The sequence below is a fragment of the Antennarius striatus genome, chromosome 19 (assembly GCF_040054535.1).
Source record: "Antennarius striatus isolate MH-2024 chromosome 19, ASM4005453v1, whole genome shotgun sequence".
NCBI lineage: Eukaryota > Metazoa > Chordata > Actinopteri > Lophiiformes > Antennariidae > Antennarius > Antennarius striatus.
In genome coordinates this window covers 8,355,434-8,427,522 of record NC_090794.1, presented here as the reverse complement: position 1 = coordinate 8,427,522, position 72,089 = coordinate 8,355,434, and the positions used below count along the sequence as shown (strand labels likewise).

Below are 72,089 nucleotides of genomic sequence, written 5' to 3'. Positions count from 1 at the left end.
AGGAAATGCTTAATGCTGCTGGCCAAAACAGTGACTGCACACACAGTTAAAAAAAGAAAGAAAAAGAAACTCTTGCACAATACCTGATGGATCCTGTAAGGTCTTGTTGATTAGCTACAATGACATGCTACACAATAAATACCAGAGTTTTTTTGGATTATTAACAACTGGGCATCATAACGTCCACTTTTTCATCTCTGTGGACACAATGATCATCACTGTTGAATTTGATGATCTGACTTGAGTTAATAGCTACAATTTTCTGCCTATGTGCTTTTTTTGCTGAGTGTTAGATGATAAGGTCATTATAACCCTCATGTCTTTTCAGTAATTGTGAAGCTAAAGCCAACAATCAGTTTTCCTAGCTTAGCATAAATACTATAAATGGGAAATATTGATACTGATACATTTACTGCAATAGAACATGAGCCAGTTTTTATTCTCCTGAAGTTTCATATTTACTACAAGGCAGCACAATTTTACTGTTTTATTTATTCCAATTTGTACAGTTTTTTTTTTTTGCATGCTATGGACAAAAATATTTTAAAAATGGAGAGTAGAACTGTCTGTTTATGCATTGTATGCATGTGAGTATAGCATAAGGCCAGTAGGTGGTTCCCACTCCTGACCATGAAATAGTATCCCATGTAGCCAATACAACAGACAGTTTTTACATTGCAGATTGAACAAACAAGATGTTAATCAGTGAGCTTCAGAGGTCCTTGCAGATAGATGTTTGTCAGAGCAAGGCCAGTTGCTTTGGCAAGGATCTGATATGTTTGCTCTTTAACAGAATGCTTTCTACACTGTACCTCTCTTGTTTGAGAGGAAAGGTAAAGAAGCATATGGTATGTCGGTCAGTAAAGGTATGAATAGCCAGTTGTGTTCAAAAAATTCACACTATGCTATGCTTGGCTCTGCTGCACAGTATCTAAAATATGGAGAAATAAACAACACATTAAAAGTCAGATGATGAATGCAGGGTCTTTATATATTTCTTCAGCATATAATTGCAACAACATGTTTATAGAACACTGTAGTACAAAGTAGAAAGAAACACATTTGATGTTGCTGTAAGTGATATGAGGTAATGAGGGCAAGTGGATTCCCTTTTGATAACGGGTGCCTTCATTTCTCAGTCTGATTAGTGCACCTTGTTGTTTACAGAGACATTTAAAAGCTTCAGCAAACTTAAAAAATAAGAGGACAAATAAATACTGTACAACACCATATATGTAATACTAGATTCAGAAATCACAAAAAGATCATGCTTTCCTCAACAGAACACTTGATATACCCACTTTCATGGAACAATGCAGCATTTATGGAGAGTTTTGCTTCACAAGACACCATTATCAGCAAATGGCAAACACGAGTACATTTTGATATATATCTTAAATAAAGTGCCTTCCTTTAAAATTGGTGGTTCCAAAAATGTGAATTACTGTTTGCAAGGACATAAATGTAAGCAGAATACCTGAAAAATGTTCATAGAACTGGACCACATTTCAAATTGGTGTGACTATCATTTGCTCTTGATCCAGCAGTGAAAGACTGGTGTATTTGCCATTGATGATGACCTCTATGCTACCTTCACCTGTATTCTGTGTTAGCCCAGATAAGGGATCCAAGTACTGTACATAACCTGTCAGGAATGTTTTGGTGGAGTCGGAATGTCCTTTCTATCTAATCAAGTCCTTTAGATAAACCCTAAGCATACAGCAATGACACCTTTCCACCACACACAATCCATCAGCAACAAATATTCAGATACAGGGGTTTCAATTGCATTCTGGTAGTATCATCACATGAATTCCAATCTGGATTTATCCTCTGATGCCCTCCAACCAATCTTTACACCAATAGTTGTTCCAATAGTGCTCCACTGTCGAGGTAAATGAACACACATTCTGATCATAGTCAGTTACTTCCCCTGAGAACATTGCAGACACATCTATGAAAACAAACTTATCACTGTAGAACTTAATTTCAACTACATTTGAAACATATAGACTTCAGAGGCAGGATTTACAGTCACCAACAGTCTGATTTTAACTCTTTGGCACACAGATCACGTAACTTCTTGCGGAAATCAAATCAAACACATGAAATCAATCTGTGTGACAAAACATTTGAAATCAAATATGCTCTTCCTGTTACTATTTCAGGGCTATCCTCCCAATTTTCATTTTTGTCAGCAGAATACTTTATATCCATTTTAGCTTACATCTCTGGTTAAAATCTCTCTCCTTTTTATTTTTTTAATACTACGTCTTTTACTGTTTGAGATGTAAATTACTGTCATTGCATACAGGACCTTTTGAGACTGTTCCTCTTAATTCCCATTGTAAATCCTGAAGAATCTTATTATGTAGCAGCACAGATAAGATGCTCATCTGCTGGACTCCAATGCATGCCTTTAATTAATCCATATAAACAACCAACCTTTCCTTACTTCAACCTACAAGACACATGATCAAGATGATTTATTATTGTCAATCACAAGCGCTCCAACACACCATCACAAAAGCCAATGGGAAGACATCATGCTAACACACACCCAGCAGAGTGAATTGTAGAGGAGAGAGAGCTTGATGTCATGCCAGATAGGAATAGGTTGGCAAGTGATTAGAGAACATTTTGTTCAGTTCATTTCAGTTTATCCTGATATCAGGACACAAGTCCTAACTTGCAACAGCCACACCTTTACCATCACCCCTAAATATTCAATCTCTGCAAAAATATGCGTTTTCTCTGAGTTGACGTATGTTAATGTATGATGCATGGTTTACATGTAACATGTCATGACTTTTACGTTTGGCAGTCTCCTCTCAAATTAGGATTGGACCCTTTGACTCACTGAGCGAAGTGGTAGTTTTGGCTATGATCCCTCAGTACTCCCTGGCCTCTTCCAGTTCATTCATGAACACATCTTCATGGGGATTTTCTGGGCAGCTCAATCCATTATTGGGAGGCCGTACCACATGGAAGCGACTCCAGTCTCCTTTGCACAGGATCCAAGGCAGAACATCCACTTTGAAATGGAGCTCAGGTGAGAACTCAGTGCTGATCAGGTTAGGAGTTCCTGCGCTTTTCCCCCGTGTGATCAGCCGCCCATGATCATTGTAACAACAGTGCTGGGCTGCCAGAGTAGACGAGTCGGCAGAAAGTGCTGAGCGGATGCAGTTATGTGCTGAAGGCTTGTAGATATCCAGTCGCTCCTTGGGACCGCTAGCATCACGCCAACGATACTGACGGCCGTGGGTCTCATCGTAGACGCTGACCACAGTGTACGCCACTTCAGAAGGGAAGGAACAAGGGCAGCTGGGCAGCTCAGACAACACCTGGTGGAGGTATGCCTGGAGGAAGTCACTCTTACAGTTGAGCCACTTCTCGCAGCTGTCCACATCTTTTGGAAAGAAGATGATGCAGCAATTTTGGTCACACAATATGAAATTATGTTCAAAATGACAGTATGGCAGAATCATGTTACCATAAACCATTAGCTATAAGCTATCATATATTTACATCTACCATATACAGTACATCTGACTGAGTATACAGAAATCCGGAGCATATGTAGAGTTTCCCAGAACAATTTACCTGTTCCAAACGGCTCTGTGCCATTCTCCATCTCAAACAGGAAAGGTTCCACCACAGTGTTGACGTCACCTATAAAGAGAAGAGCAGTGCATTAGCTGAAATTAAGAACTAGCTTGTAGAGCATTTCTAATCCAGCAATTTCAGCTGTGGCATTTATTTCTAAAACCAGAAAAATAATCTCACCCGGACAAGGGTCCAAGTCACACCTTGAGGCTTCTGTCAGAATGCAGGAGTAACCACAGGACTTAGTCCTTTTCTTCTCTCCGTGTCCACATGTGACTGAACAGGGAGACCAGGGCGTCCATTCATCTGTCTCCTTCTCTGAGAAACGGAAACAAAAATCACACTTCAGACCTTTGTGCAAGTGTTCATGCTACATTTCAAAACGTTTTGCAATTCATGAAGTTCTATGAAGCTTGAAGGACAATAAAATGTATATAAATGTCTTTGAGAGATGCGAAAGAAAAGTGTGAAATGTAATCCACAATGACAGGAGCTCTACGTCATATTTTCAGAAATATAATGTGAAGCAGCTTCAAATGTTGAACGAGAATAAGAACAACAGGGGGGGAAAGCCTGCAAATTTGTTTAGAGGGAAATCATTGCCTCCTTCAACAGTCAAACAGAGAATGGATTTTTCAAAGTTTCTTGACTGTTTCAGTTCATATAATTGACAATTTTCTCCTGGTCTTACTTTTCCCATGCAAACCCATATTCATTTTAAGGAGTCTTGAGTAAAATTAGAGAGCGAAAAGCTGCGCTGTGGCTGTCCTCCTCCGCACCAAGTTTCCTTGTGGTGTTAATAACACTGAAAACAAGTCCATCTTGATTAAAGGCAAGTTGGGTGCAGAAATACCAGCTTTGGTGTAGTGAACACCCAATTTTGTTTTGTGGGCACTGCCAACTCCCCATATGGCCATACACTGTAGGAATGAGCTCTCAGGAGAGTCTTAATTACAGAAGAAGCCAAGGCAGACATCCTTGATTTATGTACACTCGGTCTTTAGATGTGACCACTTAAGAGGCATTGTTGCCCTTTACTTGCCTGTTGTGCATGCACAAGGGTTAAAAAGATAAAACCTATATATTGGTATGAGAGTAAACAGAAGGGGTCAAAAACTAAAGATTGGAACTCTTCCTGCATTGTTAAATTTTTGTGCGACAGAGTTATTCAAAAACTGTTGGAAAACAACCAGATCAATCGTGTACAGATTGGCATCTGTTGGGAAAGAATGAAAGCTTTCGGCTGGGGTAAGATGTTAACTGCTCTCTGATCTACCATTAAACTCACAGGCATTGGAATAGACACTGCCCAGCCCGTCAGGCTTTTTTTTTTTTCTCTTTTCCTTCTCCTCTCTCTTTCATTCAATACATACACCTTTCTCTTTCATTATTTACTATTTTTACACTGAATAAGTGGCCTGTTCAAGGCAAGACACAGTTTTCCCACCGGAGAAATGTAGAATCAAAAGAGGGAAAAAAGCTGTAAAAATTATGAAGAGCCCTGAAAGCCCCTGAAATTCTTGAACTGGCTCGAAAGGCCGTGCCGCAGTGGGCAGTGAGGGCCGCCAGGGTCTGGGGGTGGGGGGGTGGGGGCTATGAGGTTCCGGAGAAGGATGAAAGAGCCGGTCAAATGGCCCCTGTCGTTTTGTGTTCCCAATCTGCCCTCTAATTGTCCACAAGCAGAGGGCTGTTTTGTCCCAGGGAACAGTGCCGGCCTCACGCTGCCATTAGCGAGTGCATCGGACCCATCTTCAAAAGGCAGGCCTCCGCGACCAGCACGACCAGTGTCGACTTCAAAGTACCCATAACCCGCAATGTCCTGATGGTTGAGTGCTTGTACTGCTTTGCATGGCGGCATCGTTTTGTGTCTCTGACTGTGGAGGCGGTTAAAATGCGGCCTTCTACAACCAGTTATTTTCTCTCTTTTGTTTTCTTTCACCTCCTATACCTTTTCATTGTTTCTTTCTACATCAAGATTATTTTTATACTTCACATTTTTGGTTTCCATCCATCCATCCATGTTCTAGTAGAGAAGACGATTGCAATTGCCTCATTTATAGATGCTTATCTGCCTTGCGGTCACAATGTCTGCTGGAGCCCATCTCAACTGGCTACGGGCGAAAGGTGGGATACACCCGGACAAGATGCCAGCTCTTTGCCATGAAACACAAACTAACACACATGCTCACACTCACATCTATGCACAATTTAACACATCAATTTCAACTAAGCTGCGTGTTTCTGGAGGTGCGAGGAAGCCGAACAATCTGGTTAAAACCCATGTAGACATGGGGTTAAAAAAAAAAGAACTCGGCACAGAAAAGAATCAAAGCTAGGACCTTGTTGCTGTGGGGAAACAACGCTACCCGCTGTGCCATCATGTTGTCCTGCTTGGTTTTCTTCACTTAATTCTTAAAGGACATAGTACAGTAAGTCTGATCAAGTCGTATCCTAAAAAGAGCAGTGCTGCACTAGTAGATGGCAAGTGCACAACTTGGCAAACATTACCATAGTAGCTCTGAATTGGATCCCAGCCTTCATTCCAATGCGTGTCCCAGTCGCCGCCCACTCCGCTGGGTAAGGGATCTTCACTGCCATAATCCAGGGAGTAATCTTCCTCCTCTTCCTCACCAGTCTCCACACCTGAACGATTGCTGCCATCCTCACTGGAATCTGCGTCAGTGTAACTCCAAAAAAGGGGCCAGAAAAGCTTCTTGCCTCCGAGCCAATCCACTGTGGAAGAAGGGGAGGAGGAAGAGGGTAGCCAGTCTTTGTCCTTAGCCAGGTCCATCTCTACCTCCATCTGGGGGTCATCCACCACCTCAATGGTTACCTGGTTAGAAAATTAAAATGTCATCCTGAAATGACTCATGACCACGTTTTCTTAATTTATGGCATTGTGTGTCATCACAAAGTAAGTACGTCCCATCTTTCCATGCAGCACTAATGCTTGTCTTACATGCCTCTCTAAAGAAATCAACAATCTGAAACGAGCGGAGAAGTATTCCAGAAGTCATCCAGGCAGATGTGAGCATAAGAATGAGCATTCAGTGAACATTTGTAATGGATAACTACCTTTCATTACCTCTGTGTGACTCATTCTAGGTGATTCATTGGCTGTAAAGGCTTGCTTCAGCTAAGTTGAAGATCAGGCAACAGGTTGACAGCAATTTCTTTAACTGCATGATGATGTTAATGTTTTCTTTTGTTGGATACGTAGTAATGAGCCATTTAATTGCTGTTGACTGTGGTGTAAAGGGTTTTTACAACTACCCATAATGTCAAGCTACTATGACCTGCTGCAAACATGATGTATATCCAAACACTAGCTTCTCGCAGTGCTCCTGAGGACTAATAGCCAATTCCTCATGGGCAAATGCCTTATTCAAAATTCTTGGTTTTCCAGCTATAATCTCTCCCGTGATTGTATGAGGAATCAAAGTCAGGTAACTGATGGTTGTTCAAGAATGATCAAAGACTTGGTGGACTTTGAGGGATCAATGTCTTTTGGAATGTTGGAAAGCTTCAGCTTCTTCACAGATGGACAGATATTTCTTCTCAGATTTTTTGGAATCTCAATGTAATCTGTCTTACCATCACTATTTTGGACCATCACTCCAAAGAACAGCATCCCAGAACTTCTGTGTCTCATTCAGATGATTTTGAGCTACTCAAGTTAATGTGATTTTGTGCTTTTGGGTTCAAATATACAGCCCTTTTGTGAATTCAGACCCACAGAAAAAAGTTTTAGACTCTTGAGACTTAAGGAGACAGTAAAGTGTCTTCTCTTTGTCATCTCACCTGTATGTTGGGGTTCTGGGAGTTGATGTCAGCATTGGCCAGGTCTGGAAAGTTTTTGAGATCCAGGATGAAGGGTTTTGTCTCTTCCTCTGGCTCAGGTTGTGGAAGAACACCAACCGAGCGGTGCTGGGCATGGGACCACCTCCTCTGGTGGCTGTTGGACTCAGGAAGGAGACTCTGGACCTGGTTCTGCTGATCCAGGGCATCGGAGTCATATTGGAGCCCACCATTGTGAATTTGATGGCCATGACCCTGTGAGGACAAGTTAAGACATAAGGTAAAGAGCTCATCTGGACCAGAAACAATAATCTAAGGGAATAGCTCAAGAAAAATGGCTGAAAGGAAATGCCTTAAAACCTGGATCTATTCTAACTGTGGGTGGACACCACCTTAATTAATGTGAAGAACAAAGGAAATCCAAATAACAGTGTCAACTTTATGGTTAATGACAAAAAAGGTCTATCGCTTATAAAATTTCATTGATGCATGTTTAAACAATTAGTGCTCTGTTTTGAAGAGAAACCTTGAAATCATCTACCACTTCACAGCTTGGTCAGCAATTCCAAAAAGCCCCCGAGGCATCCAACTAACCAGCCAAGTGACCAACCAGCCGTCGTTCATTTCATTCTTTTTTTTCCCACAACATTCATGGCATCCAGGCCGTGGACAAAGAGGGGTCTGTGCCAGAGAGATCCTCTTTTAGCTTTAATGAGAGGGCCTGGGAGGCGTGGGACCCCTGGACTGGTGCAAGCATGTCTGAACCTGCTGTGCTGCCGCCACTACAGCCACCATTTATTTTAACCTTTCAGGTTTTAGATATATGTATTGTATCTAGAATCCAGTCACAGCAAACTGATCATTGTGGGTTCTGACCCCCTAACATGTACGTAATAAGACACATCTTTTTCATGCCTGACACAGTTCAGAAACCTCTAATGAACCCACATCTGCAATCATGTCTGTGTCATTGTGGATATGCTCAACTGGCCCAAACATGATTGGATTGGACCATTAGATGTGATCTGAGTCAGTTTGTGGTCTGCTCACAGGGCTAAAGAGGAGATGACATGTCTGAATTAATGACCCAACGGTCGATGATTTACATTTGTGGCCTCTAGAACAGGGCGTACTTTCACTGTCTGCCTGTGATTGTCCCGAAAGTTATGTGGTCGGTCAAATAAAAGCATGTGAACACATCATGTCTGTTTGAAGAGAATGATGAATGAAAAGAATTCAGTCACACTTCTATGTATCTGTCTCTGGTGATGATGAATATCTAAACATTCTGGGATATTTAGCAGTTCTCTGTTGTTCTCTGCACTGCAAACAGTGGGCAAGAAATGCAATGACTAGATATTAATATTTTGCAAAAGTACATTTTTCTCGAAAAGGAATATATTTGTAATAATGCTGCTAAAAACACTCAAACATTGAACCATAAATGAATGTGATGTTTAGTTGATATATTATAAATGGCTTTTGGGAAAAGATTTTGTTTTTATTTTGCTATAAATTGTTTCTATTATAATCCAGTTTTCAGGATTGTTAACAATGTTGAATTGAAAACGGTTGATTAATTCCACAACTATATCGTTAATTGATTAGTATTCCAAAAAAGTCCAAAAATTCGACATGAAATTATTCAAAGTCTAAAATAAAGCCTCAAAATTACAAAATATTTGATTCTTCTGTATTATTTTGTATTAATTTTATTATTCCCCATATTTGTCCAACTTTGGAAGACATCACATTGGATTGTGAAAGCGGGACTGGATCTTTTTACTACTGCCTGAGTTTCCTATTATCCACCAAAGTGACTCTCCACTTTGGTGGATAATAGCCTGACCTGTTATTATGATGGAAGCCTCATTGTCAAGTCTGTCCAGCAGTGACCACATTCACTCCAACACACAAGTGTTCACACATCTGCCCTTACACCTCCAAACTCACACAGACGCTGAAGGTCCGGAGTCAAGAGAGAGGCCGCATAGTTTCACACCCTCCTCATCTCATCTTGTTACACATCTGGATCCTGTATTCTTTCACCCTGTATATCACTCTGCTCCTCCTTTCTTCCTCCCCCTTGTTCTCTCTGATCCTGCTCTCCTCCTCTCTGCAGAGGGCTCCTCCGATCAAAGGCCCGGTGGCTGATGGCATGTGGTGTGTTTAATAGATCTGCATAGGAAGGGACCTGAGTCTGGTCTGCTTCTCTCGTCACGGACGGACGCTAAATCCTCCTTTCACTCGGCAGAATAGACGATTCGTCCTACTGTCGCTGCTACTACTGGTGGTGACACACATTCAGGTGGGGGGGGGGGTGCTGAGGTGAGGGGCAGAGATGGCATCCGGAAAGGGGGGTGCGGGGTGCTGGATGGAAAGGCAGGCAGTGTGGCGGGCCTGCCTGATTTATGTGCCCGCAGATATCAAAGGCCTCTTGCACTTGGCTGTTTCCAAACCATTGCAGAAGAACAATAAACTATGGACACTCTTTGATCGCCATCTTTTGCAAATGAAAACAGGACAGCAAATGCATGCCTGGTGGAATCGGGATGAGGTTGTAAAGGTTGGGGTCGGAGGTGGGGATACAAAACTGACAGAGCAAACAGATTCTGATATTTGGAAAAGAGGCCACTGCAACACAACCCCCATTCCCCCCTCTGTGCTTAGAGGGGTAGGAGGGTGGGGGGGTTAAAACCAAAAACAGGAAATTCCACATTAACACAAAAAAGGGCCAATGTAAACAATCAGATGAATAACACCTGACCCGCGGCTCCAGTAAGGGAGATGCTGAGGGATCGCTGTATTCTGGTTACATAAGTATCTCGTTACTGGGCACCCTCTTTACTGAGCTTCCCCTCCACTAATCTCTCCTCTCCATCCATCCTCACACAGACACACATCCATCAGGTCACAGGCGACTCCACAGTTGTCAAACAGCAGCCTTTTGCTGAATGAAAAAAACTAAAATCAAGTCCCTGTGAGATGTTTTTTCTTCCTCTCCCAAGTATTCCTTGCTCTTCTCCCTTCCCTCTGTCTTTATTTTTCCCTTTGACATCAGACAGATGATGAGAGAGTCCCAATCGGACATCCATGGGAGGCCACACAAGAAGGGGAGTTCAAACTGAACCCTGATACAAACACACACAAACAGACTTTGATATCCAAATATGTCTGTGTGTAACACAAACATTCTCATATACACACCACACACTGCACAGCATTGAGAGAGAGTTGGGATTTATTATAGCAGGATGAATGTGATGGCAAACCTTACTATACATGGAGAGAAGTTCAACGAAAGAGAGCGGCATGCTTTAATGAGGACATGTTGCTCATTTAAATATCGAATAATATTATTTATAAACTTAAGACATTTTTCAATGATATCTAAATACTGTTAATAAAACCTGTAAAAATACATTTGGAAAATGAAAGAAATAGCCAACTACAGCAGCTTTCAGTTGTTGATGTTGCTGCTAATAATCTTATTCAACATTGGCATGCAAATACAGGTTTTTTGTTTTTTTATAGAGGCCACGCAAGTGATTCATGTGACATTTTTCCAGAACTGTCAATATTATAATAAAATGAAATCACTACAAAATATGATGGTGCGTTATTTAGCAATGAAAGCCATATGGACATTTCACAACAGCTTCAGCAGAGGTTTTGTTGTCCTCTGGTAATTCTACAACTTTGTAAAGTCTTATGCAACTAATTTCAATCAGCAATCACCAGTAGGTGAAGGAAAACCTACCTTGTGGCCAACATTCTTGTGTCTGGTGGGAAAGCCTGTCCCCAAACTGAGGAATAAGGAGCAAATACCGAGCAGCACCTTAAACCTCCACACGACCTCTTGACGCATCTTCTTTATCTTCTTTCCTGTGAAGGTTCGTCAAAAATACTGGAGTCAAACTGGTCTCCCCTGAACGACTTTGCTGCTGCGGAATAGAGGACCAATGCAAATAAAGTTTGAGGCTTCGTCAGTCTCGAAGTATCGCTCTTTATAAAGATGCGCACCGGTGTCCAGAGGGATCCGGCGCACTATCCATATGTGGCACCAGCGCCTTGTGCAGCAACTGTCAGTCCGTATGGCGGGTCGAGCTCAATGCCTCTCTTCCCCATAAAAAAAAACTAAGTTGGAGGAGCTTTAAGTACCAGAAAGATGTCCGATATCCCACGCAGAAACTCCCCGTCCGCACCGGCGATCGCTTATTCAACTACTTTAAAATTGTGAGTCATTCCGTCGTGGGTGGGTGTTTTCTTTCAATACATTGACATCTGGAGCTCATAGCTCGCTCTCCGTCGTGTTGCTATCTGTCTGATGCGCTAATCCATTATCCACATGAAGTTCATCCACCGGTTTGACTGAATGTGTGTGCGCAAAAGCCCGACCGGTTTCGGTAAACTCGCCTTTTTACGCACGCTTTCAGAGGGTTGATGCTAGAGGAGTTGGGGGTGGGAAGCTTATTGCTCACAGCTGTGTGGAGGGGGGCACACGGGGCCCCCGAGGTTCTTGATAAGGTACAAGGTTTAGTTTACATGGAACCTACAATAGGCTACAAATGCTCTGGATACGAGGCGGTCAGATAGCTTTAGAAGTCAATGTAACCTGATGACAAATGTACGCTGTAATTTATTTTGTTCCTGTGATCTTATAAATAACATGCTCTTTATTTAACAGCTTGTTTTCTAAAACTCTGGAAACGAGTCATGCCATCCTACATGGCTGTTTTCTCAAAATACCATTCTAAGACCAGAGTGGATGACTGGTTATCGTGGAATGCCGTGTAAAGGCAGGACGTCAGTGACTGATCAGTCCGACAGGCTTCCAAACATGTTTGTCATGAGTTTGGTGAGTGTGTGTGTGCTGCTGCGCACGAACACAAACTCACTCCAAAGCTTGATACAAAGAGGGTGATATAATGTGCACCGTGTCCAACAAACATCATGGCTTTTTCAGATTCCTCTAAGTGGTTTATCCTTGACTCAAACACAATTCCAAGGGCAAAAGCAACTGATAAGCAAGTTTCCACTGGTCACCACAGGTCGGTCAGCAGTTGGTTTTTTTTGTTTTTGTGGGAGATAGCAGCTCGGTCCTTTTTGTAGTTTTTACTCCTTGGTTCCAGTGAGAGAACATTGGCTGAGGGGAACAATCACGTTGCTGTTTGCAATTACATTTTTTGCCTCCAAGACAGAAATGCAGAGACTCTACATACTGCATGTTGCTCCAAACAACTGAGGGGAACCTTTAAGGAGATTTTTTTATGCCACATTTTTGAAGAATGCAAGTCTGATCTCTCACTTTTTAATATATTTATTAAAAGCAAATGTATCTGGGAGATGCAGTGAGGAAAAAAAAACAACCCTCAACAATTATGAAATGACACACTCAAAAACAACAAGCGATTATTGACAAAGATGTGCAGTTAAAAAAACAAACAGCGTTCACTCTGATGAATATTTACATGAAAGGTCAGATGACCAGCTTACTGGTTGATCTTGTAGACGTGACCTCAAATTCACATTAGTTAAACAAAAGAACAAACATACACACACTCTTGAATACTGACATATTTTGGGGTGACATCACACAGGACGGTCAAAAACACTAAAAACAGATTCATATGAATTGACCTTCTAGAAGACAACCACAGATGATAAATCATGAGAAACATACATCCCGTGGGCTTCAATCACTACGTCATCTTTGCGTGTGAAATGCCTTTCAGTAGTGCAAACATGCCAAAATGGTCAGCTAACTCAGAGCTGCCATCCAGGTAAGTTTCTCTTCCAACTCACAGAAGTGAAACAACGAAAACACTACAAAGACTTTTTAAATAAAAAAAAGCTATCTGTATATCAGATGGGCTCGGGAGCATCATCATCATGCATACAGATCTAAGTTATGACGCTTCACTGATCGGTGCTGAAACCTCCTCACATGAAAGCGCCATGACAAGCTGCGTGTGAGCGAGGAAACAATAAGCACACATGTAGCTCATTAGCTTATAGAAATGTTACAGCCTCTCAGCTCAATTTCTTGAAAGCAGGTGTAAACAGTAAATAAGGCTGAAAAATATCTCTAGAAAATAAGAAGTAAAAAATATTCCTAAGCCTCTCCCCCAGGGATTCTTCCTTGTTAAATTGTTTTCTTTTGAAACATCTGCTCTGCGTTTGAAGAGAAAAAATAGTAAACAAATCTTTACATTTCTATCCTTTGGTTAGGAGAAGTGCTCAGTATTTTATACTCTCTCTTCAAGTAAAAGCGATTAGAAAATATGTGATCAGATAAATACAATTGGAGAAACACAATTCTGTTACTCCTGTGAAATAACTATCAATTTCAGGAGGCTACCCAAATTATCAACTTTGGCATAAACAAAATATATCTATTTTTTTCATCTTGTGTTTGCTGTTTCAGTGTGCATAATCAGATATTTTTGAAATCATGTGCATGAACAAGAATTAATACAAACATTTGATATATTGTAGGTTATTTGAGTTACAAAGAGCGTCCTTACTATTATTGCACAAATGAGACACACATTCAATGTGTACATAGGACTAAGATTCAATCAGTGACAATCAGGACAAACTGAGAGGCATTTTCTAACGAATGACATGGAAAGCTGCCTGTGATTTGGTCCTCCTTGCTGTAAGTCAGAGTGAACACAGGTTTATGTGCAGGATTCACTCCTGGGTTGACTTGTGTCTTATTCTGGTGAGTCCATGTGAGCCTGATGTGGCAATGGCAAAAAAAGGGGCAAAAAGATACCGGCTTAAAGGAAAACAGGAGATAAGAAAGGGATATCCGATGAGTAGCTATACAGTCAGGTGAGACACAGATGAGTTGGGGGTAAGGCTGGATGGTGTGGCTCAGTCCTGTAGCACACTCTCCTCAGTCATCCACTTCAGTGAAGGAAGAGGCTGTTTGTGTCTGGAGTACTTCAGATGCAGCAGGTCACCCACTTCACTGATGGCTTCCAATGCCTGGAAGGAGAACAGAAGAATGCGACTGATTTGTAACCAACTCAATCATTCTTGTAAATTGCTATGAAATGAAAGCAATCAGACAAATGAACCATACCAGAAAAAAAAAAAAGAACACTTGAAGGAGGGTTTCTCTGGCAGGTGTTAAATGAGGTGACAAGACTCAATCATGCCTGGATTTTTAAACTCTAAACAAAACAGAGGGCGTCTTGCAGAAACCAGAACTGAACAGAAACTTCTGTGCTTCCTTCAACAAGAGACTGTATCAGCATTGCAACACTGCGGGGCACCTGGAAACAATTTACCTTCCTCCTGACCTTTTTTCTGATTCCACGGTTTGAGAAAAAGCGAGGGCTGGCTTTTCCAAAGACGGAAAAAGCGGCTTGCCGAAGTGCTCTACAAAGGAAGGCTGATGCCCTTTAAACGGACTATTACAAATGGTGTTGACATGCTACTCACTAAGATGAATGAAGAGTCTTTAGAGAGAGACAAAGGAGCTCAAATAAAAGTCTTCGAGCCATGCTGTAATACTTGGAGACATCTTATAACAAAGGAGATACTAGGACCATTAATTATTGACTGGGCGCGCTTACACTAGGAATCTGTGGATATACACACACACACACACACACACACACACACACACACACACACACACACACACACACACACACACACACACACACACACACACACACACACACACACACACACACACACACACACACACAACCAAGTTCATTCTATGATGAGACATTAATCGTCATAAACTCATAATGTAGAGAGTAAAATGAAATCTTCAGTAGTTTACTGGCTATGTCTGAAACAATATCCCTTGAACTGGATCCAGGGCTGAAGATGACTGATTCTGAGCTGAGATCACATATTTTTCTTTACGATCATGGATAATGAATTAAAACAAAAAGGCGGCTGTATATTGGAAGTGGCAGCGTTCAATAAAAACACACGGTTCAGCATGTTCATGAACTACTTTTAATCATCTCCTCCACCACTGAGGTATATGAGTGATGACACAAAAGCGAATGCAAATATCCTGAGAGGAGCATTCTCAGAACATTTGGTCAGATTTGAAAAACCAGTGACCACCTTTAAGTGATTTTCATTTGGAGTTTGAACTCATGTTGTTGCCACAGCATGTGGAACCGGTTTACACTGTTACAGAGTGAGGAGTGTCCGTTATGACATCTAAGAGCGTCTGGTGAGGTCATCAGAAGGAACTAATTATGTCACCCCTCTGCAGCCAGTGTCTTGTAGTTATTAGAAGTAAAATTTTAACCGTTTGGGATGTATGCTCAAATTTAGAGTAACTAGACATATTATTTAATCTTTTGATAGTGATTGAACGGCTTACCGTGTCAAGCATTTCTCTGGTATGGGCAGCTGAAATGCAGAAACGAGCTCTGGACTCGATGATGGGGGTCGCCGGGAACCCAACCACCACTGTGCCGATGTTTCTCTTTAACATCTCCCGACCAAATGCCCTGAAACAAAACACCAACATTACACACAGACAAATTTAACTGATAATTGGATCTCTCCACCACTGACACCACATCTTACATGGGTTCCTCTTTTATGTGTGAAACTGAAATTATAAACAGATCCTCATGCACCAAGTCAGGGTCCATTTAAAGGACAACAGTCCCTTACTGGAGCGGCAAAGCCATTTCCAAATGTGAAATTAAGAAGGAAGTTTATGCGATTACCAATCCCATATATTGTTTGTTTAAAGCTTTGAAAACATATAATAATGTGAAATTAAAGACAAAAACATACCCGATTTTGGCAGGCATGTAGAGCATCAAGGGGACAACAGGCGAGTCACTGTTACCATAGATGATGAAGCCCATATCATGGAGCTTCCTGCGGAAGTACTTCGTATTCTCTGCCAGTTCTGTGAGGCGATCAGCACCTGGAGAGGGCAGATGAGGAAACCATGGATGTGAGCTTGTGGTGAATCCAAGCAATGGATTGAATTGCTATCATGAGTTCAACGTAACATGATTTTAGGGAACTAGTGTGTCTTACTTGAAAAAAAGTTGAGCTCAACATAATGAATGAACACTGTACTAAGACCAACAAATGTTCTGCTAAAATTATCAACCCTTGATGGATACTGACCACACAGCATACCATGGTTTCAATAATCCCAGTCCCTTCTCACCCACTGTTCCCCAACACATGTGTTTTCACTTAATTTGCCTCATTAGACCTATTCTCATTAGCTCTGTGTGTGCACATACATGATGTTCTTTAAAGTTGAGGCCAACAGGCTGAGGCTGACCAGTCATTAATCGTCAAATGTCAGTTTGATGCATGCTGTGCATCCACTCAGATTCCCCTGAGCTCCCGCAGATAGCACCTCCACCAAGCTAACAACAGCATGGCTCAAAGCGCCAGCAGCAACACACATCTGCCTGGCTGTTCTGAAACACAGCTGAAGCGCAAGAGCTTCAAAGCACCGCAAGACACAAATAAGTCTGACATTATATTTATTCTGACACTTTTTGCTTAGTCAAGAAATCCAAAGCATTGACAGGCATGCCCGTGCCAGGAACCATGAGCAGCCGCCCTGAGCAACTTGAAAGCAGCAACAGAGTGTTAGCAGGCAGCTCAGCTGTCGCTTTAACTTTGTGTCAGTGTCTGAATTTTGGCTTGAATATCAAACAGTGACAGGGCTGCAACCTATCAGCCTGTTATTGTCTCCTGCAATGAAAACTAGGAAATATGGTAAGGTCGGCCAGTCTGGCCTTCTCTCCTCAGACTGAATTTGGAGAGTTGATCACATTGTGCAACAGTCATTGCTCCAGGTGTTTATTCCCATTCCTAATGATTGAATGACTGAGGAACAAGGTAACATGATCTTACATCAGCTGTTTGAGGGAGGCAGCATCAATCACACCCGGTAAAGAGCAAAGGGGTGTTGCCCTGCAAGGAAAACAAGACTAGTGATCTGTTTGTGTGTGTATAGGAGATGGATCCAGCAGAGATTGATCGCACAGATCTCTGGCCCTCAGCACCACGCTGCTTTGTACCCAGCATGATCGCTAAGAAGCACACATACACACAAAGACACACACATCTGAAAGCCATAAAGGGAGAGGGGAAAAACACGAGCATACCCCCACTGCAGGACCCTCCATCATCGAATCACCTCCAATGTTTAACAGGAAACCTTCAGCTTGCAAAACAAGCTTGGCAAAAGCAGATGTAACCCAACGCTACCTGGACAACATCCACATGAGATGTAAGATCATGTGACTTTCCCAAAACACTATTGACAGTAGCATGCAGTCAATTGTTGCATTTTTTTAATGGAAATATGAAGGTGAAGGACCTGAGTGATATTTACAGTAGATTTATAATGGATTTACTGATATCAAGCAGTGTTTTAAAGATTACCTTACACAACTTTATTTAATGGTAAATAATTACCAGGTGGCCACAGATAAGAATCTTTTTCACTTGGCAGAGAATGAAAAGTTTTCCTAGTAAACAAGCAGAGTAAGTAGGAAGTATTCAAAGTACAAAAGGTGGCAAAGCTCAAGTGAATTAAAAGAAAACAAATGTCTGTCAAAAAGCCATCTGTGAAAGACCTCAGGGTTGAACGAAAGACTCAGACATTTGGCCTACACTGCCATCTTGTGGTCGCAGAAGGAAGCTAAGACAAGATAAGTACCTTCATTTGTCCCACAGTGGGGAAATTTCCATTATTACAGCACTAGCATCAGAGGTAAATCACAGAAAAATAGGAGAAAGGACACTCAAAAAATGAGATAAATAATTACAAGTAGAAAAGAAATATACAGAAGTAATATACATGAATGGAAATTAGCAATGTTACAATTAAAAAATTTCCACCGGTAGTGGCAGCGACTAACACAGGCATCAGTGCGATGTTACACTTTGTCACTTACCTAGTGTGGTTCCATCCTCCCCCATAATAACCTTCATCGCGCTGATGATCTGCTGGACCACAGGAGGGGACATTGAGGTGGCATACAGGGCACTGTGAGAATGACTGCGGAGGTAGTCCACCAGCTCCTGTCACAGAAATACAAACCCACTTGTGTTATTCAAACGTCATTTTGTTAATATGGCTGGGTTAAATTTAGTCTAAATATAAGTCATACTATGATGAAACTGAAGCAAATGACAATTTTAGACCAGTTTTTTTATTTCAATAAAAAAATAACATTTTCATTCAGGGCCCAATTACCGCCCAAGGATCGAATTTTATATGGCTGATACAACTGTCTGCCGGATTTGTCATGAGAGTGTTTCCTTGTTAATGGCAATATATATAAGATAGAATCGATATAAGAAGCTATTTGGTTTATCTGTTGTTTTGTTATTAGAGCAACATGTCTGTCACCACACAGATTTGTATTTTACAGAGTATTCTATGTGCGCTTTAGATGTATTCATCTAAATACTAACATTTGGTAACTCCATTATTCATTGCATTTAAATGTAAAATTACCCAACATGTATGTGAGTCTTTGTTTTAAATATTGTCATCAGGGACTGTTGACCTCGGATATCCTCAATCTGGCCCACTTTCCATGAAGTTCGGGAACCCCTGTGCAAGAGCCTTTCCCAGGTGACTATGTGCCAGAGGCAAAGTACACCCTCGATAACACATTGCAGGTTACATTTTTATTCTTACTTATTTGTGTAATTTTTCACACTGAAAAATCTTTTTTGCACCTCTACGCTGACTGAAAATGAAGATTAAATTTTTCCAGAAAACCAGGAAGCTGATTGTCCCCATTGTCAGTAAACCGTTTTGGTCAACAGCTAAACAGAGTGACTCACAATGGGCTGGGCCCTGGTCAGGAAATTACTCAGGTCCCTGATGAGGACAGTGAAGTGTTCCAACAACTCCAATCAGTATGCTTCATCATTTCCCTCACATATGGATTCCTATCAGCCCTGACTGACATCAAAGCATTAGATGTGTCTGTGTAAGAGCTCTCTCACTTTTTTGCCTCCAATGTATCCTCCGGCAGCACCAAAGCCTTTAGTGAACGTTCCCATCATCACATCAACGTCTTTGGGATCCAAGCCATAATAGTCCACCACTCCTTTGCCATTGGGCCCCAGGGCTCCGATGCTATGGGCCTCATCCAGGTACAAGTAGGCCTTGTAGCGCTTCTTCAGAGCAATGACTTCCGGAAGACAAACGATTGATCCCTCCATACTACAGGACAAGAACATGATGTAAAAATAGCCAATTTAGAGTAGTCCTGAAGGTCATCTGTAAAAATAACAAGTTGAGACCTGAAAATTAATGGTTGATTTAAATGTCTGGGTATGTCTGTGAGGGGTTAGGGGGAAAAAAACTATACAGTATTATAACAATACTGGGATGAACTTATTATGTGTATACAGTGCGCCCTAGTTACTTGTGGTTAACACGTTCCAGGAACCACCTCTCATCCAAGAGGCTTAGTCAGTTGAACTGAACTGACAAAGCCACATTTTCAAGAAACTTTCTTAAAGTCCAATGGATTGATTTAAACAGCTTTGTACATCTATGCCAGGTGAAGCAGTGAACCACTACCCCGAGGTGACTCGTTGCTTTTTTGCCACGGTAAGAAAAACAATCCATAGCATCATTTTTAAGTCACCAGGCATTGTCCTTTTTAGCTGTGGGGCATTTCCTATTTAAGTCCCAGTAGAAAGGAAAGTCCATTGGCATTGCATTAGTAAAGAATGTTGAGTATATCAGGCTGTTTCTCTGAGAACCATATTGATCAACAGTACATATTGATCAACAGGAATTACCTGGCATGCTAACTTAAAGAGAATCCTGCACTATTAAACTGTAAATGCCAATTAACATCTGATGTGATGTGTAACAGCAGCAGCATGGAAATAGTTTGAATGAAATAAAAAACAGTGGAAACATGAATGATGATACAGGTCAGTAACATCAAGGGGAAAATAAATCCCACAGGTTCCCAGGATGGGTGAACTGACAAAAATTATGAATTCATCTAAAAATATATCAACATTTTCTTGAGTTAATTTGTCTTTCTTTCTGTGTGAGACAAAAACAAACATACCTATATATGCCCTCCACCAAAATGAGGATTTTCTTCCAGGGTCGGTGGGTTCTTGGCTGTCCATGTACGATGGCATCTCTTAGCAGCTTCTCCAGGCTTTGCATATCTACAACATAGAGAAAAAAATTATGGAATGATTTAATCTTACAAATGTAAACGAGACCATTTTTTAATTAAAGAATGATTTTTTGATTGCAACTCTTCATATTGCATACTTGCAAGCATCATATGAGAGATGGTAGTAAATACACCATAGCTACCAATATTGAGTAGTATATAGCAAGAATATTACCAGCTAACAATTTGAATATACTGTAAAAATAAATACATTTACTATTCTTTATTACTGCATTATTTCTGTTGGTTTGATAAGAGACTGTATTTGAAGATTTTGCCTGGGTTCTGGGAAACTGATGCAAACTTCCAACATTTTACATACTAAAAAAACTGTTTGATTCATCCAGAAACAATTAACAGATTAATCAAAAATTATTTTTTTTCGTGTTGTGAAGATATATTTGCACTGAGTGAAGATGTGAAAAGAGATTACCCACTGTTGTGTTTGAAGACCCGAATTGTGGATCCGGACAGGCGAGCACCAAGAACAAGAGAGGCATGATTCAGCTCATCACTCAAAATCAGACAACCCTAAACAAGAAAAAAATAAGCTTCAATGTAACACAGCTTTCCTCTTATTACATGATGGGCTCAGTATCTATATCAAGACATCAATAATCCTTTCGTCATCCTGAAAGAAGTCAAAGTCTACTCAAACTTCTACTGCTCTGTTTGCACAAATGAAATCCCTTGGAATTCCACTTGCTGGAGTTTAAGTGTTGAGTAATGATTTAAAACATGGAAAATTCTTATTTTAGGAAGACTGAAGTCTCTGGAACATTTGACCAATGAGTTAGAGTTGAATGGGCTAAGCTGTTTAAATGGACTTCAAATACTATGTGACTAAAACTAACTGTTGACAGGAATAAATATACGACCACAGAAGTTCCACAGTCTACAAACTGCCCACAGAAACACCAGTTATGCAGGCACACTCTTCTCTTTATTTGGCAAATGTTTATTAATATATTCATTAAACATGATGATCATTCCACACAGGTATGCACGGTGGTGCAGGGGGTTGCACTATCGCTTCACAGCAAGGGTTCCAGGTTCAAGTCTCGTTCTATGTGGAGTTTGGTATGTTCTCCTCGTGTCTGCGTCGGTTTTCTCCGGGTATTCCGGCTTCCTCCCACCTCCAAAAAACATGCACTTCAGGTGAATCAGTCGGTTCCAAATTGTCCGTACATTTGAGTGTGCGTATGAATGGTCTTTTGTGTGGTTCTGTGAGGCGCTGACAACATGTTCGGAACATCTCCCTGCCTCATGCCCTTAAGTTTGCTGGAATAGCGTCTAGCAACCGTCACAACACACATAAGCGGAAAAAGCGATACGGAAAACGATTAAACAAATTAATAATTCCAAATAAAAGCATTGCTTTCTGTGAAAGCGGTCAAATAATGTGTGAACAGTTAACAAAAAAACCATTTAAAATACATATGATCAGGCTGAATAATTAATTCCATTTCTTTATAAGAGTGTAAACCTCTCATAAAAACTGACGTCTACGTGAAATGATCAAAAACAGCCAAATGCACTTCAGAGATAGAAACGTGTGCCTCGTTATATGATTTTCCTCACACCCTTTTGTACCACTTAAATGTTAATCCCCAATCATTCAGACAAACTCACACCATCTCTTCTGGTCAAAGAATAAAAGGATTGTTACACATTAATTACACAATGACATAACATGCGAGTCAGTAGAAAAGTGACAGACACAATTTAGAATTTATGAACCACTTGCTTGAAGGACAGGGATTTTAATTTTACTGCTGTGTGTCTAAGGTTTTCACTCAGTTTTTCACTCATGTGACTGTCAGGAAATGTGTTTCTTGACACACATGGCACACAAAAGCCTGTCATCTAAGAGTTCTACTTCCTTTTTGAGTTCCATGAGATGGAGAAGGAAAGGCCAGGATGCAAGTAAGGACTGGTATGTGTGACCTAACACCTTGTTTTCAAAGATTTGGCAGGAAAGTAGTGTGTTGTGGAACAGCCTGACCTCATTGAGCTTGGCCATACATCAGAAAACATAGCTTGTTTTCACTTAGCACAGGAAACAGCATTTTTCTGTAACTGATGCTTACAATCACAAATGGGGTATAGGAGCCAATATAACTTTTAAAAACACAAACTAGTTATTTAGGAAGTTCTAGACAGAATAAAAACAAAAAGAAAACAAAAACAAGAAACTCCATACCTTCCCTGTGAGAGCAGGAATGTTCATGGAGTTGGTAGCAAAGCCCATGCCAAAAGTCATAGTGGACTCAACACCAAGGAACCTGGCAAACAACTGCTCCAGCTCTTCATGGATATCCAGGTTCCCTAGAGGAGAAAGAATCTCACTTTCATAACACATTCTTCATCAGAGGACTTCTTCCATTTGCAGAGTTTCCACATGAGAAAAATGCTTGTGTCTTGTTCAATAATTACAAAAGGTCATTTCTGGAGTTTTTCATCTCTCGGTAAACAAAGCAGGGACCTACTCATGCATTACTAAGAAAATGCACAACACATACAGTACTTGGATTTAACTGACCCTTAAAGCTGTGATACCAAGGTGCCACACTATTGCATTAATTAACAGGTGGTTAGCACTGTAATACTTGGAAAAAGAAAAGCACTGGCTTTATAAATGTTTTACGTAGGACGACATCTACTCCAGCTGTCCAGGTCAAAAAGAGGGTGAAGCAGGCTATGAAAAGAATCTCAACTTCAAAGCTTTACAATACATAAATATATTTCAAATTTGGTCATTCTGTCCTTGAAAACCACTTAAGACTACAGCCTTTGTGTTAGTGGTGAAAGACCCAGGGACAGAAAAGAAAGTAGCACTCAAAGCAGGTGAGCTTTAACCAAAGTCCATTTGATCACAGCTCAGTTCTTATAAAAACAAACTCACTGATGAAAGCTTTTTAAAAATACGTCTCATGATGAAAATAACTTCGTGACCCTCACCCTTCTCACAGCGACTGCTGCCCACTCCAACTCCATACTTTTGCGTTGCTTCAATAGTGGCGTTGGCACAAGTCCCTGTGTTCTCAGCAAAGCCGAGGTAGTTGTAAGAACCCATATTGATGACATCCTTCACTATTTTGCCCGTGTACCTGAGAAGAACAGATCATGTTAGACACAAAGAACCGCTATCATAATTTTAAGTTTCTAGAGATAATATTTGTGACTAGCTCTGTGTCGCAACCATTTCCTGCACAACATTAACCATCAACTGCTATAATAAACTGTTCATATACGATAGTTCACACTGATCAAATCACAATAGTGCATACTGTACTGTACAGAGATGAAAGTAGCAGGGAAAATGACAAACAATATTGTTAACAGAACAGTTTGTCTGATTATAAAACACTGACCCAATTAATTTTTTTAAATCAGTTCCCCAAAGTTCTTAACTCACAAGCCTAGCCTGGCTTACACTTACATAAATATTTGTTCATATGTTTAATATAATGTTGGCATTTAAAACCATAACTAAAGTGGTTCTTATATCAGTGAGTCCAGGCTTTTTCACTTCCTTTACCTTTGTGCAAAACCAAAAACAGTGTACTGAACCCATACAGTGGGCTGCTTTGTGAGTTTCTGTTCAGTGTCACGCGACAGATACCAGTGCTTTAAAAATAACCATGAATCATGTGTTACATCATTTTTATGATCACAAATACAAGGTCAATGACTTGGAGTACAAATCAATGAGTGTCCTGTAGAGCTACGAAACAGAAGCACAAAACACACACCTCTGTGGTAATAATGACCTTTATATTCAAAGCTGTGGTTAGGAACTAACTGGGTACACAACCACATCACCACAGGAGCTTACTCAAAGGTCCAGTTATAGTCATGGGAAACTCTCTCCATCAGGTCCATTTTAGCACCAGGGACACTGCAGAGGGGTCGGCTCATGTTGTCTCGAATCCTCATGTATAAGTTCCTGGTGAAAAAGTTCTCAAAGTCCTGATAGAGGGGAACAAAGTCCTGCAGGTGAAAGGGAAAATATTTAGGATTACTTATTGTCAAGATTTGTAGTTTCTCATATCTCATCGATTAAAACTTACTACTGTATTAACATCTGCTCCATATGACCCGATCACAACCAAACACACACAGATGTGAATGCACCTAACATGCTCTGAATTACTGGGGCAGTCCAGGCAGCTTCCAACCAAATTATTTTAGGAGTGTGAATGCAAATGTGTGAATGAGTGACATGATGGCACCACAAACTCAGCTGACATCTTCTGACCGCAGGCATAATGGATTATAAATTGCCTGATTTACATTTGATTCACTGGAATGCACAACACAGATTATTACCCTTGTGTGAAAGTGTTGCCTGGTACAAAAAAATGAATTATCACAACAATATGCCCGCATCCAAAATATTTCTACATTAATGAAATTAAATCTCATATTGTAATTTTATAACTTTGAGTTTTGTTGAGTTTTAATTTCAATTGGTTCTGAAATACAAATAACACTTTACCTTCTGCTCATCTCTTTCCCGAGCCATTTGACACTTCTCGATGTTCCAGTGGCGAAGGAAGTCTCGGAGGTAGCCAAAGATAGTGAGGATGCCATAGCCCATGTAGGTGAGGACGGCCACCAGGAGGGGAGTCTCTTCATAGGATTCCAAAAAGGGACTCTTGTACAGACTGGACTTGTGTGGGACATTGTGGTTCTGGAGAGACAATAAATAAGAGAATGTGCAATTCAAAATTACTATACAAAGTTTATTTTAGGTAGCAAAAAGATACAAACCTTTAATCAAAATAAACTCAAAGACAATTTTATCACAAGTAAATCCAGACCTAATGCAATGTATAAGTAATAACAACTTTAAAAATAAATTTTTGGGGGGGGGGGTTAATGTAATAATTTATTGAAACATCAAGATTGTTCATTTTAAAAAAGTTGGAAATATAGGGGAAAACAATCACAGACTGATGCTGAAGTCTAACGACTGTCTACTAATCATTAATGAAAGACAATTAGCGAATTACAGCCTCTGATCTGTTGCTTAGCAACCTTAACTCATGTGACCAGTCATGCTTCCTCCAAGAAACTCAAGACTGCACTGTGTGTGCGTGTGCGTGTGTGTGTGTGTGTGTGTGTGTGTGTGTGTGTGTGTGTGTGTGTGTGTGTTTAAAGCTGATCCTTTTCATTTCAAGTTAAAAATTTGACAGACCAGACCAGAAAGTCCATTACAATGCACACAAGTGCACACACACAATACAAAAAAGCTTGCATATGAATGGCCTAAACCGACCCTAAGCTAAGTAAACAAGTCAGTCATCTCTTTGCTCACTGTATTTTATACATATACATTTTTTAACGTTTTTAGGAAAATCATTCATTCATACATGACCATTCGATCTGACCTCCAAACCAGTTTCTTTAATATTGTATCTAGCTGGTAAGAAACATTATATAGACCATTTAATACGCTCAACAGCTGATTTAAGAATCATAGACACAGCTATCTTTCACTTGGCAACAAAGGTCTATCTACGTCAAACTCCAATCATGGTGACCCTAATATGAGCCAGCAGACCTCATCATGACATGACTCCACTTTGCGAGGAAGATAGCAATCTCCATTACCATTAACTTTAAGGTGCTCATATTGCACTGCAGGGGGTGGCCAATTCACTGAATACAAACTGGCAAGACAATTTGGAAGAAATAAAATCATTCTTGGTAAAAATGTGAATGTTCTTGGAACATCAATGCTGAATCAATGATGCCAGCAATAAAAGAGGTAATATAGTCTATAGCTAAGGCCTAAATGCATGTGTTGGTGACAAGGCATACTGTACATGCAGCGGTTTTGCTATGACAGGCAGAGCACCTGGCTCTAGTTATATAAATCAAAATAAGCTGAAATAAGCTGTACTATGAATTTAATGCTGAAAAGGGTTGGGATGTGAGTTTCTGGCATATGTAAGATGTAGTGCAGTTCTTTCTGCATACAAAGTGAAAGTGACTTTTTTACAGTTTGGGTTCCATGCAAAATCCAAACAAAGTAAAACACATATGATCATGCACCCCACCTTCACCATTATCATTACACAAAAATCCAGTCTCTTTGGGGGGCTTTTCATAACACACAAGCAGCGGCCACACCCTGCAAAGACTGGAGACATTCTTCTCAAGCTGAAGTGTCACAGAGAAGCAGGCCCACCCTACTCCTCCTCCTCACTCTAGAGACCGACAGACATACTGTCGTAATAACGGAGCAGATAGCTCTTCTTCAGTCCAGCCTGGTAAGGGGAAACCGGTCTACCTCCACCATACAACACAAACTTGCACACACAGCGAGGAGTACAGTTACACAACTACAATTCCCACGGCTCAGGTGGCGTCTAATGTCACAAAACCAAATTCATAACGTAAAAGTTAATTCATAGCTTATTACTAACTTTTTAGTTAGCTGCATTTGCTTTAGTTGCTGTCGATAGTAAAGATGAAGTGATTATAATGTAAACTAACAAGTATAAAAAGCTAGTTTGAAACGTTTAGCATTGCTAGGTAAAGGACGTCACCTGGTTTATCTACCGATGCCAGAGTAGCGGTTTTTACGTGAACCCACTTCGGACGTGATGTTAGCCTACAGTCCGAGACGCAACACACTTTTCGTGTATGCAAAATCAAATATAACAGAGTTATAATTCAAAACGCAGAAACAAGTACTAATATCACATGAGATAATGAACGATATCTTTAGGTCAAACGGTCCGGCTGTGCATCAGACCGCACACGGCGGTGCTTGTCTATGACAGTCACTCACGGAACAGTTGACGATAAGGCCTCACCTTCTCCCCAAGGCGACGATACTTCTGGGGCTCACGAAATGAGCAGTGGTTCTTCACGAAGCCATTTTTACTCGACTTTTTACCGTTAGCGGTCCGGTGACAGCCGTCTCCGTTTAGCAGCTTGTTCGAGGAGCTTTCAGTCATTCTTCCGGCCGCCTGTAAAGACTTGACACTGTCTAACTAACTTGTGTAATGTTAATGGTGGATTCATACATACAAGGAGAGGCAACTGGATTAAACGCCCACCCGGGCTGCGTGACCGCAATAGAATTCTGAAAAACACGCCCCTGGGTACTGTCATTGGCCAATAGAATTACACATATGTACAAAGATCGTCTATGAATCAAGATCCGATACGCTCTACCAAACACCGAATAAATACTGATTTCAGATATTGGTCAAAAACAAAAATCATGATGATTTATACAAAAGTAATTTTCTGTCTGTTGGAGTGGGCTGTTGTTTGCTGACGTGCTATTGTCCTGGTCAGTGGTTGCAGCCGAGTATTTACATGGCTCAGGTGAGTTTTAGTGTTGAAGCGAAAATGCTTCGTCATTCCAGGTCATACCTCTCCCTAAATAGATTTTCCCATCTCACCTGCGCGGATGATAAAATCAGTTAGTCTGCAATGATATCACAGCGATCTACTGTGCAAAATTAAAGTGTGCGTCATAGTCACACATCACAGGTCCATGTGGCCTGTGTTTACAAAACAGATTAGGCCTTATTTAATTTTATATCCATGCATATTTAAGATAAATTACCTAAATGCAAATACAAATTAAAAAAAAAACAAAGGTGGGGAAAAAATCCTTATTGCACTTTTAAAAAAATCACTTTCACATTTAATGGATTCATCCCTTATATACGTCCAAAACATACCACCATGTTTCATGAAAACACTTTTAAAAAAATTATTTAGTTTTAGTTTTTGGGGGGTGTTTGTGCAATTTTTCTGGTATATTTAAAACAACGTCCTTAGAAGAAGTAATTAACAATATTTGTTAACGAGATCATACTGACGAGAAATCCATTCCATAATAAAAACATAAGAATACTGTAATAACTACATGAATAATATAACTCTCAATGGCCTTTGTAAAGGATTGTTGATTCAAGCGGCCCTGGGAAACTGGGAAATGTTCACGTTTTTTTCCAAATTAGTCACCAGGAATCTGATATTTTTAGTCCACCGGTCCTGGCAAAATGAACAAAACAGAGAGAGAGTGGAAAGCCCTACAGCTGTTGGAAATGAATCATGGAAGTTTTTGTTTTTTTTAAGAGAGCTTCAGTCTTGAAGAATAACTATTCTCAACCACAGATAATAAGAAGATTGTCTACAGTATAAGACATATGGAACAGAACAATGTCCCAAAGTTTTGACTTCTCAGACTGGAGTCTAACTTGATTGCTCAGTATTCACTACGGTATCAGTATTTAAAGAAGGCCAATGAGATGGATATTAGTTTTCATTATATCACTATGAATTGTAAAACATAATTTATGTCAAAAGGATCCATCTATTTTACCCAGTAATAAAGATGAAGGTACGAGTAGTTGTCATTGTTAAAAAAAATAAAAAAAACAGTTTCAAAAATCAGCGTCAGAAGCCAGACACAGATTCGGCTTCTGCAGTAGGATCCATGTTCAATTCATAAGAGCAAGTGCTAAAACTCAGTTTCAGTCTGGAGTTTCATTAAAAAAAGATCAATTTACCCTCTTTGGGTGTATCTTCATAAATTCATCTAGTTAATCTCTACCACCTGCATGTCTGGAAATGATGGAGCTTGGTTCTTAGTTGACTGCCAAGGGAAATTTGCAAGTGGATTTTTCATCAAACAAAATGTAAACATACACACATAAAACGCCAGCTTGTTAGGATGAAACATTTATTTTTTTATTTTTCAAAAGTGACTTGGGCTCCCTAAACTCTGAAATTAATCATCTCAACTAAATATATAAATACCATTAAAGGGCCTTTAGACCAGTCTAAATATTGAAAAAGGGCTAATTTAACAAACACTATGAATGTCAGAAGCCATTGATGTCAAAATGACCTAATTTAAATCTTTTAAAATGCAATACAACACAAACTTATCATGAATTGATAGTACTAACTGCACAAGAACTATTGTTTTCTTCTCTAGGCCATAGGAAAATCACTTAAAACACCCTCATAGGAAGGGCATAAAGTAATTTTGAATGAGACACATTTGCTATTACTGTATATCAAACATCTTAAACAGCTCTCTCAGCACCATTCATGGCTCTGACACAGGAAGAATGCAGTAGTTATGTTCTATGTAAGGCCATTCTGGAATTATTTTGTGTACTTTTATATCAACGATAACATAAAAGGGTTTGCTCAAATACAAGTAGGAAGAACTCTACCGTTCCAAAAGCACTGCTGGGATTCCATATGCACGTCTATACCCATGCCCCTGCAGAAATGGTTGAGCAGTATTTAATAGATCCTAAATCCAGCCAGCCTCACGTCTTAATTATGAGACAATCGGATGATGATTGAGATGCAGACATCCCAATTAAACTTTTGTTTTATCCACACTACAGGAATCTTAAGATCTTTCAGATTACTGCAGCCAGAATTTTAACTAAAACCCCTTCTTATCTGTCTAATCTCATTAAATCTTATTTTCAATCCTGTAATCTTTACTCTGAGGATACTAGGCCCCTGTGTGTCCCCAGACTTATAGAAATGTCAGGATGCACCATCTTTTCCTATCGTTGTCCTTTTCTCTGGAATAACCTTTGCAGGATCATCAGCTGTCCTCTATCCTCGTTCTCCTGGGTTTCATTGCTTCATCCAGGTGTCTGGATCAGAAGATTCAGTCTCTCCTCTTCCTCTCTCATTAGTTTGCACTCTCTCTCCCCTTGAGTGTTTGTCTATATCTCATCTCCAGGTGAACACTGCCTCCTCTATGTTTTCTTTGGCCTGTCCTTGTGCTGTACGGATTCATAAGTCCCTTGACAGTAATTTATGGTCTTGGGTTTTGTTAAAACTGACAGCCTTGAAAGGTCTGTTTTAACTGACCATAAAAACAAGGCAAAGATCGCTGATGAGCCTTTGGCCCTGGCGTAAAAAAACAGCTGGTGACATTAGACATTTTTATGTGAACTTCATCAGGTTATGTAAACAACATAATCATCACAATCTTCCATTGAACTTACAAAATATTGCACATATATAATGCATTTATTACATTAAGGCCTTATTACCTTTTATGGCACGGTGTCCTGGGGGGTGGCAGACTAGTGAGTCATCACCTGGACTATTTATTTATTTATTTTGGGGTTGCTGTTTTTTTCAGACATGTCATTACAGCAGACTTCACCACCCCTGTCTCATTTGCAACATCATCAACATACAAAGAAGGGGCTGATGGGTAGAAGCCATTTGGCTTGTGAAGTTCCCGTCCCTAGAATTATCAAAACACCTCTCTCATCACAATGTTTTCAACCTATTCATACAATAAATTTTGACAGTCATTGTGATACAGTGTTGTTTCAAACCGTCCATTCAGCCCCAATAGAGGCACGTGTCTTCACCCGTATTTATCAGTTCCTTCAGTGAACGTAAGTTGTTTAGTGACCTTTAGTGACTGTTCACTTTGTTGTGAACCTCAGGGATACACTTCTTGCTTTCTTATCTCGTAAAAGATGTCTGGCTGTGGGGTTTTTTGCATGTGTTTGAGTGTGTGCTAAGAAGCCACACCAACCTTGCAGTGCCATTAAGCTGCTCCTGCTTCCTACCTCCTAGATGGCACTGTGGGACCACACAAAAGTTAAGCCCCATCCTTCAACAGACCAGTAGTCAGAGGATACAGTGATGCTGCAGGCAACCATTCAGCATTTGGTAGTAAGGTGGTCACTCTGTGTTCCTGGAGGGTCCATGATTAAGGTGTTGACGATAAGATCAAATGATTTGATTCCCTAATCAATCTTCAAGCCCTCCCTTCTTGTTCCACTCAAGGTTGATAACCTTGACTGTGAAATAATGAAACATTAGCGTGTGTTCAGCCCGTGCCAACTTGCACAAAGACTGTTAAGCTCCCATCCATTCTTAACCTGATGAAGGTGATAAGGATCCAACTTTAATAGGATCAGAAGCAGGGTTAACAGGAAAAGAGGATCTGTTCTGTGTGATATAGACCCTGCAGTTAACTCTAGTAATGATTGAAAGTCCTTCTGATGGGACTGTGAAGATCCCTCTGACTCCGATTCCAATAAAAACACAGCTTATATGGGGGGTTTTTTCCTGCTACCATTACAACTAGACCCAAAGAAAGAGTATTTGCATGAAAATATAGAAGTCAGTGTTGACTCAGCAAACATCAAATGAAAGTGTGAGAGACAGTAGTAACATAAGCACACCAGCTAACTTCAACTTTCAAAAGTGAGTTCTAACCACGCTGTCTCTGCTATACTCAGCCATTGTTGACTTTTGCCTAGCAAAAGTCAACAACAGCTGCGTATAGCAAAGAGATGCATTTGAACAGGATTGATAAAGAATGGTATGAATATGTAATGAATGTACAATTGAGGTCAGTATGCTGTCACGAATGTTACAAAGATGGGATTTGAACCTCACCAGACTTGTATCATCTGGTAAGGTTCAAGTCCCATCTTCAAGTCCCAGTTTAGCGGTTAAACTTCATGGCATATGAATGGTGAAAAGGATCCATTCATGTGCTCAGGGCACATGACTTTAACCATTATTTGTTTCTGTCTGATTGACACAATGGTTTATCAGTTTACCCATGACTCTGAAAACATTTCAGCCTTAAAAAGCTTAATGTTAAAAGTGGACATGATCAAAAGAATTTCCATTAGTTTTGTTAAAAATAAAAATACTTGTATTTTTAATATTTCAATAAACTATATCAGTGTAGAGGGTGATGTTGTCGCAACACTGCACCTCACAGCAAGAAGGATTTGAATTCTAATCCACCTAAAAAACAGACTGATGTATCAATATAGATTTCAAATATAAAGTCTTAAAGCATGTACGGGAGATCTGCATTTGAATCTGAAAATAACTGGAAATGTACAAAAAGTGAGACAGGCTCAGTCTTTATGGTTCCATGTTCACATCAGTGTGAAACATGATGTCAAGAATGACAAGAAATATGGGTCATTAACAGCTTGTGCTGAGATAATATGCGATGAATTTAAAATCTGATAGAAAATGAGCTCCACATACAGTCCCCATCACACTATGGGATGCAATCTTTTCTGCTGATGGCTTTCATCCTCATTTCCAGTAAAGACTTTTTTGGGCTTTTCAACATCAGATGGAATTTCAATTGAAATTGGAAAGCAAACCATAATAAAATCTGCCACTACCAGCACCACTGGAAGTGTGAGGTTTTTTTTTTAAACATTTCTTTCTGAATTCATGTGATCAAATGAGCTGGCTTTATTATACACAACGTCGGGATGATGAACATGGTGCAATTGCCTGCGTCTTTCAAACATGCAAAGCCCTGTCTCTCATTCAAGTTGTGTGTCTGGCAACCTGTTGAATGTAACATTTTTATTGTTACTATATCCACTGACAAAACTGAAAAGAAAAGAAAAAATTCAAATGTGTCCTAAAGGGATTCTCATACATCACCTGATCTTACACATAATTGAATGACCATGATTGAATACCAGAATTTACACCAACACAAAGTGAAAATTCAATCAGGTTTTCATTTGGTCTGATCTATAATTCACTCTGTTCTTCTTCTCTCATAAGCTAAATAGTGCAACACAGTATCCCTGTTAAGAAAAACATGCTCATTACAGCATCTTCTCTGACAAGGTTAGATGTCACAGCTGATGTTTCAACATTATCATTCAAATGACAGATGATTTCCTATTCACTGAAGATGTATTCCCGCTCTCTGTTGCAATTTCCGTGCTTTGATGTCATCTAATGAAATCACAAGGAGAATCAATCTCTCCTCCCATTCCCCCGACATCCTATTAAAACCCAGCACTTCCAGAAAGGAAGCACAGGCAGGCAGCCATTTTTCATATTTCAGTGGCGTCTAAAAGTTGTACATAACAAATGATGAAACCACAGAAGTGCATGAATGAATGAGAATGAACAAGTGTTTTCATTATGAGGAATTACACTAATGCACAAAGAGAGCAAAAACAGGTTGCAGCCCAATTAATAAACCATTCTTGCACTGACTAAATTCCTGCAACCGATGTTTCTAATTAAATAGCAAATTGTCAGTCATGGCTTGTAATATAAGAAAATGTTAAGACAGGTATAACTGAAACAGATGACAAACAGTGATGTACTAAATCCTCATGGAACTTATCCTAATAAACATCCACATTCCCAATCAATACACATTTCCTCTAAACCAGCTCAAGCCTCAAATGAAGACGTTGGCCGAGCCGTCGATCACTTTCTGTCATAGAAAATCCCAAAAGCATTGAAAGTGCACTCCCACCACGGTTGGGCGGGCCCTGCTGCTGGCGCCTGTGTGTGGTAGCCTGCCTTCTGACTGACACAACCATTAGAGATTGCTACGCCTGTCTAAGTCTTCCCACCATAATAGATTATCCACATTGGGACTCGCTGAGGAGAAGTTGAATTCTGCTCTCCAGGGTTCAGGTAAGCCAGACAGGACAGACAGATTGACAGGCAGAACATTTTCCAGAGGGCAGTAGACTGTCCAAATTCTGACTGCTGCTGTAATGATGAGTGAACTCTGGCACAAATATGCACAGATGAAGAACTAATGATCAAAATTTCAGTGAGGGACAGTCAAAAGACAGGTTGCTGTCTAGAGAATGTTTGACAGACTCAATTTACATACTATTCGGCTTTGTACTTTTTATTCTTACTATACTTTTAAAATGTGATCTAGAGTTTCATCTTATATTAATAACTACAAAGTTCTGATGATGACAGAAATGATCTAAAAGAGTCTCATGTCATAAAAGGATAACGCACGTAAGTCATGAAAGTTGAACAACTAAAAACCACGGAATTATTTTCATGTGACATTTATTACAGCAGATGTAATTATATATGGTTTGGGGCAGGAAAACAAGCTAGAAACATAACATTGATCAACTCATATGAACAAAAATTATGAGTTAACAGATGCTAAAATGCTCTGTAGCTCTGAAGGGTCACCATTAATAAATTCTGGGATTTATTAATCCCAGAATTTATAAATGGTGCAACTTTTATTGCATAGCTGTTAGATACACTGCCCGGCCAAAAAAAAGTCACTGTTTGAGTTTCAATAAGCAAATTGCAGCGTTATGATCAGGGGTTGCTTCCGTTGGTCAAGTCTAGGCTCAGCAATATTATTCAGCAAAAAAATAAAGTCAGCTGAGTATCTGAATGTACTGAATGACCAGGCAAACCCATAAATTGATTTTTTCTCCCGGATGATATCATATTCCCGGACAACAATGCCAAAATTTATCGGACTCTAATTGTGGAAGAGTGGTCCTGGGAGCGTGAGGAATCATTTTGACACATCAATTGGCCCCCACAGTCCTGAGCTTAACCCCATTCAAAGTCTATGGGATGTGCTAGAGAAGACCTTGCAGAGTGGTTTGACTCCTATCGTCAATAAAAGAACTCGGCCAAAAATGAATGCAATTCTGGACAGAAATAAATGCTGTCACGTTGTACGAGGTTATCGATACAATGCTGCGGCAAATGTGAACCGCAATCAAAGCTACAGGCAGTCCCATGAAATATTGGAGAGTGTGTGACTTTTTTTTTGACCGGGCAGTGTATAACAAACAATACTTTTAGAAGAAAACACTTTCCGTGTTGAAACCCCTCATTTAGTAAATAAAACACCACAGTTCAATATCTGGGCTTAGATGAGTTGCACAAAATGTTTATTAAATTCCCAACTTCTTACCCTTGTTATTTGGTTTTCTTTCTGCGAATGAAGACTCATCTGTATATGTCTAGAGGTGTATGGAGTGATCTATCTCTCCAGTCACTATCTTCAACAGGGTCAACATTACCTGTGAGAACATTTATCACCAAACTTATTGCTCCGCCAACAGCGATGGGAGAAAGGAAGAAGACTTATTATAAAATCCCAAAACCAACTCAACTATCCTCCCTTAAAGCCAAAGAGTGCAAAGATGTGCTGAACAACTCAATATTATTTATTACTTCTGGTTTGTTTCCTCATGAAGCAAAGATAAGGAGCTATCCATCAGGGGCTCTGTCTGCAACCAGAGGATTCCATTATGGCCCAACACAACATGTTTACCGGTTACAGCACACAAAAGCAATGTCAAGGAACCAATTTCCTGTTACCTTCATGAATAAGAATCTAATTCATCTTCCTTTGTGCACATTCATAAAGGCTGACGGGAGCAGAGTTGATGCCTATTATCAAGCTGTCCTCACCACTTTAACAATGGTCTAAGGACAAATACAGACAGAAGGGAGCTTATTGTGTGTTGTACTGAATTAAAAAGCTATAATTGTGTTGACTTCATTTTTCAAATATATATTTTTTCAGTGTGGCTCAAAAACGGTCATTATGTTGCTCGGTTGCAACAAGTCATATTGAATTCTTTACACCAACACTTCAATAAGTCCTTCAAAAAAATCTCTGCTGTCCCTCATTCCCTCACGCTGGCAGCAGACGGACTCTCCATCCATTTGTTCATTCAGCATTTGACCATAGGAGTGTGGGGATATACTGCACATGCCTGATCACACTTCGCTTTCTCATTTGTGTTGCAAAGCCAAAAACATAGCAAGTATTTACCAAAGTGAAGCAGGTGAATGACTGAAGGGACATGACCACACAGTTAATCAAAAATGAAACATCCAGGCTGGACGAAGGGAATGTACTAGTCTAGACACATCTGTCATCTTACTAGAAGTCTGTGATTAATGACATGAGAGGCCCTCTCCAACCATGGAGTCATGATTTGTTGTTTGATCAGTTTCCTCGGATGCAAAGGAAGACAAAGATACCATTCCCTCATGTTTGGAAAGAATGAGCTGACTTTTGAGCATCTTCATGAGTTGGTGTTAAATCAACTGTCAGACACTTTCCTGTATAACAGTGGGGATTTCACGTGTTTAGATTAGATGGTTCTGGTTGCTTGTCTTGCTATCAATAAAGGACTAGCCACAAAACACAGCATAGAAGCCCGGAATGCTGCAACAAAGGGTGATGTAACTATTAACACCAAATGTAGACAACATGAATCATGTACTAGCAGCAAGTGTCTGGGTCCTGTTGAAGCTTGAGTGAGAGGTGACAGACTCAACAGAGATTTGTGAGACTGCTGAGCTGAGATTCTGATTACTTTCTAAATCCCAGGCAAATAAAACTGCCAGACTTCATAATTCATAATGAGTTGTAATTGATAGACTCAGTTTTGTTCTACTCATTGCAGAAATGCAGAGCCCATTTCTGGGAAAACTATTGTTATTACACATACTGTCATAAAGGCCCTTCTAAATGCTATACATTTTTAGGCAGTTAATTATCTATGTGAAAAGAATGATTACGTGAATGCAAATAAAAAAAACGTTGTAAAAGTTGAGATTATGCAGTTCTGACCTGGAAGAAGAAGAAGGCAAGGAGAAACAATGTGCATCACATCAGCATTTGTAAATACAGTACCACAAAAACCTCAGAAAGCCCAAATGGGATACCGTTTACACACTATGCAAAATTTATTCCATTGGTAGTAATGAACAGGAATTATAAAGCGGTTCTGCTTGACATTTAACTGTTTACACTGCTGTACATATCTGCCATCAAATACAGGCTTTGATCACAAATACAAATTGGTTTTAAATAAAACACAGCGCCCAAAAAATAAAAAGGGCTAGTGGACAAATGTACACATGAATAGGGTCTGTACGATTGGGGCTAAACATAAAAAAAATTCTGTATGATTCAGGGGCCAAATTATCTAGAAATTTTACCTCCCATGTCTGAAATGATCTTTTCTCCCTTCGTAGTTTTACAGATTTCTATCTGACACTCAGCTTTGCTCCATGTGTTAAATGTAACGTTTACTCATGTCGTAGATCAGTAAGCCATATGCTCAACACGTTCTGAGTAGATCAGAGTAAATTAATAAAAATGTGAAAAAGAAAAGCAGACTATCTTTCACAAGCTTTCATGTTCTCAAACACTGAAAGTAAAATATTGATATATCATCGATGAAAGACTTGAGTATATTACAAAAAACTGTCCCACCACTGACAGGACACACACTACTTCCCCTTCCGCCCTGTCTTGAAGCTGGCCCACACAGACTCTGTGGCCAGTTGCTCTCACTCCTTCCTGCGCTTCTTATCATGATAGTCGTCCTTTGAGCGGCTGCTGGTTGAAGGCCTCTTGGAGCCTCCGTGCTGCTTGGCCTCCTCCAAGAACTTGTCCAGACCGAAGGGATCCTCCTCAAACTGCACTGGCCCTTCCCTCCTCTGTCCATGATCGGCACCTGAGAACTCTTTGTCTGGAACAAACCTGAGGGAGAACAGTAACAGACAAAAAGATCATTATTCAGAAAAGACCTATTTAATCGCGGCGATGTTTTATAACCATCACAGTTCAAACAATCTAGGCAATCATTACATCCTGCAAAGCGGTGATATATTGTAATTGTCAGTGTTTGTGTGTTCGTCCGTCCAACAAATATCTTCACAGCCGTTGAAGATAGAAAGATGAAAGAAAAAGCACATTACTCAGGCGGCAAAGGGGATGAAAACGAGATGATGACCCTGACCTTGAGAAAACTAGGTCAAGGTCAAATTTCAACTTTTGTACATTTTTTCGCACATATCTCAGGAACTGGATAAGATAGAAAGACAAAACAAAAGGTATGTTATATTCAGGGAGGCAAGGGGATGAAAATTATATCACAACCTTGAGCTTGAAAAACTAAGTCAAGGTCAAATTTTCACTTTTATACCTTTTTAGGTGCACAACTCTGAAACCTGATAAGATATAATCACAAAACAAAAAGCAACATTTTCAGGAAGCCAGCGGCACAAAAATGTGATGTTGTGTCTCTGACTGCCTTGTTTAGCTAATGCAATCAAATCCATGCAGAAGAAAAACAAAACAAAACTGAAACAAATAAACTTGTGGCATTCAACTCTTTATGTATGCACATATGGACGAGATTGCTTATGATGCACATTTTTGAAATCATCAGTAGCATCTGTTAAGGACAAATTAACTTAAACTTGACATTACTCATTTGCAAACCCTTTGCTCTTAAGAACCTAATCCTTTGCTCACTGCTATTTTTTTTGCAATGTGTAGAATTGTTTTACATGGCTCACTGAAAGAGCTACTAGTGACTTGATCCTACAAACTGGCACTCATTTAAAATGTGTTCAGGGATTTTATCACATAAATTCTTAGGAAGTCAAATGAGTTCAAAACAATTAAAGACAAAATCGCCAGTACCTGTTGTCTTTCACAATTGTGTCAAAGTCATCTGCGTAGGCGTCCTTGTCAATATTCTTACTAGGCCGGTAGATGTTGGAAGCCATGTCCCTGCCAACACGGAACGGTTGGCTGTACACGTTATATGTCTCATCCTCACCACCAGCAAAACCACTATCCATACCCTGGAAACAGAACAGAATTTTGAAAATATTTTATGTCAACAAAGCAGGGAATGAAAATCTCACTAAATGTTGACAAATCTTTTATCAATACAAATCATTTCAGCGTCTACCGATGCAGTCCTGTGCGCTACACTCTAACCTTGCTTTGATTGAAGAGCCTCTGGTCATACTGGGCTTCACTGGCAGAGCGAGGGTTGGGCACTCCCAGAGCAATGAGCTCACTGATGTCTCTGTCCTGGTCTCTCTGCAGCTTTGACCTGATTTGGAGAAAGATTTAACAGCAAAAATGAATGACAAAAAAGACAAGAAAACGCAACTGCATAAAGCTTGCTAGGGGCAATTCCATGACTAGGACAGTGCTGTTAACATGGTTAAAGTGCTGACACATCTAAATATTTTCAGAGGCAGGAGCAGCATTTTACACAATATACAAAAATACTGAAGATTTTTTTTTGCATGCTCATAGATAAAACATACGGTAACTACTAAAATTTTACTTTTCCAAATCTTTTTCTTAAATGCTTTGAGACTTTTACGTCCCGACTGTCCATCAGCATGCAGCAAATTAAAAGTTGGATGAAAGGCAATTTTGCGATACGATGGTTTTGGCTTACTGACAGTTAAAATTGAGATTGTAATGAGCTCAAATCTGCATTTCGATTTCTTTCCTCCAGACACTCACAGTTCCAACAACTGCCAACCTGATGGTGTGCGCACACACACAAACTGATCCCACATCTCATATGTACAAACAGTATGGGAATAACTGTAAGGACTGCTGCCACAGTAATCTGCTGGATCCTGCTGTGTTTGTTGAGTATTAATGCCGGCCCCATAAATGATTCAGCAGCGAGATGTGCATTTGTGTTTGTGTATACTGAAATAAAAGACAGGGAGTTCACATGCGGAATGTTCAAAGCGCACCTCTTATCAGGAGCGGCCCTGGAAATATTCCTATCGTGCTGTCTCTCTTTCCTTCTGTCATGGCGGATCTCATCACGCTCTCTGGCCTCGCCGTCCTCGCCACCTATCACGGTAGACGAGTGGGGTTAGATGGAAACAGAGCAAAAAACGTGATACATTAAAAACAAAAAACAAAACAAAAATACCCATAAGGAATTTGAGACACACATGGTACAGTGGAAGTGCAAAGGTGGAAGACACATGGGGATAGAGAGGGACAGTATTTGAGGAAAGAAAGGCAGAGATGAGCAAATTTGGAATTGGAGGTGTAGAGGAGCAGATGTCAGAGATAATGGGAAAAATCAGACTGTATCGTAATGGAAAAAATGGGAGGCCATTTAGTCTCCCAGTTAGTGGTCAGTCAGCTCGTTTCGAAAAACACAACTGACAGATGTTGGATTCCTAGCAAACATGACACTTGATAATTTCCCATTCTGATTCATTTTGATGCATCAAAACTGAAAAAAACAAAACAAAAACAAAAACCCATCAGTTACAGTACTGGAGTTTCCTTCTGAAAAATGTGTAATTTCAGAAGGGAAGCAGACACATTATTTCATGGCTTACTGGTCGTCAACCCTGGCAGGTGAAAAAATCGGTCATTTATAGCACTCATGTTTGATATTTGGACATAGCAACAGTACTGACAAAGAAACACAAATGCATACAAAATAGTCCTCATCTTCAGGACTCACCTTTGTCCCCATAACTTTTGATCCCTGCCCTGCGGTCTCGAGCCATTTGAGCCAGCTCCCTGAGTTTCTCCTCCTTCTTTTCTTTCTCCTTCTGGGCCATTTTCTTCTCTACCTGAGCTCTCATCTCCACTGCCTCTCTGGCCTGAAGAAAGAATCAGCACTTCAGTATGTAATGTGTTTAAATATGGATTGTAAGAAAGGACCTATTTAAAGAAATAAATCTGATCCACACAATCAAATAAGAAAATGGAAGCGCACCTTTCGATCAGCAATGTAGAGTGCCTCGGCCAGCTTTGCAAAGTTTTCATTGATGTGAACTGTTTGTAGCCCCCTACCATCAGCAGCCAGACGTTTGTCCAGAGGAATGGTGTAGCCCTGAAACATTTTAAACACATTGACAAGGTTAAATGGGAAGAGGAGGAAAAGGTAGGATGGGAAAAAAATGAAATTACCATAACAAGATGTGGTGTCCTAAGAATCTAAAAATATTCATGCCTTGTATTGAAAACAATTCACAACTCTACATGACACATTCACAAGCCTGACACTAACAGATACATAAAAAATGTTCCAATTACTGCTGTTGTTCTGTTACCTTGGCGTTTTTCCAGTTAGAAATGCATGGAGGAATCTTCCACTCCTGCTGCTCCTTGACTGTCATCTACAACACACAGGAAAACTTCAAGCAATCTCATTTAGATTCATCAACACAGAAAGAAAGTACTAAAAAAAAGAATGTTTTGAACACTTCAGAAAGTAGTACCTTTCTGCTTGGGGAATGCATGACAGGGGCGGGGGGAGATGGAGGGCCTCGAGGAATCTTCTTGTTGATCCTAAAACACACGATAAAATCCATCAATTCATTTCATCATGCTGAGGGTTGACATGACGCAGGTTTAAAGATTTTCCACAGTAATAAATTATTACCATTTAATCAAAAGGAGTACAGTACGCCCTTGTTACTCGTGGTTAATGCGTTCCAGGAACCACACGCGATTAACAAATTCCTTGATAGAGCGACAAACTATTTATCTTATTATTTACGGTAATTTAAACGTTTATGAGCCCTCCCCATACTGGTATTAAACCACTTTCTATCTATATTACCTTATCCCACATTCTTATCGGCTGTTTAAAGCACTTTTGTGTCTCACGGAAGTCCGAGACTCACGGAACTAGTGCAATTCCAGATGCTATCAGCCAATAGAATGTGCGTATGGTATCATGTGACTGCCTACCAAAAATCCGCGATGAGGTGAAGTCGTGAGCGTTGATGCGCGGATATGCACTGTACCACCAAAATCTTAGCATTGGGTTTAATTTTTTTCATGCTACTTTCGACTCCTTCTGCTTTTTGGGTTTTAGTTCTCTCTTAGATCTCTTAGGTTTTCATTAGGTCAAAATACACTATAAAAAGACAATCTTCACAAATAAGTTACTGTAATGAAATAAATGATAAGTGGTATCAAGGAAAAATGTAAAAGTTTATTGAGACCAAAACAGCCCCAATACTTATTTAGAATAACTACATTAAATATCCAGCCTAATATAAAGCTACAAAAACATCTACACATATGCTTAAAGCTATGATGCTGGACATATGTTCACTTACTTGAAACGTGGAGGTTCCATCGGATCTTTCTGCATTTCTACCATACGGATCACCCGCTGTTTGGCCCCTGAATTAAAAGCCACTCCCTGCTGCGATGGTGTGTATCTCAGGGGGACAAAAAGGAAGATTTGTCAGCATGCATAAAACATTTATGTTCATCCACAACATATAAAATATAAGAGATGAAGACAAATTTTGAATGAATAAATATAGACATGGTCCATCACATTGTCATAACTGGGGACCTTTTTTATAACTACCTTATTTTAAGAATGGTGAAATACTGTTGAGCCAAAATGATTTTGAACTTATCATAACTTTAATATATACCTGATGTATTGGGCAGGGGCTTGTTTGTCTGCAGCTCTAACAGGCATGGCGGCAGCAATCTTCTGAGAAACTTGCTTGTCCAAGGCCGCACGAGTCTTCTCTGTCAGCTACAGAGGATAATTTATTTATGTTAACATATTTCACAGTCAGCAAAACAAAAAACTTAAATAAAATTGTATTTACTTATCACAGTGAATCTAATTGTTTATGTCATAGATTTCTATTTACAATTCATGCTATAATTGACACAAACACAGATATTTCACTACTCAAATAGGTCAAATATATTCATCTATAAAATCGATCCATTACTTTTGGACTTTCCATACATACATGTATAAAATAGCTCACCTCTTTTACAGTCTCCTCATCAGGCCGCCTAAGTTTAGGAGCGTCTTCATTGAGAACTTCTTTTGGAAGAAGGTCTGTGTACTTACTGAAAACCACCTGTAGCAATTAAAAAATAAGAAATGGTTATCAATTACTACGGTAATGTGTAATATAATATGATGTTTGTGTACAGTAGACATAGTGTAACAGATTTTGTCAAAATCATGGTCAACTTTATTGTCAAATGTACCATATATGCACGATGAAATTACAGTCCTCTCAGACCCACAGGCAGTAAAAAAAACATGAAAGAACCGCTCTAGCGGGAAAGAGAGGAGTCGCCATCCTATCCTATCCCAAATAGGTTTGGGATAACATAATATAATAATCATAACATAATAATTCACCAACATAGTCAAGAGACTTATCAAAATTAGTGTACACTAAAAATTACAATATTGTTAATGTGAACAACTATTTTCATTTCAGGTAAGCTTCAAAGATACTCACGCATGCATTTTTAAATGAATATTGAAATATCATTAGTGACTGCTGGTTATTTGCCAGTACAGTATACCTTATCCTGGTGTGAAAGAAGAGGATGCAGAAGACAGGGTTGGATTGAGGCAACTGATTCGCTGTGGTGACCCCTGAAGGGAAAAGCCGAAAGGAAAAGTAGAAGAAGAAGAGTATACCTTATCCTTGTTTTGTCCTTGTCTTGCAATGGCATCATATTTGATCTTTCCTTCTGCATCCACCTGCACAGCCAAAGCATTAGATGTTTTCTTCTTTCTGCCCATCTCCAGAGGAAACTGGGCCACATGGATCTCTGGGAAAGCTCCTCCATCTCCAAAGTCCTGCAATGAAACAGATTTTATGGTAACAATCGCAAGGTGGAACTTTCGATGTTTATAATGTTTATAATCCTAATAAAGACCGACTTCAGGCAAAAAAGCTTCACCTCCAAGGTGCGAGGCACCCAGCCTTTTCTGTGTCCATAAGGTGGGGGCTCTCTGCGGGAAGAAACCAGGGCGGTGGAGTAGGACTTTTGGACCCTGATGCTCTCTTCTGCCTCTAGCTGGTCCTGGGACAGCTGTGTCGGTGCTGGTAAAAAGCTGAACACAAAACAATACGGGTTTTGGTGACTTTAGCTAAACAGCTAAGCCTCGCTACCGTTAGCAGGCAGGATCACAAAGTATAGATTAGAACAACTACCCATAAAGTAGTCGGGCTGTATATATTGCTTAATTTTCGGGATGAAATTAGTAACTGTAACCGTCACCCCGATGGTTAACAGCGTTACACATGTGTTGAAGCCAATGCTGCGTGCTGCTGAACTAGCTAACGCTAGCTAAAGTACAGGAACGTTAGCTGCAAGCATTAGCATCGATCAGAATAGGAAAAACATTACACAAAGATCGTAAAATACCAGTAGGAATATAAAAAAAATGTAACGCATAGAAAATAAAACACAAAATAGAGTCGACTTTTGATACAACTGACATGATTTACAACTTATAAGGCTTTATTATTGATCTCACCTCGTCAACGACATTTTCCTTTCTTCCTTAGCAGCGTCGTGCGCACGCGCAATGCTAAAGCGCGTCTTACGTCACGTTCATCCTGTTAGTTCAGCTACGTACCGTACAGTGGTCACGTTCATCCTGTTAGTTCAGCTACGTACCGTACAGTGGTCACGTTCATCCTGTTAGTTCAGCTACGTACCGTACAGTGGTCACGTTTATCCTTTTACAATGTAACATTTTTAGGATATTGTCACATTCATCCATTTTATGTTTTCCTCTAATTCTATTTCCCTTCAGGTTTTTTTCTGTGATATTAAATGATAAAACCTGTCTTTACAACGTAATACACAAAATTATACCACCTGAATTTGCCTAAACTAGGAAGAACGGACCAAATTAGTACCGGAATATTCAAGACTAACTTGACATAAATTATTCATGAAATATTGTTCTTTTTACAGTCATCTGTAGTCCAAAAATCATTAATTATAAAAACTAAACGTTGGAGAAAATGACGATAGGCCCTTCACCAAATTTAGAGTCTAAAGTGTTAAATTCGGTAGTAACACTGGTAGAATTTCCCTAAAATGCAAAAATGGTGGTGAATCTAATGTGTTTTTAATTTTAATTCAAACTTAATTTTTGTGCTACCTGTTCATGTGACACAGATCAATTCTCACCATCTTCATCTTGCTACCTTTTCTTACTGAATGTCATGCATCGCCTTACAGTCTGACCACACGGGTAATGAGTGCCACAGGCTAACTCATGTTGAATACTGGCTTAATGTCTTGATGAAAACAGTGTCCCTATCTCGGGATTTTCAAAATCTTTTTAAGTAAATGGGCAGCATGACAAACACAATCTATATTTTTCTGAGTACATTAAACAGATGAAAATCCCAGTCTCAGATGCCTTCGATGTAGGAGTGGAGTGGATTTCAGAATCTTCTCCTTAACAGAGCATCGGTGATTTTATTTTCATAGTGTGGGAACCTACACCGGCAGGCAGACAACACAGCTTTGGGTCCAAGTAGGAGGTGATAAAGGTTTGACGGTAGGATGACTCTCCATGAGGTTTTCAGTTCGCTGGTTGTGGGAGCTGCGCTCACTTTTCTGCAGGTACTTCATGGTAGAATGTTACTCACTGCCATTTGATCTTCTAAATGCCTATCCATTTCATTTTATCAGGATAATTGTCATTGCTTGGAGGACACACATTTCAGCAATGCGACCTCTCAATGATTTACTTCACTGAGACCTGAGCTGCCAGGCTGTACGGGTAAATGACTAAAAATACACGTTTTTATTGAATATTTTATGGATAGGCATTGGGATATGTTGGTCAAATTGCTGGTTTGTTTGGTAGACAGAACGTGAACCACAATTTTTCCTGTCCAAATATGCGGTGGGACAGCTGAGATCAAAAAGTAGGCCCACACCTTTTAGTTACGTTCAGTTGCTTGTGTTAAATTGTTTTAATGAGGCTGACTTCTAACATGGTTCTTCTTAAAGGGACCGGGCCGGCCACTTTTTATAGGAAAATTTGTACTTTTAATTTCTTTTTCTGTGTTGCCCTCCTGAATTTTATCCTTTTTTAAGGGGTGCTGGTGGTTCTCCCCTCTGTGTCTTTGACATAGGATACTCGTTGTACAAGGCCGGACCTACGCGGATGCCTGCACCTTATAGGGGGATTGCACTAGTGAGATACGACCTCGGTGTGTACTTTTAACAATTTTAACACGGTGTGATATTTTATAGTTTTCATTAGATTTTAAGTGTGGAGTTTTATTATTGCATGTTTGTGTTGGTATTGGGCCTGTGTTTTTACCTTTGTCTCACCAGGGGCCTCCGTAGCGGTGGTCTTGCATCTGCGGGACCGACCTTCCTAGACCGAGGAGAATCCACCAGCCTTTTATTACAATGTTTTAATGGAAATGTTTTTTTAACTGTTTTATGCTATGTCTGAGGGGCAGCAATAAATTTTGAATACAGCTATATATACCTGCCTCTTATCAATTGTCCCTCAGCGGGGAAGATATAGTGTCAGCCACGCCACACTTGGAAAAGTTTTGTGGGTCCTCCTGCCCAGTCTCAGGAGGTGGCGTTGTCTGACTCAAAGATGTAGCCAGCCTCCCCAGTTACCACAATAGTATTTCGCTGCAGGAAACTGGTATGAAGGAGAGAAGGAATGTATATTTAATTCTGTATAAGGTTTTTTCAACACACGCGCACACACACACACACACACACACACACACACACACACACACACACACACACACACACACACACACACACACACACACACACACACAATGTGCTTCACTTCTTTGACACCAAAACACGTATTAAAGTTGACACTGTGAATCAATGGGAGAACATAGGAGGATACAAAAAGATTTTGAAGTTGAAAGTGCGAATTATCTTGTTACCTTGTAGAACTTGTTTTCATGATGAATGAATGAATACATGCATCTTCTTTACTACCTTAATAATCAGCAATGAAAGTAGGATTGCTGATTAGTAGTTGTTGGTTTTTGTTAGTTTTTATTTCTTCAATCCAGTAATTGCTTTTGGACTTATCTGTGTCTGCATCTTTCCCATCTCTCCCTCTCCTCTCTACTCTATCCATCGTTCTTCCTTTCCCTCTGTTTCTCGGAGCAGGAAGCAGTCTGTCAGTGTCTCAGCAGAGACATAGTTTATTAATGTGACATAGGCTCACAAGGACACATCAAAGAAGATCAATCACCCAGATTTGGCACAGGACAGAAAAGTTTAATGAACCCAATTGTCTTGGTGCTTCGCTTTTCAGCAATGCCATATCATTTAACACTGAAGAACTCCATGTCATTTGCAACCTGCTGCAGGATGACTGATGGAGTGGAGTGATCATTTCACTCAAATAAAATCACCCTTCAGGGGGTTTGCATAAATACTGCTTCAGGTTTCTGATTGATGTATTTTATTCAGAATAAAAATAATAGACAACCCAGGGAAAGGCCAGTTATCTTCATTAGCGTTAACGTCTTAAGAGCAATATGTTCATCTCCTTAGGGTTTGATCAGGACAACATGGAAAATGGTTATCTTAACACACTGCTAACAATGGGAGGAGACAACCACATACTTGTGGCAGATAGCTTCCACGCAAGCTGACACGAAGGTGGTAGAACTCTAGGGCAAATTCCTTTCAGTGCCAAGTTTGTATGTTCTTCCAGTGTCTGCATGGGCTCTTGATGGGTTCTCCGACTTCCTCCCACCTCCAAAAAACATGCAGCTTAGGTGAATTGGTCATACTAAAATGGATGTAGGTATAAGTGTGAGCACGAGTGGCCCAGCAATGAGCTGGCATCTTGTTTGGGGTTTACCTGTGACACATACGGTGGATAAGCAGCTGTAGGCGATTGTGATTGTCTCATCTAGAAAAATAGATTGATGGTATCACCGTTGATGGTAAAGCAGTAGAACAGAATGGGCATCCATTTTCATTAGAGAAAAGTGATACTACATAGAAACGCACATTCTTTTCAGGGAATAAAATAAATCAAAGAAAAGGTGTCTAGAGAAAAAAATTAGAATACCTGTACATAATTTTTAAGTTTTTAAATTGATGTCTGAAATTTCAGTACAGAGAAAAGAAGTGGTAAATCATTGCATTCTGTTTTTATTCACAGCCTCTCAAATGTTTCTGTATCAGGGTTGTGGTTTGTTTCCTTAGGACAGAATTAAAGCTTGAATTAGCTTATCAAAAGGCTGTATATACTGTATATTTTTTGCTTCTATGTTCTTTTTTTATAATTCTTTCCAATAATATTAATCTTAATACACATCTCAATATGATAAATTATATTGTGTACATAAAGGAAGTCTTATTGTCCAACACAAAATTGCCTCAAGCACAAAATGAGTCATATTTACTTCAAAATGATCCCTGCAATATGAAATAAGTGCAGTTAGACTCTTTAAATTTAGGGCACATTATGCTATCAAAAAATTATAATATTTAGTTTTCCAAATAAAGACAAAGTTGTATTTCCCCTTTTGAAAGCAATAACAGAAAATAAAGTGATTATTTAGTCACATTATTTACATGTGGAAAGAACTAATTTTCGTTTTTTTCCTCTTTATAAAAAGTGTTCCCTGTCCACCTTAGGTGCTGATATTCCTCTCTAAATTCACTAAAAGAAAAGAACATAGTGTTCTACTGTAAACTCATCAGTTGCTTTAACTGTGGCAATGAAAATAAAGTTTCCCGTCCTTTCCCTGTCTTTTATCAAGAGTTTTGTTCTCAAAGCCGAGCTCTTCCCTGTTGGAAATGATTCATGTCACAGTTATTGCCAGGTAAATAGTGGGAGCAGAACATGATGAAGAGGAAAATAAAAAGAGATAAGAGCCTTGTGGCTCCTCATGGAGAGAGAACAAAAAAATGAAACCAACTCAAAGTGGGTCAGCAGTCTCCCTGTTCCCAGAGTGGTTACATGCACAAAAATGCATACTATGAAACACATACACACAAACTAAAACACTCAAGAGGACATTTAATGCAATGAGGCACAATGTGTTTGACAAAGTGAAGCAATCCTATGGTGTTACTTCTTGTATTTTTTGTTGTTCTGCAGCCTGGTTCCACCTTCCACCTAATACATCACAGATAACTTTATTACTATGTGGCAGCCATGATTACAGATGGCATAAAGATGGTCCCGGACTGAAGTCTGTTCATTCTTTACCTGTCAAATATGGTTACACAGTGGATGTCACTGGTGTTCCCTTCTGCAGCTGTTTTGAGGGAGAGCATCAGTTTGAATTACATGGATTTCTGTTCTGCATGTTGGGCAAAATCATCACTCTTAAATCCAGGAGACAGGTATGGAGAGCTGCTGTGTGTTCTGGTTGGTTATACTTGAATAGTTATGAGTATCTCATTTTCATAGACCTGGTGCAGCTTTTTTTGTTTCATGTTTTTAAAAAAAATTGTGTTTAGGAGATTGAAAAAGCTGCAATTTAACATTTCTTCAAAAGAATGTAGACGGACACTATCTCCAAAATTCAGCAACTTCACTTTCACATGGATAACTATCACTGCAAGTAAAAAGATAGATATGCTATTCTGGTCTTTGTATGGACTGTTCCTTTAATATTTACCACAGACAGTAACCTGATGTTGCTGAAGCTGGAGGCCATGCTATCTCTCCTTCCCGATGTAAAATCACTGCTGCTCGTTACTCCTCTGTGCCAACAACAGGATGGCGTCCAGAGAACGAGAGGGCCAAGCAAGGTCAGCAGAGGGCCTGCACAGCTCACAAGATCCAAACAAACTGAAAGCATTGCCGATGGAATACAACAGAACTGGGATTGATGGTGAGAGACCTTAACATGGGGGTGGATTGGGGCAATGGATGACACTTTATCAGACATTAATAAAGAAGAATGTCAGTCACCGTTGTGTACTAGTAGTTTGTGATCCTGATTTGGAAACAAATTGGTGTTTTTTTTCTCTCAATAAAATTCCTTATTTGTCTCACGGACATAATTAGGTCATTGGAATGTATAATTAGTTTTGTTGCAGGACAAATGATTCATTGTTTATGATCATGTCAATGTTGTTTATGCAGTGATGCAAACAGCATAAAAACAGTCACACATCACATAGACTTAGCTGCATGTGAATCATGTGATACACTATTTCATGTAAATGCACTGGCTATACTGAATTTATGAGTCCAATCAGATAAAAGTAAAAATATGCTATTTTAATCACACAGCTGTGCCATTGCATTGTCACTCTATGCATCAGGATGAGTGGATCAGTTTGTTCTTTAATACATGATCTGTTGAACGTCATATAAATCAAATCAAATGTGGCCATCAGTTCATATATCCACCAGTAGATGGCATCACTCTTAAGAGTTGCATTGTCAGTCTAGCCAAGCACACACACACACACACACACACACACACACACACACACACACACACACACACACACACACACACACACACACACACACACACACACACACACACACACACACACACACACACACACACACACACACACACACGCACACTTTCACAAGTGACAACAAAGATGCCTGCAGGTGTTTCCACGATTCAGAGCTCCAGTACCCTGTATCTGTTTTGCATGAGAAAGAGGCAGGCATTGAGAGAGAGATTATGCTGTAGTTATGAGGGCGACTGCATATTATGTGAGTGCACATGTGAACAGTTCGGTGTCAGTGAAAGCATGAGCAAGGCAGAGGAAACTAGCCGAGTCCAGTTATGGTCTCATCATGTCAGCAGGATAGCTGTCTGAGATATGCTATCATCACCTTTTTGACTTCAATCCTCTTCAGGTGAACTCAGTTGTCCCTTTATTGGCTTCCCACTAACAAAAGGAAGCCATTCATTTCTCAACTGAATCAGACTCTGTCATTTTTAGAGAGCTTGTTGATGAGTGAGCAAAAATGAGAGCTAATTAAAATGCTATAAGTGCACGTCAACAAGGAGTTGTTCTTTGATATTTCCTATTACTTTTGCTTTGTTCATATCCTTTGTGCATATGGTGCTGAAGCGCAGTGCCTCAACATCCATGTGACCTTGAGAAAGAGATACTGGTGGCGTAAGGTGGAGCAGCAATGCAGAGGACTAATCTCCAAAGCATGTTGCCGAATGAGGAAGTACAGTATGATATTGAGTAGCAGCACCAGCAGTGTCTCCAGCAGTTGAGATATACTGTACATCGCTCTAGATTTAAGATTGAAGTGAACCTGTAGGTGAATTTAATGAATTTTAAGGTGAATTTAATGTGGAGCTCAGAGGATTTAAAGGGAGAGTGCATCCCAAAATAAATAAAAAAATATGTTTTTTTTGCACCATAATCATCCACCACTAAGATCCAGGTAGTTCATGGATGAGAACAAGAGTTGGAGGTTAAAGTGGGACGTTGAGACTCATCAATACCTGAGTCGCATCACCTGTTCTATGTTTGTGTCTCAAGCAGGGCAACATACCAGTGGTGAGGGTTCCTGAGAGCCCACGGCAAAACATTCTGTTGATTTAGTATAAGTAACTCACTTAAATACCAAGAAGCACACAAGAGTCAATGCACCTGCAGACTTTCTCTTTGCATTTGTGTCTGATCTAAAATATCTGTCTCTTCATCTGTGTAGGAATGGGCAGTTTGTGTTGTCCATTGATGAACATTTTTCAGTTCCATCTAAGTGTATACCTCCCCACCACTGAATCAGTTACAACATGGTCTCTCTCTTGTGATTGACTCGTCAACTGTGGGAATGGGCAACAAGTGGATGACATGAAAGCTGTTGTCTGACATAAGGGGCAATTTATCCACCAAAACATTAGATATAATATTCCTTTGACTCTTCCTTTTCATGAGTTAATGGATTTTAAGGCTGTACAACTCATCTGAATTTTTTGATTTTTTCATAGAAAGAGAAAATTAGTGAATGATGAGGCTGTTGGAACATCAAAAGGCCTGACAATGTCTTCATGCTATTCAGCAAGGAGCAGCTCCCTAAACTTAAGGAGGAGCTGAATATCAGTGACAGCAGGCTGATCGCAACTATCCTGGGACAGAGGGTCAGTGTGCTTGGCTGTCAGAAATGATGTGTTATTCTGGGTTCATTTTTATGGTAATATACATCACACCTTTGGTGGTGTCTATTGTTTCGTATGGGTGTGTCTACTGACAGTGTGTGTTTGTGTAATTTCAGTGAATGGCTAAGTCTCATAAGTCTGTTCTTCCAGCAGTACCGCGACTGGACACCCAACAATGTACCATTTTATAGTGGTTATCAGTCATGATGCCAGCCAGCTCACCAGAGTTAACTAACCAGATAGCTAATGCAAAATCATTTATCCAGCTCCAGACCAGTAACTTCAAAGTCTTTAAATGCTTGTCCTTCAATTCCATTTGAGCAGAGCACTGAAAGCCTGATAAAATGAGGCACCCTTATTTGTTTTTATTTTCACAGCAGGATTAACTCAGAAGTAACATTTACATATCAAAATCAACCAGTCCTGTGCTTACCTCGTGCACTGGTGCAGACTAGAAAGATAGAAGACTGCACCTCAGGTTTAGCAAACAAAGTGACTCAGGGAAAGAGAAGGAAAAAGAAACAGAAGGTGATGGAGATGATGAGAGAGGAAGAGCAATTACTTCCCACTGTGATCAGGATGAGATCAATGTCCTGTTCAATACAATATATTACATTTCTGTAAATCAAATGCAAAGTCTTAATTTCCTATTTCAAGATATTGCATATGGCCATGTGTGGGACACATTTTACCCTCCAACCACATGTTGGTGCCTATGCAATATTTTTTTTGCGTGGAGGCTTCCCAAGGCTGTCCACAGATCCTTCCCTCTGTCAGAAATCGCTGAACATTTTTAATCTGCACCACCAGTCTCAGTGGGACTACGCCCACTTCCTGGGACACCTCCTATAAAGGGGCAGCCCAAATTGACACTCAATCTTTTGTCCTTGGTTCCAAACAAATGCCATGCCATGTGTCTGTTGAAACCACATCAGTGTAAGTAATGAAAGCTGCAATGTACTGATGTGATGATGTAATTGCTTCAAAAGTTTATTTGTTCATTTATTTTGATATGACCTTAGTTGACATGACATTTATTATCTTTGATACTAATGATATTGTTGATGTTGTTGATATTCCTTAATCCTAATTTCTGTTCTTATATAGAACCATGGCAAACTTAACTTTGGAACTCAACTTTGACTAATAAACATTTTTTGATTTAATTGACAACATTTCCTGGTGCTGTGTGGCTCCAGTAGAACTCCATTGTATCCTACAAATGGTCCTTCGAGCCGGATACTGAGCCACACTCCCCAGTGACCCCCGAACTGCTGATTGTCCAAAGCAAGAACCTCAAACTTCCACTACCACTTCCTTTCCATCTTCATATTACTTCCATTTAACTCTCCTCGTTCTCCCTCAACCCGGCCAAAAAGTACTCAAACACAGGCGACTAGTGTTATGAAATGGACTTCATTATCAGCTGCTCTGTCAACAGTGACCAGACTACCGTTTCCTCAGCGGGACAGGGCCAGTCCACCCTAACAGTTTTTGAAAATTTTAAGGAGACAGGAGATGGGATGTGCTGCTGTGCCCCACATGTACCTGGTAGGGGATAAGATATCATTATCTGCTGAGGTGGATGGGACACAGCTGGGATATTCAAGATTTGTTCCACCATGCAGAAGCTGATGATATATTTGCACCTGCAACTTGTGACATACAAAATTCTTACATATTAGATCCTAAAAACAGAAGCTGTGACAGGCGGGTTTGGAGGTTTTCTATTGTTTGATGTAAGCCTTGAGAGAGTTATACTAAGCAAAATGTACTGTCACTCTTTTTGGTTGGTAGTAGTAGAGAGAGGGAGACAAGGGAATGAAGTAAAGATAACAGTAAGTCACAGAAGATTATATGTAAAATATGAATGTGTCCGAATGTTTTTGAGGTGCATCCATGCAAATATCCCACCCCCCTTGGAGTACAGACTGTTGGTGGTGGCGGCTGATGACTCTGCTGAGACTGATGACACTGAAGAAATGAAGTTGATGAGTAGAATGTAGGGTTATAAGCAGCAGAAAGGTAATAGGTTAATCGTTAAGGAGGGTCACTGTGCTTATTGTATAGATGCGTTCAGCTGATGAGAACAGCTGATAACTAAATTCACGCACACGCACAAAATGTAATTCAGGCACTAAATCCAGTCCTCATACTAATCTATCAATATTATCTATGAAAGAAGGAAACAGTTCTTTTTTTTTTAGAGCATGATAAATAGAACTTTCTCTCTGCAATTTTTTAGTCTTCTACGGCATTTTGTTACATTATTATATCACAAATGGTGCAAGACCAGCCACATTGGATGGTGGGGCTAGATAGTCATTTACATCTCAGAGGCAGTCAAGGGTGGCAAACCCAGATGGAGCTGCCACTACTGTCTCCCTCTTGGTTTTATCAGCCTCTTTGAATTAGAACTGTATGAAAGCAAACTGAAATATGGATTTGCAAGACCTTCCCAAATAAAGATAGCTCAGGCTCCACCACATGAGACCCAGGCTGAGGGAGACTGGAAAGATCACAGGGCTTGTGTTTGAATCTCCTGGCCGAAACTCTGAATTAGCCATGCATGACAGAAAAATACAAGGCATGAAATTAGCTACAGCTCCCACCCTCTGTGATCTTTCTTGCTAGACATCAGTTGCTCCCCGCTGTATTTTTTCCAGGCTTTCCATTACAAGTAAAGTAGAGGAAAAAGGTTATGAAAAATGCAAAAATAATTTAAAAATGTAAAGAAATAAAGAAATGGATAGAGTATAGAGCAGTGCTTCTCTCAATTTTGACCAACTTTTTGCACCATTTGATAAATAACATTAAATTAAATCAATAAATAAATAAAAAATCTGATTCAGTTCAGCAACATTAACTGATGAGCACAATATATTAAACACTTTAACCTACAAAACAAAAATGAATAAAACAATTTGTGGTGATTTTTTTTTGTTTTATCAAAATGAGGAAGTCAGGATTAATGGCTTCAATGACCACGTTTAAACTCCAGCAGCTTATCAGCATGATTAGGGTGTAATGTATTGAAGTAACTACTTAATTTATTAGGCTTCATGTTGTCCGCTGCCTGCATTTGTAGACACAGAAAACACGACAGCCTCTCCTCGTCTCCCACTGTAGTCACAGTGACGCCCAGGGGCGTTACAGACGCTTTTTCATAGACCTCGAGGTAATACCCCCTGCACACACCTGACAATGAGAGCGCCAGTGCTAACTACTGTAGTGAATGTGCAATTACACTTTATTCTAGTGCGGCAAAAATAGCGTGTTCCCCAGGGTCACATGTGCCTCCCCTGGTATCGCACCGCATCCCCCAGGGGGCTGGTATAGAGTTAGGGTATGAAGTGTCACATCTGAGATAATTTGGTAACATAACTTCATGCTGTATCAGATAAAAATTTTAGTAATGTGTGATGAATTTCAAATGAGTACACATATTTTTAACTGGCAGTTGCCTAGAGGAGGTCTTTCCATTATTTAAAGACATGACTGTTTTAAGTTTAAAATTGTTTATGGGAGCAGAAAAATGCTGCAATGATGCCTTGTCTCAGTTTTAGGTCCCAAATGATCCCCAGCCCTCACAAATCCAAAATGCTCTGACAGTGAACTCAAAGTGAGAGAAGATGAGATAGGAAAAATACTTTTTCTTTTATAAATGTCAACACAAATGAACATGGAATGTAAAAGTTAGCAATAATTTGTTTTTCTCGTTTTTATTTGTATGTGTTGACCTGTCAGGATACTTTTTCGAATTCTTTTGAAGACATTGTCTTTAAAGGTCCCATATTATGCTTTTTTAATTCATGTCATTCAGCTGCCAGATGTTCAACTACACTGTATTTGAAATGTCTTCAATAGTTTGTGAGGAACTTTCAGTGTGTAGCCCTGAGCCAGGTTGTTACCACACACCGCTCCCGCAGCCTGGACACAATCCCCCCCACCCACACACACACACATCTGACTGGAGCGGGGCTAACTAGTCAGCCAAATGCTAGCTGACTTCAACAGTTTGTGAGGAACTTTCAGTGTGTAGCTCTAAGCTAGGACATTACCTCACAATGCTACCGTAGCCTGAACAAACTCCCCCTCGGGGATGGCCACGCCCTTGGGCATGTCAACCAATCAATACCGCAAATCAATCTGTCAAATCACAGAGCGCCGATTGTGACGTCACAAACGGTAACTTTAAAATCTGATTATTAAATCTGATTATTTTGATTCGGTCCGGGCCATGAATTCCTAAAACTCCAAATATTTATTGATGAAGGAAGCGTTTGTTTTCCAGATTCCAGAAGTTGGTCGGATTAGGGACGACCACTATGTATATGCAGAGACCTGAAAAAATGTGATTTACATAATAAGACCCATTTAACGGATTTTTGTCATGTCACCCTTTTCATTCAAGGTTTGATTGCCTCAACTGGCTTCTTTAATCAATGTGCATATAATTTTACCCACTGCTTAAAGTTCCCATGCGATATACCAACATTTGTCCTTGCAACATTGTTGAACTGAAAAAAAAACCCTGTCAATTGCAACACCTTTGGGAAAAAGGAGTCACTTGACATTGACTCATTTGACCCTGCTCTCCCATTGGATTGAAGTCTTTTTGGCTGAGTGACCACTGTTTCAAGGTTATGGAGAGGGACTCAGCCAAACGTAACAGCAGCCTGTAATGAGCGTTTTCCTTTGGGATGGATGGTGACTTTGCTGATAGCAGGTGATTCGAGGCTTAAGGGAGGAAGTATTAGAAACCATCATGCCACCTTTTAGTTTAGTCCATGTGAACAGATAAAGCACGCACTTCTTTTATGCTAGCATAATATTTGTAATATTTGTTGGTTGTACATTCCTTTTTCTGTTTCACCTTTGACTCATTTAGTTTCTTTCATCTATTTTTCTGTCAAGTTTATGCAAGATTTCACATGTCTGTTTTCTCTCCCAGGTTCTCCTCCATCAACTTTGTCCACAGACCCTTCAGAAAAAAAAAGAAAAGATTTCCTTCATATTTTTTTCCACTCCTTTAAAAAGAACCAAATGAAACGGTGAGACCTTTGCATGGACACATTGGTTTTAAGAGCTAAATAAAATAATAAAAAGTCAATATAAATTGCCTTGCAATAACAGCATTTTTTATTGACCTTTTTCTATAAATATAAATAATGCATAGACCTGTGCATGCCAACAGATTCATAGACACTGACATGATAGATGTGTAGCTGAAAAAGCCTTACTTTCCACACAAGGCATCTTCTCACATAATCAATACATTGTAATTTCATGCTACATACTTTTCAAATTGTTTTTTTTAAAGCTGACGTCCTTACATTATTTGATCATATTCCACATACACTAAACTGGGATTAAAACAATAGAAATGACCATCACCTCTCTCCATGTGAAACATGTGGCGTGGCTGTAAATGGTGGCTTTGTGGCAGACATGAGCAATAAATTGTGGTGATATGGATTTTATTATACGCATTTTGCTGATACTCCAGTTGTAATTCTGAAGCAATGAGTACTGTCATTGGACCCTCATTGTAACTATTGTCACTATGGAATAGACAGCATGTAAGAGAAAGAGAAAGAGAAGAATAAACACACAAAAGTGGAAAGCAGATGGTGTACTTGGATGTACTATACTTGGAGTTGGATCATGTACAACAAGAACTACATCTATCCACAGACAATGTAGCCGGGATTATTTCCAAATATAATGTAATAATTTATGTATAACCTACTTGTTATGCTTCAAAATCAAAATTCTCTGCCGACCAGAGAATTGTTCCTGCAATAATTTTCTTTAGTCCTACAGAGGTACAAGTGCTTTCTATGTTGTATGAAACATACTGAATGTTTTGCAATTCTTCTGGTTTTATTTGGAGTAGAAATAGAATAATCGTATCGTTAGAAAGGTGGAAGTGTCTTATTTCTTTTGGTGAAGCAGAAGGTAACACATCAAGTTTTTACATTGGATAAACTGGACTAAAAAAGAAGCAGATAACAGGTAAACAAAACCAATTGAAGAAATGATTAATTCATAAACAATGATTTGTCATTCACCAAAAGAGACTGCTTCAAAAAGAAAGCCAAATTTGTGACAGAAACAAAAAGTATGTTAACGATAAATGTAACCAGAAGAACATCTGTTCTTTTAAAGAAGACTGTATCAGTCAGTTTACCCCACCATTTAGGGTTTTTTAAGGGCACAGTCCTGACAGCAAAATGGGTTCACCAGCAGGTTCTCTTCACTGACATGAGGCTTAACATGCAGACGCAACATACAAGACACAAGAACACAAATGCAAGACTTAATGCTGTAACAGTAGCCTATTCAAAAGATTACACTCTGGAATCTATTTTTAAAATTGGTACTACAGTGATTCTTGATGTAAATACACAAGACAACTTGCTGTCTATCAGGTGTGGAATTCTGTTTAGAATTCTGTAATTCTGAACTCCTAACCAATCGCAGTTACTTTTAAAACTGAGTTTTGAGTTGCATATATTCATTGACACACTCTTGTATACATATGTTGATTTGACACTGGTACTGTAATGACCTCTCATTATGGCTTTGTAACTTAAACAGAAAAGAGAAAACAGGAGCAGTCTCACCTTGAGCAGACCACATTACAAGCTATCTGCTGCATATCTCTTTTGCACATGAAATTTTGTCAAATTAATTCCATCTGTTCTTGACATAATGTATTTTTGACTACTCTAAGTTTTGCTCTTATTTTCTCTAAGTGGGTTTGCCTGGTCATCCTTGGAAATGGAGAGGAGATAGTGTGGCATGTAAATTGTAGATTGTCAGGTGAAAAAAATAGAAGTGCGAGAACAAGGGGTATCAGGAACTGTAGATGAGGAATAATGCTATCTGTTTTCAGAAAAAAAATTAAATAAAAGAGGAGAGGATCTTTAATTCATCTCAGCAGACGTGTAATTCTAATGATGAATATTACCACAAGGGAATGACTGTTCTGCTTATTCACAAAACAGACACAGCTGCTCTTATACCTGCCAAAACTGTGATAGTGTCCCTGGACGAGTGGGATTCAAATATAGTGAAGAATAAATGATGCTGTTCTGTTCTGCAAATTATGCCATATTAGTCACTAGTTGATAATGGCAGCAGGAACAGGCTCACAAAGAACTTTTTATACTTTCACGTTTTTAATGGGATGCTTGAGCAAAACATCTAATCCGATTTTCATCAGAAAAGAAATGTGCTGTGAGAGTAAGTAATCTGAGTGTTGCATTTGCTTGTCAATTTAGTAATATCTGGAATAATTATCTGAACCAAAATGTAACATAGCTACTGATGTCTGGGTGAGTTGCATCCCGCTTCCAGGATAAATTATTTCAACTATTATCCCTTGTATCTCTGATTTTAGGAGCCAGGGAGGGGCATTTCAAAACAAGAGGTAGGCGTTCAAATAAGGATTGGAATTGGGCCTCTAAAGACCAGAGAAAAAGATGGTTGTGCACTGCAGCTCTTGATCTATACCACTGGTACACTCAAATTCACATTCTGTATTTCACCGTCATCATACAAGAAATACTAGATGCATGTCTGTGCTCAAACGACCTCACTGATCGGATTTGTTAAAAAAACATTTGCAGCAATTTCTTCACCGAGTGTCCCAAAGCTCAGTGGTATTTAAAAATCTGCACACCTTTGATCGAGACGCATGATCCATTTCTCTGAACTGATAGCAGTAATGCTTACTTAAAAACCTTGGGGAAAGGAAAGAAATTAAAGAATGAGTTTGAAAAGACACTTTCAGTTCCCATTTTACCACCACGTTATGCTCTCCTTCCGCTTTTCCGAGTTTCTATTTGCTTTCAACAAAACATTTCCCCACATCCCTCATTCAGTCCCCACAATGTGGCAAAGCAAGGCACTTAATGCTTAATTTGAAAGCATGGATTATAATGGAGGCATTAGCTTTATATTGATTAGAGCTCTAGCGTGAGGGCTTGTTGCAGTGGGAACAGAGTCAATAATAACATCACTTGGAATGAAAAAAATCTGCAGACCCCCTCAAAGCCACAGGGGGATTTAAATGTGAAGAACAAGCTTGATGTGAGAGAGAGAGTGGCCTGGGCTTTATATTTAGTTTTTATGGGTTTGTTGTGAGTTATGCAGGTTTTTTTAAAATGTAAAATTACAGGTTATTCACCTTTTCGTGTTACAAACCTCCAGGTGGCTGATGAGGATTTTCCAATTTATATACTGTAACTTGATATATTTCAACAGTTCTTACAGATTTGAGAAAAGTGGTGGCCTTTTAATGCTGAATGATTTAATGGGTGAGTCTGTACACAAACTAATTATAACTTCTCAGTATCAACTCACGGTTAACAGCAAGCACTGCAAGGACTGGTGTAATGTGTTACACCAGTCCTCGCTCCTGCTACATATGAAAGGTCATAAAGGCCAGTGTTTTGTGTTACATGCAGTCTTTGTATATTGGGCCAGTTTATACATGACTAGAATTAAGTAGTTGAGTCTGGAAGAAATAAATGCATGGATGACCTTTTCTAAGTCGACAGGAGAAAAGAATGAACTGATTTTAGTAGTTTGTCTCAATTGAGCAAAACAGGACTGGATTACTTTGGTCACCTGAATGTCAAAAGACAAATCTGTATAAAAAGTGACCCAAAGTTCCAGGCTTCTTTGCAAACATTTTTAGATTAGGCACTCAAACTGGGGAAAAGATTTTTCTTGCTACTAATACTGGGGCCAGAGGGGATATAATTAATTCAGATTTGGAGTACATTGAAGAACAGTTTTGGATATCTACTTTTTAACTTCAGTCAGACAGGAGATAATTACAGAAGCATTGATGGTGCCAGGTTTTAATGAGACATAATGAAACAAAATGTTTTAATGAGTCACATAATTTTGCCCAGGGGACGCCTCTAAAAGGTGAATAAGAGGGTACTGAAAATACACCTGGGGAGAACCCCACAATACAGGAGAACGCAAGAGGAGGAGGCATCTTTGATCAGGACAGAAAATGACTTGTTTGACACAGAGGAAATGAACTAGTGAAGCACCACATCACCAATGGCAACACTGTTCTTCACCAGGCGGACAAGACACGGCCCACTGTATCAAAAGCTTAGCAGAGGTCAAGCATTATTTAAATGGAGTACATACAAGAGAGAGTCTCAAGAGAGATTTCACTTAAATTACTTCAGGATGAAGGAGAGTAAGAGTAAACATTAAGCTCTCTGAAAGTCAAGTTCACATGTTTACAAGTCTTTTGTACTTTGTCAGTGAAATCGTGGAGAATTTTTCACCTTTTTCTGGCAAGGATTCAACCAGCTGGCTTGGCAGGGGACCAATCACAGATTTCACTAATTCAAAAATCATTTAAGATTGTGATCTTGATTAGCAGTGACTTATGAAAATGTTTCTTACTTCTTTGATATTATGCTGGTGTGTGAACATAAGGTGTGTAAGACAAACAGGATAAATACTGGTATAGGCAAAGTCATGTTGGCTGTGAGTGCAACGGCTACTTTTAAAAAAAATCCTGGTTATGGGTTTCACACATGTCATAGCCTTAGAAGTGTAACAACACCAAACTCGATTCTGTCTTTGCACTAATTCTCTCCATTTATTTCACCTAGTAAGGTGCTAAGAGGTACAACAGTGTCACCTTGAACAGACAGTGTTGGAAGGGTTTTGTCAGTTTGACCTGACTGCTTGTGGTTGGCAGAAGGGATAATGGGCAAACGCTACAGCAAATTGTTCTGTACTTGACACATTTTATAGTCTTAGCTCAAGAAAGTATCTTTAAAAAAGTTTAAAGTTATTTACTTTTATTTTTTAAATTATTCATATTATTTCTAAACTGAAACCAGCTGAAGATTTCTTGACAAGTATAAGAATCTGGTTAATATCCCAAGCATTAAGCCCTTTTCTTCTCAAAAGTCAGCGTATTTTATTTCTTTGTAAAGTACAAAACCAAACTACATTTGAAGTCTTTTGATTTATAATTCTAATAAACCTTTAATTTTTTTCAAACACAAGTTGAGCACATGCATCTAAATCAGAAACACACACATGTACAATCACAATAACCTCTGCATGATAACATCCATCTCTATCCTGTTCTGCATCAAAACTGCGATACCAGTTTCACCAAGAATTGGGTTAATCGGACAATTTTTAACTGATTGTGCCTGTGAATTACTTCTTTTTTCATGGAGGAGGAAAAAAGGCTGAGAAATCAACAATAAATAGAGCCAATTGCCTTTATCGGCGAGCAGCACATTGCTCTTCCACATCCTCTGCAGCCAGTCATCCGAACCCTAATTAACTCTGGAATTGGCTGTGGTTTTTTTGGCCTTGATGTTCCTCTCCAGTATTCACAGTGCTGGAGATTATCTTTTCAGTTTTTTGGTGAGCAATGATAACCTGGGGGTGCTGTAGGGCTGGGAAAAGTATGTCACGAACAGTAATATTTCTACTCTGCTTGCACCTGTATTGATTATCCTACAGCTGACTGAGCTTGTCTCACAGTCAGTCACTGAGACCAAAGCTCCGATCTCTCTGGGTGAGAGGGAGAGGAACAGCATCTTTAATTTTAAGGAATAAATTATTGATGATATTCCACAGAGATGGTAGCAAGGTAAGACCAGGGACAGGTGCACAGAATGGCCATTTCTCATTACGGTTTAGCCTTGCTGATCTCTGGCCTTGTTGTGGTTCCTATGTCTCAACAGACACTCTGATGAATTACTAATTCTCTTCCTCCTTCTTCTTCCTCCTTCTCTTGAGAACTATAAAGTAATACCAGAAGGGAGAACCTGCTACGCTTGCACTTTTATCCACCTATGGAGTACCTGCAAATTTTTGAGAACATATGAAGCTGCACCCAATGAACACAGCAATGGCACCTTCCAACACATTTTCAGCTCATGCTAAACATGACTCAGTCATGCAGGTAGGTGTAACTGCTATAGATGGAAAGCAAGACAAAGACCTCAAAGACGGGAGATGTGGAGGGGCAGGATTTTGATGAGGAAGAGAGACACACAGTGAATAAGAAAGTGTTGCAGAAGCTCAGGGTGTAAAGGCTAATTTGATGTTGAGAGGTAAAGGAAGGCAAAGAGAATGGAATTAGGCTAATGTGGAGTGATACAGATGGGGAAAGAGACTCACTCAGACTTAGGTTCACTCATTCAGTTTATTCCCATGGAGAGATAATTTATGGTGGAGGCCGACGGAGAGGATGGCATAGAGGGAGAGATATGAGAGAGGTAACAGGAGAAGAAAAATAAGGGCTTAGGGCATAAGCAGGAGCGTTACATCATAGAATTGTAAAAGATTGGGTCAAGTGAGAGTTTCTCTCCTGGAGGATGGAATTTAAAGCCTCTTTGGTGCTTTACAGTCTGCAAAATAAATAAAAAAGAGAAAGAAAAGCATCCCGCCTGATAACTCAGACAGCCTATTATCCCACAATCCTCCACTAGCAATAACCTGTGCCTCTTAGCCCCCAGGACAGTGGCCCTCACCACAGGGAACCATGCTACTTTCTTCTTCCTGCAGGCAGAACAAACCACAGTCACCTAGGAGAGCAGTACTGAAAAGAGACCTCTGTAAAGCTGTTTCTTTTTAGGAATCATTTCTACGTTCATTAGATGGTCCAGCTGGTAGTCTCCAATATATCAGCCTGTACTTTTAATTCCTGTTGTGGTTTACGTGATTCAGAGCCGCAACTGAAGTAAAAGTAGTACTAAAATGTAAAAATGCATACATGTAAAAATAATATTTGAACCCCCAATAACAAATCACAAAACATTATTGTTGGCCACTTGGGGGCAGCAGAAAGTTGTAAACACAGCGTTGCGACAGCAGCACCTTTCAAGTTGATAAGGCTATGATGTCTGTATACAGGTGCTTATAGCGTATCATGCAATTATTGAGCAACATTACCATTACCATGTCTAACTGGCTAATTCCAATATTTAATCTTGATCTCCTGAAGGTTTTACGACCCTCCAAAGGATCGGGATCCACCTGAGGAGCTGTGAGTTGATAGATGTTGTTAAAAAAGAAAAAAAACAACCTGTTCCTTTGTTTTTAAGTTGTAGAATAAATGATTGGATAATATACACCTTTTTGAGTCTTAATAGTCAGAAATTTTCTAGTTTAGTTTTTAGTTTTTTGGAGGAAACATCTTTCTTTCGCAGACCTATGAATAAGTGGACTGCTAATGGCGTGACAAGTAGCCATTCTCAGAGACAGCTATTTTGTTGTTCAGACACTACTAAAAGGTTGAGGGACCACTTCTTCAATCAATGTAAAATGTTTTTTTCTGTCGAACTATTAATGTCAAGTGCACTAAACCAAAACATGTCTACCCTCTATTCTGCTAGCTTCTGGAATTCCATAATGCACGATTAATTTTACTAGCCTATCTCAGAAATGGTAGCTTTTTGCTGGAATTTGCATTTACTGAAATTTTAATACAAATTACACTGCACTACAACCCTTCATATTATAAATTGGAACATTCGCTATTTGAACCAAGTTGAACAATGATCATAGTCATACCTGCAGGCAATTTGGAGCCATTAATCTTAAAAAAATAAATATTCTCCGCTCCAAAGAAAATCAGGTACAATAGACAATGAAGGATGGACAAACAATAACCAGTTTGTAGGGATACAAAGAACTACTGTCACCAATGCAGCTACAGAGAATAACATATAATTGTGACTTTGTGTCATTCATTTCCATAAAACATCTCCAAGGCAATTTCCCAAAATTATTATCTGTGATCTTTGGTCTCAAAAAATGCCCATGTTTTTCTACCCCATCTGTCCTGCTGTTAATGCAGACATGTCTGGACTTGCAAGGTCCTCAACTTGCCTTTTATCAGTCTGTGTCAGCTGAGCCTTTGGGGCTTATGGGAAATAGTGTTTGTTGCAAGTCCTGGAAAAAAAAACAAAGAGTAAATAAAAGTGATTTAAAGCACACAATCCAAGATAGAGCAAAACACTCAATACAAGAGAGAAGAGGGAAGCACACTGCTGGATAAATGTCAAATATAAGCATCAAACACACATCAAATAATGAATGTTAGGCATGTAAATTTTCACAGTTATCATGTTTAGGTTAATAGTTTAATACAGCAAGTAAAACTGTGAATAGTGAGTGAATATTTAATTATTATGACTGCTTGCATCTACCTCTCAAAGTGACCGCAAAATGACCTCTGTATTTACATTATAGATTAGCATCCCTTACTCATATAATGGAAGTAAAAGCAGCTTCAAATGAATGTGACTTAAGCTTATTATTCAAGTGAAAGTATTGTTTTTCAAAGCATTTTTAGAAGTGCACTAAAGATTAGTCACATTTTAAGGGGGAGGAGAAAGAGTAGAGCCTTAGTTGCAGCCTGGGGGCATGCATTGTCAATCTACTGTGACTCGTACTGACAGGAAATATCAGATCTCTCAGTAAATACACATATCTGATTCACATCATATTTGGTTCCACATATGAATGAGGCCTGATTCTGATCGGAGAATATCTGTCTCCATATGCTTCTTGCATGTGATTGTCATGATTTATATCTCATCTGTGTCACATAGGAGGAAAAAAAATCATACCTCTCTCTCTTTAGCTGTTGACAGGTTGTTCTTACAGCTCTAATGGGAGTTTTGCTTTCACAGTGTGACTCACAAAGTTCAGCACTTGTCACAAATGGTGTTCAATCAAATATTTCCAGTGAAGTTGCATTTTGACATGACATCCATTAAACCAGCCGTCAACAACCTTTTTTGTGCCATGGATCGGTTTCATCTAAGATAATATTTTCACGGACAGGCCTTCTTTGGTCGCTAATCGTTAATTACGCCAGGACGGCTGTAGTCTAATAATAAATCATCCCCAGTGGTCATGTCAAATGTAGACATCAACAGACAATAGACAACCTTTTGTTTGTAGAATAATAATCAACATTTCTGTAAATGCAATTATTCATTGTAGAAAATCTTTTTTAATAAGAAATAATCGTTATAAAAAACTTGATTCAAGTGACTGCGTTGATGAGTTTTATTTCGAAATACAGGGACTTATAATGCATCATTTTCCATGTATTTGAACACATAATTATTGGTTTACTTAATGCTGTGCTATTTGGTTGCATTGTTGAATCACATCACAAAATGTGTCCCTATTGATTCTCCTTGCTGTTTGATTATCCATACTGTTCACATACATCTCTTCCTTTCCAGGAGGCAGAGATTTTGAATTGTGATGAGTGGCAAACAGGCAAAACCAAATATTTAACTCACATCACTGCAAACTAAAGTGTTGATCTGATTCATTGTCTCCGTTCAGCTCTGTTCACTCTCACTCCATCTGTTGTCGTCCCTCTTTCTCTCTTCCTTTGTCTGTCTTTTTTGCCTCTCAAGAGAGCTCATTCTTTCAAGCTTATTTCCCGTGAGCCTCCAATGGTGCGATTGCAATCACCCCACTCAGCTGCCATGGTGACAGGTAGGGTGTATTCTAGCTCCAAGCACAAATTTAAAACCACATTTGATGACATAAGCAGAATGAAGTGTGAGGGGATGTGTCCCTGTGTGGGTGTTTGCGTGCGTACGTGCATGTGTTTGTGTGTATGTGTCTGTATGCATATACAAGTACAACTAATTTTTCTAATCAATGTTAGAAAGGTCAAAGTAGCAAAATCAGAGTGTTGTCTCTACTGCCTGGCAGTGTGTACAGTATGGAGGGTTGTTACATCAGAAGAAGAGAAACGCCAATAGATAATGTACATTATATGTCAATTTGTCAGCATCTCCTCCTATGGGCTATCAGGCTTGTCAGTGAGTGGAGGTTTTATGAGTGCTATCGGTCTCAACATCTCTGTATTTTCTAGCTAACCTCTCTGAGGACTGGAGGATGCCCTTGCTTGTGTCAGAGCAATCTGTTTTGACAGGCTTGGAGAGATGTTAATGGTAAGGTGCCTTTTCTTTTTCAAAAATAAAATTGGATGGCATTTTTGCTCTGCATCATATATGCCTGACTAACCAGCAAAGTCACTGTAATCTAGAAAAAAAGAAGTGTTTTTACTCAAATACATTATGCTATCTCCTGTTGAATTTTTCCCAATTATGAGTATGGCAGCTGGTTGTCACTATGTGACAGTCCTCGAGTAAATTATGGTGAACGCAGGGGAAAATAAAACCCGAAAAACCCAATTTCACACCACATAATACTGTACATCAAGCAGCTAATTGCTATTCTGGATTCTTTCTCTTACATTTTCTGTTAGAGAAACTCTATCCAAAGCAAAAACAGACACTTTAATGTAAAGTCTGATGTCACCCAGTCAGAGTTAAATTTTTGTGTCCATCCTGAGCCTGCTGGAATATACAGTAGAGAAGTCATCATTCATTGAGACTGTCCACACTTCACTGAAGATGGACTGAAGCGGCTAATGCAGCCCTCCTCATGTTGCCATCTACCTTCCTTTCTTTTTCACATCTTTCTTTCCCATCTCTCAATATTATTTTCCTCTTTTACATTTACACTCGCTTTCCCTCTTATTCCCTCCGCACCATTTTAATTTTCATCCTCCTCCTTTATCTCACTCTGCTTTTCCTACCTGATGATGCTCTCATTCCACACTCTCCTTCATCTCCCCATTCTTTCCAATTGTTCTGCTTTCATTTCCCTCATCATGTAGTGTTTCTCTTTATGCTGATTTTAATACCACTCTCGATCAGATCATTGACTACATTCCCAGTCTGGCCATAAAGTAAGACGTGCAAATTTCTTTCATCATATAATTAATACAGTGTCTTCACACAAAACACAGGATATGAAATTATTATTCATTAAAATATATTAAAGACTCAGCTTGACAGTTCTTTCCTTACCTATTGAGCTGAATGCTTCTTAGTGTGCCTTTAGGCAATAATCACATAGCTGAGCAGCAGTAGATCATTGATTTGTCCTGGTGATTCAGGAGCAGTATAGCTGATCACACCGATGTTTTTGTTCAACAGAACATCAAGTTCAACTTCAGGCTAACAAGCTAAGAAAACATCACCGTTTCATGGTTGCTTTACTCAAACTGGCCTCCAAAGATCTCATTTTATTGTCTTGCTTGTACTCAGGACAACACTAACACAATCCCTGGTGTTATTTTTCCTCAGCACTGTTTATAGTTTGAGAACCATGTACATGTAGTTGCGGACCAAATGTGAAAAAAAGTATTTTTATGGTAGATAGTGATCCAGTAAGTCAGCTGATTCACATGCTACTGACTTCATTGTTTTATATCAATATCAAATGTAAACTTTTTTATCAATGCTGAAATTTTCTTCAATATTTTACAATTAGTTTGGATTCAACTAGGTACAGATTTGACTCATATGTATGTGCAAAAGACAGACCTACAGACAACACACACACACACACACACACACACACACACACACACACACACACACACACACACACACACACACACACACACACACACACACACACACACACACACACACACACACACACAGGCATACCTATGCAGGCTACACATACACAGACCGAAGCACAGCAATTTAGAAGCCAAATACAAGCTGACTTCAACAACAACTGAGCAGCTTTTGTGTTTAGCTCTGAATGAGGACATTGCAACACTGTACACTCAAGACAGAATCCCTGTTCCAGATTCTAGGAGTTGGTTGGGTTTGGATGGACCACTACATACTGTATATGTAGAGACCTTAAAAAAACCATGGTGTTTATAATAGGGCCCCTTTAAACTTAAAAATTAAACATGATAATTTAACAGGGATCTAAACTATAATAGCAACAGTTAAGTCGTGTAAAAAGATAAGTACACCACTAGGCCATGTAGTTTGGTCATATTAGACTATTCCAATAATTTTATGAACGTGTTGTATAGTCTAATCTTGCTTACTAGTTTTAATCAATCGCTTTATTATAACAGTGATGAATTAATTTGAATTAATGTTACACAATAAAAACAGATCTAAGAAATAGTCAGATCCAGTGAGCGTGTAAGTGGGAGTGAACTAAACAGGGAGAATTTGAAGAGAAAAATACAAGTCCAGTAACAACTATTTTTTAATTATGTTAAAATCTGTAGCAATTGCCTCATGGAATTGTAAGACATCCATCCATCAATCCATCCGTCCGTCCATCCATCCATCCGTCCGTCCGTACGTCCATCCACCCATCCATCCGTCCGTCCGTACGTCCGTATGTCCGTATGTCCATCCATCCATCTATCCATCCTCTTGTAAATATGACAATCATCTGCTCATAAGAAAACGGTCAGCCATGATTTGTAAAAATATCAAACGTATCTTTTTTTTTTTTTAGGTCTTTACAGGGGATTCTGCAGAGAAAAGAGATTATAATTGATTTCACTTTCAAAGCTCTCCTGTTCTCCATGGCAAAACATGGGGAGTTTTAAATTTCTATATTCTATAATTGCACTGGAGAGTTCAAAGGTCACCACGATTGCATTGACAGGATATATTAGATATGATCAAATAGTGGATGGCTTAATTGAGACATCCACATGTAGTCGGATGCTCTTCTTGAGCTGTTGAAGCTCCTCTGCATGGCATGAGGAACTTCTGCTTCTGCTGTTGGTTACTTCTTTGTCCAGCTGCTGAATTGACTGCTGCCAACTCGCACACATCTGACAGCATCCTGTCAGAGAATTCCCCCAGGAAAGCTGCTGTCTCCATTCTTTTTACCTTCTCCACCTGCTCTGAGAGCTCCTTTTTGAAGCTCTCCTCTCTCATGCCAGTTGCTTACTCAGTTCTTTCTTCAGAACTTCACACTCGAGCTCAGTTATGTTCAGAGCTGTGTGCATCTAGTATAATGTGAGCACTGACACTTATGGGCTCTGCTGACTTGCTTGTCCTTTCTTTTATGGAGTTCTTTCAGCTACTTGATTGCCAGTGTTTTTGGTAATTTTGGATTTGCTGAAGATCAGTTGGATCTGCTGAAGAACAGCGATTTCCTCAGCCTAGTTTTTCTAAATCCACCTTTGCCTTTTTTTTACACTTCCTCTAGCTCCTTAACAGCAATTTTGGCAGCTTCATACAGTACTTTCTGCCCAAGGTGAAAACATGGTGGTGAACAGAAGTTTTTTTCTTTTTCCATTTCAATATCCTTCTCTGCACACACGCAGCCACTTATTTGTTCATGGTATGCTTTGCTGGTGGACATTCTCTTCTTTAGGCAGTTAATTCCCTTCAGAAGCTCCAGTCTCATCACATAGATTCTCTCTCTCTCGGCCATGATCTATGCTACAAATAATTTTGCTTCTCAATTTACTCACATTTTCTCCTCCATGTCTGCGATGTTTTCTGTCAACAGTTTTTTCCAATGTGTTGGTAAATAATGTTCTTGACCCATGTGGTAATGAACTTTATAAACTCATGTTGGTTTTTAATTTAATATCATGTGGGGGTACAGTACAACAATAGGTACACATATAAATACAGCAGTTTCTGGATGATTTCTGTATAGTATAAAAATAGTTTTATATAATGGGCATTTGTTTGTATTTCTCTATTTGTGGTGCGCTTTCCCTCTGTCTAATCCTTCATCATCATTCAGTGACAGCTGTCAAATATTGTGCAGCTGTTCACGTGGACAGTTGCTTTGCTCGCTTTGTTGCTAAGATTTATGCTATTTTATGACCACTTTGTGAAAAATGGCCCTAGTTATTTGTATTATTACAAGGTGCAGGTACGGATCTGTATTAGTCTCACTAGGAGTAGGGGTACTACTCACTGTTTTGTACAATTGTAATTAGAGGATTTGGTAGGTTTTGTTTCCATATTTCTTTCAACACGTTAGATAAATTCATCAGCCTTGTTTTTGAAGTTTTCTTTTGAATATATTTATTTGTTTGAGCAGTATCTTTTGACCCTTGCGGTAATTTTGTAAAACTCCCCTATGTGAAGAGTTTCTGAGTAATCCTTGGTTTATTAAATAATTTTATTTCAAGCCTTAACATTGGGTTTTTATGTTACAACTTTCCTTAAATAATCTGGGTTGTAACATTTTTGATGCTGCTACTTTCTCCATTGGAAAAAATGCTTTAACTTTAATAACTTGTGCTATTGGTGTAACAAATCTGCAAACAGTGGCATGTGTTACCACACTAACCTTTACTTTCTGATCATGGATGCTGTGCATGCATCTATGATTTGGAAACCAAAACCAAAAGCTTTTTTCTGCCAGTAAGTCCCAGTATCTTCCCACAGGTCTTTGTCTAAACATTAACTGGTTTAGATGGCTTGGTGTGGATACAGTCACAGCTGGGGTGAAATCTTTGGAGATTATAGCACTAAAACCATAGCAACATTCAGGTCAGCAGGCAGAAATAGTTGTATTTTCCCTCCATTCTTTCTCAAAGATGAACAAAACTACTTCTTCGTCTTGGCGTATTCTTTTTTTTAATTTCCCATGAAAGGTGACAGAATTACTTCATTTTTCAAAATATTTATGAGATTATCCTCGCCTCTTTATTTGATCCAAATAAAGCAGTGATTCTGATATGCTGGTGGAGTAATTCCCAATTTCAAAATGATGCCAGTATGGTTGAAGAAATTACCACAAAAGATAAAATCTTTACCCGATGAGTCTCTGTGGATCATAGAATTTACATGAATTGCTTCTCAAAGATGTATGGGATTGTAGTTAAAATGGGACTGACCAATGGTGTGTAGCTGACAAAACATTAAATACCTTTTTACTTTATGGAGGCAAGGGTGTAATTAATCTGGGGCCCCTGCAGTGATTTGCTAGTAAATGAAAAATAAAAACTGATGCAGCAGTGATGAAGGCAGTTTAGTCTGCAACAGCAGAGAGAACCATTATTAAAGTGCCTGGCAATGTCTGCTATAGGTT

General features: G+C 39.4%; 3 protein-coding genes and 1 long non-coding RNA gene across 4 annotated transcripts; 1 reads left to right on the top strand and 3 right to left on the bottom strand.

Moving 5' to 3' along the window:
• Positions 1 to 970: 970 nt before the first annotated feature.
• On the bottom strand, positions 971 to 12,292 carry ism2b (isthmin 2b). The gene is made up of 6 exons (XM_068343397.1): positions 11,165 to 12,292; positions 7,408 to 7,659; positions 6,115 to 6,439; positions 3,787 to 3,924; positions 3,604 to 3,672; positions 971 to 3,409 (listed from the first exon to the last, which is right to left on the bottom strand). Exons 1-6 carry the CDS (start codon positions 11,270 to 11,272, stop codon positions 2,892 to 2,894), a joined length of 1,410 nt encoding a protein of 469 aa, XP_068199498.1. The 5' UTR covers positions 11,273 to 12,292; the 3' UTR covers positions 971 to 2,891.
• Positions 12,293 to 12,718: 426 nt separating this feature from the next.
• Positions 12,719 to 27,689, bottom strand: sptlc2b (serine palmitoyltransferase, long chain base subunit 2b). The gene is made up of 12 exons (XM_068343098.1): positions 27,440 to 27,689; positions 25,111 to 25,305; positions 24,448 to 24,602; positions 23,571 to 23,719; positions 22,813 to 22,937; positions 21,047 to 21,140; positions 20,493 to 20,598; positions 19,405 to 19,624; positions 18,339 to 18,465; positions 16,198 to 16,333; positions 15,773 to 15,902; positions 12,719 to 14,400 (listed from the first exon to the last, which is right to left on the bottom strand). The coding sequence occupies exons 1-12, from the start codon at positions 27,581 to 27,583 to the stop codon at positions 14,287 to 14,289; spliced, it is 1,695 nt and encodes a 564-aa protein (XP_068199199.1). The 5' UTR covers positions 27,584 to 27,689; the 3' UTR covers positions 12,719 to 14,286.
• A 9,925-nt stretch (positions 27,690 to 37,614) lies between these two features.
• Positions 37,615 to 44,578, bottom strand: snw1 (SNW domain containing 1). Its single transcript, XM_068343008.1, has 14 exons — positions 44,531 to 44,578; positions 43,951 to 44,104; positions 43,685 to 43,846; positions 43,011 to 43,106; positions 42,660 to 42,766; positions 42,330 to 42,434; positions 41,481 to 41,550; positions 41,313 to 41,378; positions 40,976 to 41,092; positions 40,718 to 40,859; positions 39,984 to 40,086; positions 39,199 to 39,316; positions 38,896 to 39,059; positions 37,615 to 37,947 (listed from the first exon to the last, which is right to left on the bottom strand). The coding sequence occupies exons 1-14, from the start codon at positions 44,542 to 44,544 to the stop codon at positions 37,755 to 37,757; spliced, it is 1,611 nt and encodes a 536-aa protein (XP_068199109.1). The 5' UTR covers positions 44,545 to 44,578; the 3' UTR covers positions 37,615 to 37,754.
• Positions 44,579 to 44,606: 28 nt separating this feature from the next.
• On the top strand, positions 44,607 to 47,448 carry LOC137613633 (uncharacterized). Its single transcript, XR_011038962.1, has 3 exons — positions 44,607 to 45,796; positions 46,155 to 46,232; positions 47,182 to 47,448. It is a non-coding gene; the product is annotated as an uncharacterized lncRNA (long non-coding RNA).
• The last annotated feature ends 24,641 nt before the right edge of the window (positions 47,449 to 72,089 follow it).

Excerpts from the sequence above, each read along its gene's own strand:
- ism2b (XM_068343397.1), bottom strand. The coding sequence starts at position 11,272 with ATGCGTCAAGAGGTCGTGTGGAGGTTTAAGGTGCTGCTCGGTATTTGC. Across the intron at positions 7,660-11,164 it reads ACAAGAATGTTGGCCACAAG|GGTCATGGCCATCAAATTCA; the intron begins GTAGGTTTTCCT and ends TTGTCCTCACAG. Across the intron at positions 3,925-6,114 it reads TCCAATTCAGAGCTACTATG|AGAAGGAGACAGATGAATGG; the intron begins GTAATGTTTGCC and ends TCCGTTTCTCAG.
- sptlc2b (XM_068343098.1), bottom strand. The coding sequence starts at position 27,583 with ATGACTGAAAGCTCCTCGAACAAGCTGCTAAACGGAGACGGCTGTCAC. Across the intron at positions 24,603-25,110 it reads GGGAAAGAGATGAGCAGAAG|GACTTTGTTCCCCTCTATCA; the intron begins GTAAAGTGTTAT and ends TTTCACCTGCAG. Across the intron at positions 15,903-16,197 it reads TACATGCCTGCCAAAATCGG|GGCATTTGGTCGGGAGATGT; the intron begins GTATGTTTTTGT and ends GTTTTGTTTCAG.
- snw1 (XM_068343008.1), bottom strand. Across the intron at positions 42,435-42,659 it reads GCCCCTGCCCAATACATCAG|ATACACACCATCGCAGCAGG; the intron begins GTATATATTAAA and ends TGTCCCCCTGAG. Across the intron at positions 41,551-42,329 it reads ATGGAACCTCCACGTTTCAA|GATCAACAAGAAGATTCCTC; the intron begins GTAAGTGAACAT and ends CGTGTGTTTTAG.